At 39.6% G+C, this 72,089-nt stretch overlaps 3 protein-coding genes across 5 annotated transcripts in view; 1 reads left to right on the forward strand and 2 right to left on the reverse strand.

The window, feature by feature from the left end:
• The first annotated feature begins 2,112 nt into the window (after positions 1-2,112).
• Positions 2,113-13,788, forward strand: LOC115218568 (zinc finger protein OZF-like). Of its 2 annotated transcripts, none has more exons than XM_036508220.1 (3): positions 2,113-2,364; positions 6,700-8,667; positions 13,464-13,788. In XM_036508220.1, exons 2-3 carry the CDS (start codon positions 7,362-7,364, stop codon positions 13,571-13,573), a joined length of 1,416 nt encoding a protein of 471 aa, XP_036364113.1. In that variant the 5' UTR covers positions 2,113-2,364; positions 6,700-7,361; the 3' UTR covers positions 13,574-13,788. The 2 variants fall into 2 exon arrangements, with proteins under 2 accessions (XP_036364113.1, XP_036364115.1); XM_036508222.1 differs by lacking the exon at positions 13,464-13,788 and adding an exon at positions 8,836-9,380 and having other exon boundaries at positions 2,114-2,364.
• On the reverse strand, positions 13,692-46,549 carry LOC115218671 (zinc finger protein 850-like). Its single transcript, XM_036508551.1, has 5 exons — positions 46,295-46,549; positions 39,733-40,270; positions 31,613-32,870; positions 17,625-18,800; positions 13,692-13,753 (listed from the first exon to the last, which is right to left on the reverse strand). The coding sequence occupies exons 3-5, from the start codon at positions 32,244-32,246 to the stop codon at positions 13,692-13,694; spliced, it is 1,872 nt and encodes a 623-aa protein (XP_036364444.1). The 5' UTR covers positions 32,247-32,870; positions 39,733-40,270; positions 46,295-46,549.
• Positions 46,550-60,940: 14,391 nt separating this feature from the next.
• The window catches only part of LOC115218449, a 601,809-nt gene continuing 590,660 nt past the window's right edge, over positions 60,941-72,089 (reverse strand). For both annotated transcript variants that reach the window (XM_029788270.2, XM_029788271.2), the window contains 3 exons: positions 70,981-71,143; positions 68,772-69,991; positions 60,941-61,399 (listed from right to left, as the gene is read on the reverse strand). In XM_029788270.2, the coding sequence (XP_029644130.1) occupies positions 61,214-61,399; positions 68,772-69,991; positions 70,981-71,143 (1,569 nt within the window). In that variant the 3' untranslated portion in view covers positions 60,941-61,213. The remainder of the gene's footprint in view (positions 61,400-68,771; positions 69,992-70,980; positions 71,144-72,089) is intronic.

Below are 72,089 nucleotides of genomic sequence, written 5' to 3' on the forward strand. Positions count from 1 at the left end.
AATATATCTTTCTCTCTTTGTTCACAACATCTTGAAGTTTTAATGCAATTTCTTTACAGACTTGTGCTAGTGCTACAAACTAGGTTTTGAGCCCTTCTGAAACTAATTGGCATCAGAACACAATGTTCTTGATGAAGTACACTGCCTCCTTTGAGTATCTGTTTGCCACTTTGTTTTTGCATTCTGTGTTTCTCTGTTTTTTGGTCTGTTTTCACCATGTCATATGCAGGTCATTTCAGTTTCCATTTAGCTTCAGTGTTCTTACATTTCATATGGCAATTGTGATGCTCCCTCATCAAAAATCTTTCCTGTTAGGTCACATGTAGTACACAAACAAAACCACCCTGGTGGAAGATAACACTATCATTGGCAACCAAGGCCACAAGTGATTCGATATAGAGTTGTTGCTTGGCTTGTTTGTCATACAACATCTTGGCTATGTAAAGTGATACGTCTCCAGATTGAAAAACAGCTAATTTCTTTCAGCTATGTACCTTGTCCTGACAATAAACAAAGCACAGGTGTGGCAGGGTAGTTTTGTTTGTATACTACTTGTGACCTAACAGAAATTATTTTTCACAGAAGGAACATCACAATTGCCACATGAATTGTAAGAACACTGAAACTAAATGGAAACTAAAATAACCTGCATGGTGAAGCAGTGTCTCCACCTCTCAGCTTCTCCGCAGGTAGTCAATGCAAGCAAGAAATGATAGGAATTCCCTTTGTTTCGATAGTGAGTAATACTGCCCACTATAAAGTTTAAATTGCTTAATTCTGGAAAGGAATTCAAGAGACATTGGTGTGGGTCGTGAGAAGCAGTGATAAAGAAAACTGGACAGGTCAACAGGGTCGATGATCGATGACCAGGAATGGAAAGGTCCGTGGACTCGTCCCATAATCGATAAGCATGCATGTCCACGAGAAGACTGTAGTGATGCAAAGAATCGGCACCTAACATAGGATATAGCTGAGCTGCAACGATAAAATCAAGGTAAACGCCCTATGCAAGTCCAAATCCTGAGAGCGGGGGATTTCGTCATACGTAAGAATAGCAAAGTGATAGACAGTTCACGTGGAAGCACGGAAACGTCTGTGATGTCAACAGAACGACGATGAATACGAAGGAGAACGATGACATAGTGCAAACGAATGATTCCATGACCGACGTCGAGAAGACTGAGTCTGTGAGACATGAAAGAGTTGCACTTCCCTAGTAAGATCCAATAATGCCTTTAAAATAGCCGCCGAATTGGACTCCTGATCCGACGACAACGAAGCAACAGGCAGAAAGGAAGAAGAAGGGTTTGCTGATGCTCCCAACGGAATAGGTGTGGCAGGATTGCAAGTATAATCCATGATATTCGCAGCAGAAACCGAAATGGTTTCCGTCATATACACCAAAATGGTCTGAACGTTAGGTTGCAGTCTGGAGAAAAAGCGTTGTTTGATCATTATACAATCTGCTGGTGAATTTTCGGCTAGTTCCTTCATTTGTCTCAATAGCTGTGAAGGCATATGATCAGCAAGGTGTTCATCGTTCACTTATGTGCGAAACTTCTGCTCTGCTAATATGGAAGTCTGTCAAAAAGTCACTGTCTTAACATCTGATGCTGGGTGGGTAACAAGATGCTTATCTTCTGACCTTAAAGAAGCCTATTGGCAGTCATTCAGCAGAAGTCCCGCGACGCCATAACCTTCAGCGAAGAAACATTGACGTTTCACACCAGACTCCGTACCACCGGCTTCTGCTTGTTCGTTTCTCATATCGTCACCACTGCAAACGTCTTATCTATCAGTGCAATTGTCTGTTTTCATGCCTTCCCTCTGATTCCTACACATCTACGCTCACTTTGATCAACACTTGTCAGCAATCCAAAACAAATTACTATGCTTTAAAAACAAAACATGCCTTCTGACATTTATGCATACATTTATTTCCACGGTATATTGGGACACTATTACATTCGAACACACGACAATCAACCCTATTACATTTAGAACCACTAATATTAATAGCTTACCACTAAATTTGGTGAACACGAAACTCACTAAAACTTTTTCCATCTACGTTCAGGTATTAAAAATAGAGTTACTTCCCCTTTAACCGTTTTTATGAGTTCTTCATTATTACTTTTCCTACATAAACTTGCTATTAATTAAAACATTTAGATTTAATTCGTCAGAACAAGTTTGCAACTGACACTAAGGAAATCATACTGACTGTAAATCATTGCGAATTTACTTAATTTAGAGTGGTCATTCCTAGCGATCGTCGAGATGTTTGTTTTACAGTAAACGTTGACGTTATGCCCTGTCTCTTTCAATTATATTATGCCATCTTCCTCGTCGGTTATATATTATGTAAGTATTATTCATATAAACATCGGTATTGTATACGTTTTTTCATATTCGTTTTCTACACAGTTGTTAACACCCAGTAGGCTGCGGGGGAGGGGGGTTGTGTGTTTTCGTTAATTGGTGAGGATCTTTATATTGTGTTGTATCTGGGGAGTGTCATTCTCTTTTAGTGCCTTATAATTTAACACTCAACCATAAAATTTCCACTCATTTACTTATTTTACTAAATATTTCTTTATATTGACCGTCACTTTTACATACATCTAGTTGATTTGTTGTGAGCAGTAGAAATAAAAGGAAGAAACGAAAGATATCTCACGAACTAACGATGTTGTATTTATAATTGCACTGTTTTTTAAATCTGTATTTCAGTTTTCATTCTTCCCAGGGCGCACATGGCGGAGCCGTAACCTATCCCACTTCCCCTTTATCTTATCTTTTTACGGAAACCCACATCGGTACTATTTAAGAAGAGTGGTCCCGGTGCGCGCCTTCGCATATTCGCGCATCCACGCTAGCAAGTCGTGATTAGTCGATCCTACAACGACTATCTAGCAAAGTAAATAACACAAAGTAAATAATTTTTTTAAACAAAGTAAATAAAACATAAAGTAAGGATCCACTAGGCACGACTAGCTGGCGCGAGTGCGCGCACCGGGACCACTCTTCTTAAATAGTACCCATTTTCGGCTATCGTGATTTCGATTTGGCAAAAACGCGACTTCATAATTTTGATTCTGCTATTGACATCCTTATTCTAATCCTTTGGATGTAGGATAACTAAGCGGAAGGGAAAAGGAGAGACTGCGCAGGAGGATCGGCAGGGACCAGATGACGTCAAGTCTGCCTCTTTTTGCGTCGCTCTTCTAGAATTTGTTTTGAAGGGATCCGAGCTGAGGAGATATGTCGAGTCAACAGATGATACCTGAATAATCTGGCCGCGGTACCCAATTGCAACTCAAGGCATGAGCAACTATATTTCCGTACCTTTAAACTACAATTCCTTAGCACAGAGTTTGAAATCAGTCATAAAACATTTAAACAATAATTAAGCGACTACAGTAAACAGCAACATATGTGTGAGATATAAGCATGTACGAATTGTCTGGACGATCTTTCGTTTTGACTCGAAAAATCATTACAAAGAACTCGGTAATTTCCGTGACCGCGTGTGGTCTTGTCAACTGTGATTTGACTTATCAAAACGGCAAGAGAAATATATTACCATATGAAATGTGAGAACACTGAAGCTAAATGGAAACAGGATCTTTTCCTTTTGAACGGCAGACAATTTCTAGTTAACTAAACTACACACTTTCTGTTTCCAAATGTCAACAGCAACAACATTAAAAGATTAATATGTTATTTTAAATAAGTTCAACAAAATGCAGCCATGGCTGTGTGGATATGGAGTCTACTTTGTAACCAGATGGTGTTAAATTCTATCTCACCATGTGACACAGGAAAGAATTTCGGATCTTTTCCTTTTGAACGGCAGTTTGTAACATAATTTCTAGGTAACTAAAAAGTTTTAAACTTCGTATACTGGTAGAATGTGTTTATAAAATATCATTTTCTCTTGGTTTTATTGAGAAAATTCTATAGTTTGTAAGATATTTCGTCTGAAAATCCGAGCATTTCGGCAATTTTAACCAATCGATTACCTCCAATGAACTAAAATCATTTGCTGCGTCTAAAACTGAGACAACATCCTGTCACTAACCCTAACCCTAAATTTTTTTTCTTAATTGTTAATTTAATTGTTACGCGTGTAAAAAAAAACGAAAGCAATGGAAAATAATTTAAACAATGAACAAACAAAATAATTCTAGAATTTTATACACACGCTATCCGTATACGTACGGAATTAAATTAATTTAACAATTAAGAAAAAAAAAATTAGGGTTAGGGTTAGGGGCAGGTTTATAATAATAATGAAATTATTGTATACAGTGCTCAGGTGCACCACAACTTGTCAGAAAGTGTATATAAAGTACATGCAGTAATGTAGAAATGTCTGGAAAGCGAACAATGTATGAGTCAGATACATGCTTGTGTGTGTATGGAGGGGAGAAAATCAAGTGTAGTGTTGGCGAATCTCAGGAAGCATGGAAGTTTTGAAGGATGCAGTGCTCCGACAACTAACAACTGATGCCGGCAGTTTGTTCCATGCTTCAGCAACTCTCAGCGTGAAAAAATGTTTCCTGAAGTCATGGGAGCTGTGCTGTTTTCTTACTTTGTAAATATGTCCACGGGTGTTAGATGGGTGGAGTTTGAAAAGGTGCTCAGAGTTATTGTTTGTACGATGGTCGATAATTTTATAGGTGTCTGCCAAGTCAGCTGCCAGACGTCGGAGTTTCAATGTGTCCATGCCCAGGGAAGTAAGGCGTTCAGGATATGGCAAATGCCTGATGGAGGGTATTCTTTTGGTTGCACGTCGCTGAACAGCTTCCAGACGATTGATATCCTGGGCAAGATAGGATTAGTGATAGGATGTTGTCTCAGTTTTAGACGCAGCAAATGATTTTAGCTCAGAAGAGAGCATAGGATTGGTTAAAATTCAAAAAATTAAACTACGTTAAACAAACAAATTACAATTGTCTCAAGGCCTTCCGCGTGACCATATCACGCCATCCGACGAATTTTTTTTTGGCTGCATCCTTCATGCTAGCTCCACACAATGTACATATTTTCTGGGTATTTAAAAGTCCATTTCTCTTAAGCCAATTAAGGCTATCTGCTGTTGTAGCGGTGGCGATGGCAATATCGCGGTGATTAATTCCTTTTACACTGGGATATGCAGAAGCCATACTGAATTACGCGCAGTTTCGATGGTGGTGGTGGTGGTGGTGGTGGTAGTGGTGGTCATTAGTGGTGCAGATTGGTGTGATTTCTTTTTAAAAACAATAATGAATAATGCAAGAATATATTTATTTATAAAGTTTAAACAGAACATGGAATGAAATGAACTTCAATTGTTTTATAAACCTATCAGCGTGGTGGTATGTAAATAAACAGTGTAAATTAACGAAGGTATAAACCTGACGTAAATACACGAAGTTGACGTCAGATTTTTCTACTTTCACTTCTGACAGCTAATACCACGACAGTGCATATGTGATGGTGAAGCAGTTTCTTCAGCTCTCTGAAAACGAACCAAAGAACATAGGGAAAAAAAGGACATGCATTTTAACGAAGTGGCAAACAGCTACTCAAATGGTGTAGGGTTCTTAATAAAGAACATTATGCTATGATGCTGATTAATTTCAGAAGCGCCCAAAACCTGGTTTGTAGCACAAGTCTGTAAAATAATTCTCTAAAAACTTGAAGATATCATCAATAAAGCGAGGGAGAGATATATTGTACAAACAAGGTGAGGGGGGATGCACAAATGACTGGGGGTGAGGGGAAGGAATTTTGGTGGCCTTTCACCACAAATGAGGGAAGGAGCTACCCCTACTTGAATTTGCCAGTTATAACAATACAGTGTAGTACCTTGATAACTACAAAGCATTTCGTACATGTACTTTGCATGCCCCAATAAATCTTACTGTGAGGGTGGTTTTTGTAATTCATACCATTACAAAAGTGTATCAAACCTGCTTCCTCTCACTCCATTTCTCCTCGGTGTTTTCCTGGAGTGGGTCATAAATGATGGCAGAACAGTTAACATGAGAAAGACAAACATCACAAACCTAAGATATGCTGACAACATTGATAGGATTGGCAGGAAGGAAGGACAGATTGGTCAACTTAGGTAGCCACTTTGATGCAAGCAAATTAGCATGTATTGTATTTATTGTTGTGTATGCAGGTACTTTGAAAATACCTCATGGAATGATGACCGTGTGCTGCTTAGTAACGGGCTGCTCTTTGACAAGGTACAGGATCTGTTGAGTCACCGTGCCAGCGACGAAGTGAAGTTAAGGGACTGTAGCATGGTGGATTATGAAGAGTTAACAGAAAAGCTCAGCTGAGCCAATGTTGCTTCTTACATTGAGGCCTGAGTGAAGGAATCCCAGATCGACAGTCAGAATCACCAAGTTCTATCAAGATAGTAACTGTAATGCATCCAGAGGGGTGACGTCCATGTAATTAGCCAATGAAAGATTCACTATGACTCAATCTCCCAACTGAAATTCTTAATAATGGAATTGGATGGTGACAGAGAGTCATGGGAGTCTGCAAAGGCTGCATGACCAAAGAGAGTGTATATATTGTATGTATCACCTATGCATTGTATATATATATATATATATATATTGTATGTGCATGTGCTGTTGAATCTTTTCACTTTGGCAGTCTTTGATTTCTTATATTCTTTCTCTTTTATTTCAGAATAACTGATGATATTGGCAGAAAAGGAATTTTTATATCTGACATCTTCCTTATTCATCTTCTTTGATAGACTAAAGGAAGCTGTTATACAGAAGAGGTATAACCATGTTTATATAAATTGGTGATGAATTATAGTGAAACGTTTCCTCTCTATGAGATTGTCATCAACATTTCTCACATTCACTGCTTAATATTTGTAGCAGATTAATTTCATTTGAAATAAGCTTGGATTAAATTACAAAGACACTTTCTGCACCTTCAGATATCAGCAGAGATAAAAGTTGATAAAAATATAACAAAACAAACTGCTGGTACGTGTAAGTTATAAAATGAGAAATAAGAAAAATATTCCTACATATATACAGAGTAGTAAGAGCCAAAAATTATGGAAGATTTAATTACATAAGAAAGTTTGAGAGTTGATTTTCTTTTTCTTAATGCCCTTAACATTGAAACCAGCCATACCCTGCCTATATATTCTGACTATTTTACAATCAGTACAACAAGATTTGGCCTATCATACCTACCCTGCAATGCCACTCAAAAAAATCACATCTTTGAAGTTGCAAACCTATGAGATAATGCAGGTTTAATTCAAAACAACTTGAATAAAAATAGAATTACAAATAGCAGAGTAATTTGAATGCTAAAAGGTTTAAAAGATGCCGAAAGAGGTAGGGAAAACACCATACCAATGTGATATGTGTCAAAAATCGTTCTCTCAAGAACATCACCTTACAACTCACAAATATATTCACACAGGAGAAAAACCATATCACTGTGATATCTGTGGTAAAACATTTCGTCAGAATGTACACTTAATTGTCCACAAACGTATTCATACAGGAGAAAAACCATATCACTGTGACACCTGTGGTAAATCATTCGCTACGAAAACAAACTTAATTCGACACAAGCTTATTCATACAAGAGAGAAACAGAATCACTTTGATGTTTGTCGTAAATCATTTCCTTGGCATGCCAGTGTAGATAAAGACAATCGCACACATACGGGGATGAAACCTTATCGCTGTGATATCTGTGGTAAATCATTCTCTCGGAGTGGTAACTTAGCTAGACACAAGCACATTCATACGGGAGAGAAGCCATATTGCTGTGATATCTTTGGCAAATCGTTCTCTCAGAGTGCTCACTTAGCTATGCACATTTGCAGTCATACAGGAGAGAAGCCATATTGCTGTGATATCTGTGGAAAATCATTCTCTCAGAAAACTAACCTGGATATGCACAATCACATTCATTCAAAAGAGAAGACATTTCGATGTGATATCTGTGGTAAATCATTCTCTCGGAATGATCACTTAGCTAGACACAAGCACATTCATACTGCAGAGATGCCATATCGATGTGATATCTGTGGTAAATTCTTTTCTCGGAACGAGCAATTAGCTACGCACAATCGCATTCATACAGGAGAGAAGCCATATTGCTGTGGCATCTGTGGTAAATCATTCTCTCAGAATCAGCACTTAGCTAAACACTATCGTATTCATACAGGAGAGAAGCCATATTGCTGTGATATCTGTGGTAAATCATTCTCTCAGAGTTATAACTTAGCTAAACACTATCACATTCACACAGGAGAGAAACCGTATTGTTGTGATATCTGTGGTAAATCATTCTCCCGCAATGATTGCTTAGCTAAACACTATCGCATTCATACAGGAGAGAAACCGTATTGCTGTGATATCTGTGGTAAATCTTTCTCTCAGAATGATAACTTAGCTAAACACTATCATATTCATACAGGAGAGAAGCCATATCACTGTGATACTTGTGGTAAATCATTCTCCTGCAATAATAACTTAGCTAAACACTATCGCATTCATACAGGTGAGAAACCATATTGCTGTGATATCTGTGGTAAATCGTTCTCTCAGAATGCTCACTTAGCTGCACACAATCGCATGCATACAGGAGAGAAACCGTATCAATGTGATATCTGTGGTAAATCATTTCCTTGGAGTGCCAGTTTAGCTAAACACTGTTGCATTCATACAGGCGAGAAGCCATCCCACTGTGATATCTGAAGTAAATCATTCTTTCTGAATGATAGCTTAGCTAAACACTATCGCATTCATACATGAGAGAAGCCATATTGCTCTGATATCTGTGGTAAATCATTCTCTCAGAATTATCACTTAACTAAACACAATCGCATTCATACAGGAGAGAAGCCATATCTCTGTGATATCTGAAGTAAATCATTCTCTCAGAATGATAGCTTAGCTAAACACTGTCACATTCATACAGGAGAGAAGCCATATCGCTCTGATATCTGTGGTAAATCATTCTCTCAGAAGTATCACTTAACTAAACACAATCGCATTCATACAGGAGAGAAACCATATCAATGTGATATCTGTGGTAAATCGTTCTCTCAGAATGATTGCTTAGGTAAGCACAGTCAATTTCATTCAAAAGAGAAAATATTTCAGGCCTTCTACCTAGAGCAGAAAATTATTTTATGTCAGTTTAACATGCATTTTATTATATAAAAAAAAGTCCTTTAAGCAAAATTTGGGTGAACTGACGAACTGTAAGCCATATATACACTGTGCGAATGTAAGTCTTTGTTTAACTAATTCGTGAGCTTCAGATATTTTACTCTCTTTAAGAAAGGATTACATTTTCAATAATATCATATCAAAAACAAGGTTAAAAGGAAAAAAATCCAGAATCCATAGGCCATGGTGCCCCATATATGACTGAAAGACTTCCTCAGGTGGTGCTATTAAGTTACACATGGCCTAGGCCTTACTGGCAGGATCCTATTAGAGTCATCAACATTATTGGGAATTTGAGAGTTTGAGTAAAGGAGTTTCACCAACCTCTCAAATTTTAATAGCATTCCCAAGAAAAGTTATATTTGACCATTGTAAGTAATTATATCTTCACATTTATACCATAATATTTATTAATTAAGTTTTTAGAGAAACTCATGTCTTGTCAACAATTTCTTGTTCTTAAGAAATTATCAATTACTGTTACCAATGTCTTTGTAATACTAAAGCAAATACTACAGTACAACTTCATATGTGGCAAAAGGGCAGTTGAGTTGGCAGAACTAAAGGATCACTGAATTATATTTTTTCTGTATATTTTCTAAAATAACCTATTCTTAAATATTTTCTAATTCATGGAATTTATGTATCATAGTTGTTTCTATAAAATAGCCATTATTGATATTTTGTTCTTTTTAAATTTTATAACTACTATTGATGAGAAATAAAAAAAACATACACTACCATTTGTTTTTTTCTTTCTTCTTACATTCATCTTTGCAATATAAAATTTATGTTCAGATAAACACACATGATTTTGGGCAGCGTTCCAGCTTGTGCTTGTACCACTTAAAATTTGCAGAAAAGGCAAACAAGTGTATTCAGCCGTGCAATTTCAAAACTTCGGTAATCTAAATCCGGAGAAGTTGAGCACAGCATCTTCTTCCTTTTCTCTTCCTACTAATAGTGTATTCTTCATCAAAAATCTGGTGTCGAAGAAATTCTTCATGGTAGACGCCCGTTCTTGTTGTAGCATTTGGCCTATTCGTCTCACTGCAGACAAGCCCAAGCGTTCTTCAATTTTTTTGCACGCCACTGACTCGTCAGATTTGCACCCCATCGACTCAGTCAGATTTCACTACGCCTCGACATTAATCTTCGTCAAGATTTTCAATGGGTTTTCGTCATCTCTGACATCCCGCATCCTATTCCCGGTGCTGATTTCTTGGATCGGTTTAATCTATTGGTAGATGTCAGCCATCGAAAGCTTTTTGACAGTACTACGTCACTCTCCATGCCGACTGGAAGTTCCACCAATGCGGTTCTTAGACTGACATTTTTTGTTGCCACCTCTGTAGACTTCTTTCATTCTCTTTTGGCTTCATTTCTGGAGCTAGTGGACATTACCTTTCTGCCAGCAAAGCCTACCCACTCGACCATTTTATCACCACCACTGGGTCGCCTGTTTTATTGCGCCTTGCACCTGACCGTCTAAGAATGGCTAGGGCCAAGTTTGAGCACCTGCTCCAACTTGGCCTAATATGCCCCTCCACCAGCCCATGGGTATCTCCCCTTCATTTCGCGCGAAAAGGGGTGTCTGATTTTCGCCCTGTAGGAAATTATATACGCCTCAATGCGGTAACAATATCCGATTGCAACCCAATAAGAAACCTCCAGGACTTTTCGGCCAATCTTCATGGTTGTTCCATTTTTTCAAAAGTCAATCTTATACGCGCTTATCACTGAATACCAGTCAACCCAGCCAATGTTCCCAAAACTGCGATTACTACCCCTTTTCAGTGTTATGAGTTTTGGTTTGCGGAATGCTACCAGCACTTCATTGTTGAGGTTGTCCGTGTTCTTAGATTTTGTGTTTGCCTATGTTGGTGATATGCTCATTTTGAGCAACACCCGTGAAAATCATCTCCGGCACCTCTCTCAGCTTTTTCAGCGCCTTCGTGCTTATTGTACGCCTCAATCCCCACAAGTGTGTTTTTGGACAATCTTCTCTAGATTTTCTAGGTCATCGTGGAATCAGACCTCTGTCGTCAAAAGTCGATGCCATTCAATGCATCGCACCTCCTACTTCCTTGCGCCAGCTCAGGCATTATCTAGGGATGGTCAATTTCTACAGACGTTTTATTCCCGGTTGTGCAGATAAGCTACTTCCTCTCATCAAGCTATTAAAGGACACCCCTAGAAAGGATGGTCAAGTCACCCTCTCTGTTAAGGCACTGACAGCTTTTGAGTCCATCAAGAAGGATCTAGCTTCTGTTCTTTTGCTTGCACATCCGGTTCCTGGGGCTTCTCTCTCTTTAACTGTAGATGCATTGGACACTGCGATTGGCGCTGTGTTACAACACACAGTGGACGATTGTACTTGACCTCTGGCTTTCTTTTCTCGCCAACTGCAACCAGCTGAATGACGATACAGCACTTTTGATCGTGAGCTCCTAGCGGTCTATCTATCGGTTCGTTATTTCCAGCATCAACTCAAAGCTCGAGATTTTGTGATCTATACAGATCACAAGCCTCTTACGTTTGCCCTGTCTTCTAAAATGGACAAACTCTTGCCTCGTGCTTTCCGTCACTTGGATTTTATTTCACAAATTACCAGTGACATTCGTCACATACCTGGAAAAGAGGACGTTCCTGCTGACGCTCTTTCTCGCCTTCCAGTCTGTTCTCTTTTTTCTCCTGCTGCGATTGACTTAACTCCCATTTCGCAGGACCAGCCACCTTTGGCGACGTTAGACTTAACTTCGCCTAAGTTCTCCTGTTGCCAGTTTGACTATTTTCCGCTTCCGTCAGCTGAAGGTGCCATTCTTTGTGATACTTCCACTGGTTCTCCAGGCCATTCATGCCAGAGAATCATCAACACTCAGTGTTTGAGGCACTGCACTCCTTATCACATCCCGCTACCCTTAAGCTTATCACTGCTCCGTTTTTCTGGCCGAATATGCGTCACACTATTACCTCATGGGCATGCACTTGCTCAAAGTGCCAATGGTCCAAGATTCAATGGCACATTCGTACCCTGTTTGGACACTTTCCCTCTACGGAGGCCCGTTTTTGCCATGTCCACATTGATCTGGTTGGACAATGGCTTGTGAGACGTGGGTTTCCTTATCTTTTAACCTGTGTCGATCGCTTCTCCTGTTGGCCAGAAGCCATTCCGATTTCCCGTTTCGGAGTTCCATCCAGATTGACTACAAAGCAACTGGCAGAAAGGAAGAAAAAGGGTTTGCAGATGCTCCCAATGGAAAATGAGTAGCAGAATTGCAAGTATAATCCATGATATTCTCAGCAGGAGCTAGTTGATTTGCCAAAATTGTTTCCGTCATAGGCACCAAAATGGTCTGAACATTAGGTTGCAGTCTAGAGGAAAAGCGTTGTTTGATCATTACACAATCTGCTGGTGCATTTTCAGCTAGTTCCTTCATTTGTCTCAATAGCTGTGAAGGCATATGATCAGCAAAGTGTTCATCGTTCACTTATGTGCAAAACTTTTACTCTGCTAATATGGAAGTCCGTCACAAAGTCACTGTCTTAACATTGTAATAAGTGGCATCTGATGCTGGGTGGGTAATAAGATGCTTATCTTCTGACCTTCAAGAAGCCTGTTCATTCAGGAGGAAAACCATTTCAATGTGATATCTGCGGTAAATCATTCTCTCAAAGTAGTAATTTAACTATTCGTAAAAGCATTCATACAAGAGAGAAACAGAATCACTTTGATGTTTGTCGTAAATCATTTCCTTGGCATGCCAGATAGAGACAATCGCACACATAAGGGGGTGAAACCTTATCGCTGTGATATCTGTGGTAAATCATTCTCTCAGAGTGGTAACTTAGCTAGACACAATCGCATTCATACAGGAGAGAAGCCATATCGCTGTGAGATGTGGAAAATCATTCTCTCACAAAACTAGCTTGGCTAAGCACCATCACATTCATTCAAAAGAGAAGACATTTCGATGTGATATCTGTGGTAAATCATTCTCTCATAGTGATAGTCTGGCTAAGCACAATCACATTCACACTGGAAAGAAACCATATTCCTGTGATATCTGTGGTAAATCATTTTCCCACAACGATAACTTAGCTAAACACTGTCGTATTCATACAGGAGAGAAGCCATATTGTGATATCTGTGGTAAATCATACTCCCACAATGCTCACTTAGCTGCACACAATTGCATTCATACAGGAGAAAAGCCATATCCTTTGATATATGAGGTAAATCATTCTCTCAGAATGATTGCTTAGGTAAGCAGTCAATTTCATTCAGAAGAGAAAACATTTTAGGCCTTCTACATACAGCAGAAAATTATTTGATATCAGTTTAACATGTATTTTATTATATAAAAAAAACGAGTTCTTTAAAGAAATTTTGGGGGTTTAGGTTAACTGATGAACTATAAGCCATAAATACACAAATATATTGTTTCATTTTCCCTGTGATTTTTATTGTTGTGCAAATGTAAGTCTTTGTTTAACTAATTCTTGAGCTTCAGATATTTTACACTCTTTAAGAAAGAATTACATTTTCAATAATATCATATCAAAAACAAGGTTAAAAGGAAAAAAATCCAGAATCCATAGGCCATGGTGCTCCATATATGACTGAAAGATTTCCTCAGGTGGTGCTATTAAGTTACACATGGCCCAGGCCTTACTGGCTGGATCCTATTAGAGTTATCAACATTATTGGGAATTTGAGAGTTTGAGTAAAGTAGTTTCACCAGCCTCTAAAATTTTAATAGCATTCCCAAGAAAAGTTATTTTTGACCATTGTAAGTAATTATATCTTCACATTTATACCGTAATATTTATTAATAAAGTTTTTAGAAAAACAATTTCTTGTTCTTAAGAAATTATCAATTACTGTTACCAATGTCTTTGTAATACTAAAGCAAATACTACAGTACAACTTCATATGTGGCAAAAGGGCAGTTGAGTTGGCAGAACTAAAGGATCACTGAATTATATTTTTTCTGTATATTTTCTAAAATAACCTATTCTTAAATATTTTCTAATTCATGGAATTTATGTATCATAGTTGTTTCTATAAAATAGCCATTATTGATATTTTGTTCTTTTTAAATTTTATAACTACTATTGATGAGAAATAAGAAAAAACATACACTACCATTTGTTTTTTTCTTTCTTCTTACATTCATCTTTGCAATATAGAATTTATATTCACACAAACACACATGATTTTGGTTATTCTTGTTCAGTGTAAATGCTACAGTCAGAAACATTAGTTGCAATAATCCAATTTTCAAATACTAGAAATGATCAGTTAATGAGGAAGTGAAAAACTTAAGCAATACATTGATAAAAACAAATGAACAGATTTGGCAGTTTTAGCAGATTCAGTGAAACAGTGTTGTTCACTATACATCTTTGTGGTTGTTGAATGTAATACTTTTTTCAAAGATCTGAATATTCGTGAATTTTGATTTGATTTGTTTAGTTCAGTATCAAGTCTATCACTGCATCTGTGTGTGTGTGTAAAACAAAAAAAAAAAAACACAAAGTGGATTTTAAAATGTTTTGGTAGCATTTTATTAATGCAATTTTAAATTACATCATAGCAACATTTTCAGGTAGGCAGGAAGCAAGCTTCTCACACAGCCATGGGCAAGGAATATGTTTTTATATAAAAAAAAATGTCAACAAGGTTATGGAAGAACGAAGCAAATGTTTAGTAATATCAAGTTGGAGAAATGTGCTACTATTATCATACACTGATCATATCTGTTGTGAATTCTATAGTTTATGGTGAGGGTCAGTACAAATGATATGTGTTGTACATGTGGCAGGAGTATCTAGCAATCAGATCAGTATATCCAATGTTGTGATTTGCTGGAATATTACCCACATCATTGAAAAAAATCTGACCAATCGAGTCTTTGTGAGGAACCAGCTACAACAGTAATTTCATCTTTTGGCACTCTTCTCACCAGTCTAACCATTGCTATGTATCCAGTGCACCATAGCTACTTAGACAGATGATGGACAGCATCTGACCAAGCCAAGCAGACAACACAAAAGCAATGCACACATGGCAAATGAGAGACTTTAGAAGACAGTGGCATGACCAGCAGCTAACCATGATAAGCAAATAGTGACAAACACCAGCAAGCATTTCGACTGTTGTATGCGACAAGAACTCAAATCCAAGAAAAATATTAAAACACTCTCGATTTGTCATTCATAGTAATGATATTTTTCTTTATAAAAAGAATATTTCGTTTATCAAAAACCTCAACAGATATCAGTGGTTTCTTTGTAACATACAAAATGATAGAAAAATAATTTAAGCGTAAACCAGGTATATTTAGCATAAAGTGGCTATAGTAGAACACCTTGGATGGTGGAATCACTTGGCCTGTCCATCAATAAAGAGTACAGCTATCCAAGTGAACTGATAGAAAATTGCATGACTCAGTGAATACCAACAACTTGGACACACAATGGAGCCCTGGGAACCCACCGGCCCAGAGCACCATCCAGTTCCAAGTGAAATGTGTGGAGGCACATGACCTAGTGGTTAGGGAGTGGACTCATAATTACAAGATTGTGGTTTTGATCCCTGAACCAAGCGATGTGTGTTCTTGAGCAAAACGCTTCATTTCACATTCCTCCAGTCCACTCAGCAAAAATGAGTAGTCTTGATGGACCAGTACCCCATCCATGAGGAAATATTTGTGTTACAGAATGACAGAAAAAGAAATCCATAACCTACAAAGAGCACAACAAAAACAGCAGGCTATATATTGAAAAGGAAATCTGAAGAGGTTTCTGACTTTGCCTTTTCTTCAGGATGTTGTGTGGGTTTTTTTTGCCCCATATACACAAAAAAAAGACTATCCCAAAATACAACAATATCTGTTTCAACACACAGTTTCACATTAGGGATTTTGCAACACAAGTTCATACATGTAATTTTTCTTCACAATGCTTTTTTTTTTTTTGGTCTAACATGCATGACTGTGAGATTAACATAGGAATAGTATTTCACAAAAAAAGAATTGTACCTTTTAATCTTTTACTTGTCTCAGACAATGGACTGCAGCCATGCTGAGGCCTTGCATTGAAAGGTTTTAGTCAAACAAATTGACCCCAAGACTAATTTTTAGAATGTGGTAATTTTCTGTTAAACTCTTTCCCTAAGCTGTTAAGTTATGGAGACGTGAACAAACTAATGCCAGTTTTCAAGCTGTGGTTGAGGACACACAAACAAATATGGGCTTCTTTCCAGACAACTGGAGATTCCTATGGAACCTACTGAGGGTTACTGACCAAAACTGTGGCTGATGCAAAGACCCTTCTTGACTGAGGTGACATGGTGGTGGAACAATGTAGTTGACAGGGCCATTAAGAGAAAAGCAACGGGTCTGGAACAACTGGAAATGTGATGGTAGCAGAGGACTGTATCAGACAGCCTGAATGGAAGTTAGGAGGCAGGTATACTAGTGAGAGGTGAAGCAGAAAAGAACTTTGCCAACGCTCTGTGACATGAGGACCAGAGATTTGAAGTGTTTTGGATTGCAAGACAGTGTGAGAGAAAATTGTGATGTCATAGGAGAGAAATGTGTCCGCATCAATGATAGCTCACTTGCATTTAATGATTCTACAAAGAAAGAGGCTTGGAAACACCATTATGCTACGCTGCTAAATGTGGAGAATGAATGAGAGAAGAGTCTGCCAAATGTCGACCTAACACTCAGACCAGCTATCTCTAACAACAGTTTGGTAGATAGAGCAATTAAGGATATGAAAACAGGGATCACTGCTGCAGTGCTTCAAATATCTCACCTAGTCAGCCATATAGTTAATGAGGTTGTCCACAAGGGAGTCATACCCAATGATTGGTGTAGCAGCATCATAGTCAACTACTACAAAGGCAAAGGTGACACTTCAGACAGCAATAATTACAAAAGTATCAAGTTGCTGGAAATCGTAGCTCAATTAATTAACCCTTTCGTTACCAACCCGGCTGAAACCGGCTCTGGCTCTGTTGTACAAATGTCTCGTTTTCATACGTTTTGAATTAAAATCTTCCATCAAACCTTAGTCACAATTTATGTTCCTAACTCTTGCTGAATGATTACTAAGTTATTTTACTAAATTCTTTGTTATACTTAAAGTAATTGAAAGAAACACAGAGCATCTCAAAATAAATACAGTAACGAAAGGGTTAAAGACAGATGAAATTCAGTCTGGATTTGTGCCAGTCAGATGATATATTCCTGCTTGGGTAACTACAAGTGAAATCTACCTAGCATTTCAAAATAATGATTCACTACAAATATCACAGTGATGTTTTCTCTCCTGTATGAATGCGCCTGTGTTTAGTTAAGTGCTCATTCTGAGAGAATGATTTACCACAGATATCACAGCAATATGGTTTCTCTCCTGTATGAATACGATTGTGCACAGCTAAGTGAATATTCTGAGAGAATGATTTACCACAGATATCACAGCGATATGGCCTCTCTCCTGTATGAATGCGACTGTGTTTAGCTAAACCATCATTCTGAGTGAATGATTTACCACAGATTTCACAGTGAAATGGTTTCTCTCCTGTATGAACGCGATGGTGTTTAGCTAAGCTATCATTCCGAGAAAATGATTTACCACAGATATCACAGTGATATAGCTTCTTTTCTGAATGAACACGATGGTGTTTAGCTAAGCTATCATTCTGAGAGAATGATTTACCACAGATATCACAGCAATATGGCTTCTCTCTTGTATGAATACGAATGTGCACAGCTAAGTGATCATTCCGAGAGAATGATTTACCACAGAGATCACAGTGATATGGCTTCTCTCCTGTATGAATGCGACAGTGTTTAGCCAAACCATCATTCTGAGTGAATGATTTACCACAGACTTCACAGTGATATAGTTTCTCTCTTGTATGAATGTGATTGTGCTTTGATAGGCTATCATTATGAGAGAATGATTTACCACAGATATCACAGCGATATGGCTTCTCTCCTGTATGAATACGATTGTGCACAGCTAAATGATCACTCCGAGAGAATGATTTACCACATATATCACAGTGATATGGCTTCTCTCCTGTATGAATGCGACAATGCTTAGCTAAGCTATCATTCTGAGAGAATGATTTACCACAGATATCACAGCGATATGGCTTCTCTCCTGTATGAATACGATTGTGAATAATTAAGTTATCATTCTGAGAGAATGACTTACCACAGGTATCACAGTGATATGGCTTCTCTCCCGTATGAATGCGATTGTGCATAGCTAAGTGACCATTCTGAGAGAATGATTTACCACAGATATCGCAGGAATACGGTTTCTCTCCTGTATGAATGTGACTGTGTTTAGCTAAGCTATCATTCTGAGAGAATGATTTACCACAGATATCACAGTGATATGGCTTCTCTCCTGTATGAATGCGATTGTGTCTAGCTAAGTGATCATTCTGAGAGAATGATTTACCACAGATATCACAGCGATAAAGTTTCTCACCTGTATGTATGCGATTGTGTTTAGTTAAACTGGCATGCGAAGAGAATGATTTACCACAGATATCACACTGACATGGTTTTTCTCCTGTATGAATATACTTGTGTTTTGTTAGGGCATGAATGAGAGAGAATGCTTTACCACAGACATCACACTGATATCGTTTCTCTTTTGTATGAATAAGCTTGTGTTGAATTAAGTTTGGTTTCCTGGCAAATGATTTACCACATGTATCACAGTGATATGGTTTTTCTCCTGTATGAGTACGTCTATGGTCAATCAAGTGCAGATTCCGTCGAAATGTTTTACCACAGATATCACAGTCATATGGTCTTTCTCCTGTATGAATATATTTGTGAGTTGTTAGGTTATATTTTTGAGAAAACGATTTTTGACATATATCACATTGGTATGGTGATTTTCCTAATTCTTTTGGCATCTTTTTAATCTTTAAGTATTCAGATTACTCTGTGATTTGTAATGCTTTTTTATTCAAGTTGTTTTGAATCAATTATCTATTATTTCATAGGTTTGACACTTCAAGGAGTGACATTGCAGAGTAGATATGATAGGACAAATCTCTTTCGTTTGATTGTAAAATAGTCAGAATATATCGGCCAGATATGGTTGGTTTAAACAAGAAAAAGGAAAATCAACTGTCAAACTTTCTCATACAATTAAGTTTTCCATAATTTTTAGCTCTCACCACTATACATACATGTAGGAATATCTTTCTTTTTTCTCTTTTTATAGCTTGTTCATAACTATTTGTTCTGTTCCATCAACTGTGATCCTGAAGGTGCAGAAAGCGTCTTTGTAATTTAATCCAAGCTTATTTCAAATGAAATTAATCTGCTACATATATTAAGCAGTGAATGTGAGAAATGTTGATGACAATCTCATAGAGAGGAAACGTTTCACTATAATTCATCACCAGTTTATATAAACATGGTTATACCTCTTCTGTATAACAGCTTCCTTTAGTCTATCAAAGAAGATGAATAATGAAGATGTCAGATATAAAAATTCCTTTTCTGCCAATATCATCAGTTATTCTGAAATAAAAGAGAAAGAATATAAGAAATCAAAGACTGCCAAAGTGAAAAGATTCAACAGCACATGCACATATGTACATACAATATATATATACAACGCATAGCCGATACATACAATATATACTCTCTTTGGTCACACTGCTTTTGCAGACTCCCATGATTCTCTGTCACCATCCAATTCCATTATTAAAAATTTGAATTGGGAGATCGAGTCATAGTGAATCTTTCATTGGCTGATTACAAAACCATTGCACAAACAGTGTGACTTATTGGGGCGTGCAAAGCCAATGTATGAAATGCTTTCTGCTTATAAAAGTATTTTGGCAATACTGTGTTGATAAAACTAGAAAATTCCAGTAGGTGTAGCTCCTTCTCATTTGTGCATCCCGTTTCACCCTGTTAGTAGAATATATCTTTCTCTCTTTGGTCACGACCTCTTGAAGTTTTAATACAATTTCTTTACAGACTTGTGTTAGTGCTACGAACTAGGTTTTGAGCCCTTCTGAAACTAATTGGTATCAGAACACAATGTTTGAGTAGCTGTTTGCTACATTGTTTTTGCATTCTGTGTTTCTATGTTCTTTGGTCTGTTTTCACCATCTCATATGCTGGTCTTTTTAGTTTCCCTTTAGCTTCAGTGTTCTTACATTTCATATGGCAACTGTGATGTTTCCTCTGTCAAAAATCTTTCCTGTCAAGCCACAAGTAGTACACAAACAAAATCAGTTTGGTGGAAGATGAATAACACTATCATTGGCAACCCTGGCTACAAGAGATTTAATATAAAGTTGTTGCCTTGTCTGTTTGTCATATACCATCATGGCTTGGTAAACCTGGTAGATCTCCTGGTCTAACAACAGCTAATTTCTTTCAACTATGTGCCTTGTCCTGATAGTAAAAATAGCAGAGGTGTGGCTGTTTGATAAAAAGTTTGCTCCGCAACCACATTGTTCTGGATTTAGTCCCATACAAATGTTACTTTTGGCAAGTTGTTTTTTAATATGGCTTCGGGCTGACCAGAACCTTGTGAGTGGATATGGAAGACGGAACACAGATAGATAGCATAAAAAAGGGTAGAGATTCCCTTGAGACATGAATGATCAAGGGATTGCACCTACAAAGTTCCCCCACTAGGCACAAATCTGGAAACAGCTGTTCCTGGAAGACCAGCAGTTACACATGCATACCAAACTACCCTCACCTCGTCACTGATGTTTATCTAAGGGAGAGACAAAGGTCGATACAGCTTGGCACCAGTGACGTTGCAACTCATTTCTACAGCTGGATGAACAGGAACATCGTGAAATAAAGTGTCTTGCTCAAGAACATGTGTGTGTGTATTTGCGACTATGTTTGTCCCACATTACTGGTTGACAACTGGTGTTGATGTGTTTACGTTCCTGCCACCTAGCAGTTCAGCAAAAGAGATTGATAGCAGGCTTTAAAAGAGAAAATAACTAGCGAGGTCGATTTGACTGTAATTCCTTAAGGTAGTGTCCGAGTATTACTGCACTCTGAATAACTCTATCAAGGAAAAGATGATGCTGTGAAAATTTGTCTGAGAACTTCTCTTGCCTTGGCTACTGATTTCATTGTAGAAATCATTGCTCTATTGGTGCAATGTTAGCCCAACATGATTTCGCCTTTCAGCTGAAGGTGTTTGTAACAATAGTGAGAGATTTAGAATATGGACAAGAACCAGATATACCTGTGAAATTATGCCAGTCAAAGGCCAATGTGTAAGCCATCAGCTGTACATACTTACTTGCTATGCCTCTATATAGTCCTATATACACACACACACCTATCTACATACACGTATTACCTCTGCATAAAGACTGTTAGATAAACACATACTTTCGAACATGCTTATATACATACATGCATACAAACGTGTTGCTGTTTACCTTATTCGCTCAATTATTGTTTAAAGGTCTTATGACTGATTTCAAACTCTGCGGTAAGGAATTGTAGTTTAAAGGTTCGAAAATAAATTTGCCCTTACCTCCAATTGCAATCAGGGACCGCGATCAAATGACTCAGTTGTCACCAGGTCTTCCCTTGGCTGATTCCCACACTACGAATCCCCTTCGCACGATTTCGAGAGGAACGAGATAAAAAGAGGCAGGAAGACGTCATCAGCCCACTTCCAGTTCTCCTGCGCAGTCTCTCGTTTTCTCTTCCGCTAAATCTCTCTTCCACCAAAATAAAAAAAATGAAACTTGGTCCTGTTTCGATAATAGAAAGAAATTTGCGCTTTTTTCCTGTCTTTCTGTCGATAGGAAATAATTGTTTCCAGTTTAGGTACAAACACAGCAATTTTAGTGGCTGAGGCTAGACAGTTTATTTTATCATTCTCCGATGGATGAAAGGCGAAGCTGACCGCAGAGAGATGAAAAACAACGAGATTTAAATTTCGGACATAAAGAGCAGGACGAAATACTGTAGAGCTTTTCCCTCGATTGTTATTCCACAGCCCTTAATACTGGGAACAACGAAAGCTGAAATAAAGTATTCAAAAAAGAAAAAAGCAAACAGTGAAATTATAAAATCAAAATCGTTATTTTGTGAGATATCTTTCTTTTCAGTTTCCTTTTATTTCTACTGCTCACAAAAAAAATAATAATAATAAAACAACTAGATGTATGTAAATGTAGCACGTATACTACACAGATGCTTATATTAATATACAACCGATGAGGAAGACGGCACAATATAATTGAAAGAGACAGTACTTAATTTAGACTGTTTTTGGCGTAACTTCGGTATAAGTACCGGATACATTTCAAGAAAGTGTTTTTTTATATAAGGAAAGGGGGTAGGGTTTCTGTTAGGGTTGAGAGAAAAGGGTTTCTGTTATATTCAGAAATGAAAACAAAGTCACGTGTGTACTTATACCGAAGGATCACCCTGTTTTTTTTTTTTTTACATCAAACGTTGACATCAAGTAAATTCGCAATTATTTACAGTCAATATGATGTCCTAAGTGTCAGCTGCAAAATAGTTCCGACGAAGTAAATGCAAATTCAATAACAGGAAATTTTTTTGCGAGGAATTTTAACAGAAAGCTGTTCAGGGGGAAGTAACTCTATTTTTAATATTTTAATGTATCTCGAGGGATTTTTTAGTTGGTGGTCATCAATTTAATGGTAAGCTACCAATGTTACTGGTTCCAAATGTAGTAGTTTCAATGTTGTAATGGGCTGGTTGCGCGTGTTGGTATGTAACAATGTCCCAATATAACGTGAATATAAGTGTATGCATATATGTCAGAAAGCATACTTTTTAAGGCAAAGTAATTTAGTTGGGATTGCTGAAAGTGAGCGTAGATATGTAGAATCAGAGGGAAGACATAGAAACAGACAATTGCACAGATAGATAAGAGGTTTGCAGTACTGAGGTTGTAAGAAAAACGAACAAGCAGAAGCCGATGGTACGAAGGCTGGTGTGAAATATCAAGATGTGTTCGCTGAAGATTATGGCGTCGCGGGCCTTCTGCTGAATGACGGTCAACAGGCGTGCCCTTGTTTTTTCTTTTGTAGAGATGGCGAATCGTGCATCTATACGCTTGGCCGCGCACTGCCCACATCATGCATAGATAGAAGACGACTATGCCAGTGGAAAGTATATCCACTACAGATTTATTGGACCGTGGTCTGACTTGGGCACTGCGTTAAAGGGTTCAGGCGAATAAATCGACCTCGGTATTTATTTTATTTTAATAAGTAGGAGGCATATTATTCTATCGGTCGCTTTTTGCCGAACCGTCAAGACACAGGGACATAAAAGAACAAACACAGGTTATTAAGTGGTGGAGTGGAGACACTCGCACGCACGCCCACCCACCCACCCACCCACACATAAATACATACATAGAAAAACTACAAAGATAAGCAATATTTATACACATTATTCTAATTAGCTAACCGAAACAAAATGTAGAAATATACATCGTCCTTGTAACTATCCTGTAACAACATAACAATTCTACTCGGTGTCAATTTTGACTGGTGACTGTCAAAAGAGCTTCTACTTGATCGCAGGGGAAGTCTGAGATGCTGCGATTTCCCCATGGCCTTTTCCCTGGCAGCAGTTTCGAGCGATATGCCCTGTCTGCCTGCACCCGTATCAAATGATATCAGGCTTTGTCTCCACACAGTCCCCTGCCATCTGTGCTTCTTGGCTCTTAAAACACCAGCTGCTAAGCAGTCTCTACCACTGTAAATGTCCTTGGATAATTTACTGGGCCAGTGCACTTGTTGACCACTACAAGTTGTGGTCAAATGTCGGTGAGGGTGTGAGGGGATATGTGCCATTGTGTTTGTGATGAATGTGATGGTGCAGCATTTAGTTCATGCTGTGCAGTGTATGCAGGGGCGTATGTGGATCCAGTGTAAGAGCACCCATAAAAGCCCGTTTTACCCTGTCAATTGATACAGTTTCATTTCTCCCATTAATGCCTAGGGTGAAAGGATAATTTGAGTTGGAAAGGATGCGGTAAGGTCCTGTGTATGGTGGTGTGAGAGGACTTCTCACAGAGTCATTGCAAAGAAATACATGGGTCCATGAAGGAATGTCCTTTGAGGCCAAAGCTGTAACAGTCTATTGCCAAGAGGTCATTGTTGGAAGACTGGAGAAATGCGACTGTAGTTTGTTAACATATAGAGTAGGATCTTGGGAGGATAAGTCCACTGGGGCTGGCATCTGACCCGGCAAGTATAATGGTACTCCATTAAGCAGCTCCATTGCAGAGATTCCAAGACCCTCCTTGACAGCTGAAGGACAACTCAGAAGAACAGTGGGTAGATATTCGCTCCATCGATGTAGATCAGGATAAGCACAAAGTGTAGCCTTCAATTTACGATAGAAATGGTCCAACATACCATTTGAAGCTGGATGGTAACTTGTAGTCTGAATGTGCAACACTCCTAGAATTTTTGAAAGCTCATGGAAGAGTTGGGATTCAAACTGCCTACCACGGTTAGTGGTTAGCATGGTAGGAACACCGTAGCATGATATCCAACCCAATACCAGAGTTCGTGAAACCGATTCTGCTGTAATATCACATAGAGGAATGGCTTCAGGCCAATGTTAAAGCAGTTGATGCACATGAGATATATAAAGCATTGACTGACTGGCCACGGTCCAACTAGTTCAATATGGACGTGGTGCTAATGCACCTATGATTCCTTGCAGGAAAGGCAAGAACATGACCAAGCAGTGATATCTTGTCTCATATTCGGCCAGAAGAATCTAGCCGAAATGGTGAGTATCTGGAACAAGAGGATGTAGTATATCCGTTCAGATGTCACAAAATAGTTGTATCTCAGAATTAGGCACAGGCAAATGCATAGATTTATATGTTGCAAATTCAGGTTAAGCAAGATCGAGGGCAAGCTCATCCACAGAAAGATGGAGGTTGATATCTGAAATTGATGACAGAGAATATTCACAAAGTTTAGAGAGAGCAACTGCCACTGCATTCTGTGCATCAGATATATGAAGAATATCATTGGTAAATTGCAAAACAAAATTGAGGTGATGAGTTTCCTGATGCAAGTATTTGCCTGTAGTTCACAGCCTAATATGTTATAGCATGTCTCAGCAGGGTTAAGCTGCCGGGAGAAAAAGGCAAGAGGTAATTGTTGGTGGTGATGTTGTTGCAAAACTGCACTGAAAGCTGTGTCTGATGTGTCCATGACTAGCGAAAGCTAGACATCATACATAGGGTGTGCAAAAAGAGATACATTAGCTACTTCTTGTATCACATTTGTTAAATGCTTCCAGTTGTAGTGCACTAAAGGAAATATGTTCATTTTTGTTCCTATTCCACAGATTGGTCAGTGGTAATGAGAGCTCTGCACAATGTGAAATAAAATTATCAAAAATACTGATAAAATGTCATAACTGCCATAAGGAAGTGCATGTAGAAAGATCATGAAGGGCTTTCATTTTATCTGGAAGTAGTGATATTTTGTCTGTGCTGATGTCGTGCTCCAGATAGACAGGTGAGGACGCATCAAAAACACACTTTACTGGATTAACATAAACTCGATAGTGCTTAAAGCGTGCAAACAGTAGGTGCAAATGGGTAACATGATCCTCAGGAAAAGTGCTCACAATAAGATTGCTTTCAATATAGGCATATACAATTCAAAATCACACATAACTTTGTCAATGTAATGGTGGAAGGTATTAGCAGTATTGCATAATCCAAATGGCATGGTTAAAAATTTGAATGCGCCAAAAGGAGAAGTTATTGCAGTTTTTGGTATATCGTCAGGATCCACTGGGATTTAGTGGTAAGTTTTTGATCAGGTCCAATTTTGGAAAGACGGTACATACGTGAAGGGAAAAAGCAAAGTCTTAAATGTGTGAAATCAGATAATGTTCCGGTACAGTAATTGAAATCGTTCAATGATAGTCTCCAGAAGGACAATAGTCACTTGAACACTTGGGAAACATATGTAATGAGGAGGTCCATGGGCTGGTATACAAGCAGAGGATGCCAAACTTTAGCTTATGTTTGAATTCCACCTTTCAACTTCACAGGTAGTCAACGCAAGAAATGACAGGAATCCCCTTTGTTCTGATAAAACGCTTTGCAGATTGAGTAGGACTGCTCACTACAAATTGGTTAATTCTGAAAGCAGCAAGAAAGGAAACTGGACTGGTCGACAGGGTTGATGATCAACGACCAGGAATGGAAAAGTCCATGGACTCATCACATAATCGATGTGCATGTATGTCCACGAGAAGACTGTATTGATGCAAAGAATCAGCATCTAAGATAGGATATGTCTAATCTGCAATGATAAAAATCCAGCTAAACTCCCAATGCAAGTACAGATCCAGACAGTGAGAGATTTGGCCATAAATAGGGATAGCAGAATGATTGACAGCTTGCAGAGAAATTGGTGAAATCAGAGGTTTATCCTTTAGCAGCTTCAAGGACCAAATACTACAAGCTGCACGTCTGTCAATCAGGCAGCATTCACATAAAGACAAATCTGTGGCCAAGAATGCGTAATTTTGAGTGTGTGCTGATGGGGCAAGGTAACGTGCTCAATTCCCCAGAGGAGAGTTTCCCTGATTAGAAAAGGAACAAGGCTGTATACACTGTCATGTTGTCATGTGAAAGTACCTAAATGTCTGTGATGCCAACAGAACGACGATGACATGGTGGAAACGAATGATTCCATTACCGATGTCGAGAAGACTGAGTCTGTGAGACATGAAAGAGTTGCACTTCCCTAGTAAGATCCAATAATGCCTTTAACATAGCCGCCGAAGTGGACTCCTGATCCGACGACAACAAAGCAACAGGCAGAAAGGAAGAAGAAGGGTTTGCTGATGCTCCCAACGGAATAGGTGTGGCAGGATTGCAAGTATAATCCATGATTTTTTCAGCAGAAAAAGCTAGTTGATTTGCTGAAATGGTTTCCGTCATAGGCACCAAAAAGGTCTGAACATTAGGTTGCAGTCTGGAGGAAAAGCGTTGTTTGATCATTACATTATCTGCTGGTGTATTTTCGGCTCGTTCCTTCATTTGTCTCAATAGCTGTGAAGGCATATGATCAGCAGGATGTTCATTGTTCATTTATGTGTGAAACCTTTCCTCTGCTAATAGAGAAGTCCATCTCAAAGTCTCTGTCCTAACACTGTAATAAGTGGCATCTGATGGTGGGTCAGTAATAAGATCCTTAAGTGTTGACGTTAAAGAAGGTGGGATAGCATTGAGTAAAACTTGAGCTGTTGTTCCTCTGAGCATATCTTATTACCCACAAAATGCAACTTCATCTGGGCAGACCATACACAAACATCACCGGTAAAATCCGGCAAGTTGTTATCCATGATGGAAGGATAGTACAACACTTGAATAAGAAGAAAATCAGATACAGCAGCTAGGAATGCCTGATCTCTCAAAGGAGAAGAAATAATATCCTCCTGCATGAAAAATGAAAAGAGAGGACAAGCTGGCTGTGTGTATTTATGCGTGGGTCAAACGACAGATGTGCTAACCAAATCACACATACATAGATATTGTTCCACCAAGATGAAATAGTTCTACACATCCATGTCTTTGTGAGAGCATTAAAGTATTCCCTCCAGATACAGAGCCATGACACCTGCTAAATCCTCAATGCTTTGCAGCCATTATTCATCTTATAGAGCCAGGTAATCACATCTCCGTTGCCACAAAAAGGTCTAATGGTATTACTACTGATCCTTATTTTTGATGCCATCTCATGGAAAGAGACTGCTTGGAGACAAAGGCTGAACTCATTTGCTATGAGTGCAGGCAGATAGGGCATATTGCTTGAAACTTCAACCCGGAACAAGACCATGGGTAAATTGCAGCCTGTCAAACTTCCCCAGCAAGCAAGTAGAGGGTCTTTTGATTGTCACCAAGTAAAATTATCTTGTATATTTCAGCATTTTATTTCAGTTAGCTGATTAGGATAAGGTGTATAAATATCCCTCATCTCAGTAGTTTTTCTATATGTATGTGCCTCTTATTTATTAAAATAAAATAAGTACTGAGGTCGATTTATTCACATAAACCCTTCAAAGCGGTGCCCTAGCATGGCCATGGTCTAATAAATCTGCAGTGGAACTACTTTTCTCTGACGCAGTCGACTTCCTTTTAATCGTGTAATGCTGTAACCATTCTGGCAAATATTGATTAACATTCATAACACGATTCCTCAGAATTTTCTAAAACAATATAGGCCAATTGAACCAACATCTGCTATTTAGATTATAAAAGAAATCCTTCATAGTACATGAAAATTAATAGTTTCTGGAATGATTACAGCATTATGTATGGTTGGCAATATTGAATGATGATGAAACAATTGTAAATAAAGTATTAAAATGATTTGCTTACTCCCTTCTTTGATATTTATCGTTATATATACATGCCTACACTCAAATGAAGAATCTAGAAAAGTCTAATACACCACGACACTCTCTTCGTCTATAAATATGTGGCCTTCAGCTAAGTTGAAAGGAATAAATATTAAGATGGCAAATTTCACAGATATAGAATCATTTTCTGGAAAACTGAGTTTGAGTCATTTGATTCCTGGCTGGAACAATTTCTATTCTCCCCAAGTCAAAAGCTTTATGAAAAAAGAAGGCAAAAACTTCACAGCTTCCCATGAAATATCCTCTAAAAACCTCTCAGGCTTCATGTCTTTATAAAAAAAAATCATTATTAGTATTAAGCTTTAAATATATTTTTTCTGTATATTTTCTAAAATAACCTATTCTTAAATATTTTCTAATTCATGGAATTTATGTATCATAGTTGTATTCTACAAAATAACCCTCATTGATATTTTGTTCTTTTTAAATTTTATAACTACTATTGATGAGAAATAAAAAAACATACACTACCATTTGTTTTTTTTCTTTCTTCTTACATTCATCTTTACAATATAGAATTTATGTTCACACAAACACACATGATTTTGGTTATTCTTGTTCAGTGTAAATGCTACAGTCAGAAACATTAGTTGCAATAATCCAATTTTCAAATACTAGAAATGATCAGTTAATGAGGAAGGGAAAAACTTAAAGCAATACATTGATAAAAGCAAATGAACAGACTATAGTAGAAGACCTTGGCCAGTCCATCAATGAGGAACACAGCTATCCAAGTGAACTGATGCAAAGACGCACACAATGGAGCCCTGGGAACCCACCGGCCCAGAGCACCATCCAGTTCCAAGTGAAATGTGTGGAGGCACATGACCTAGTGGTTAGGGAGTTGGACTCATAATTACAAGATTGTGGTTTTGATCCCTGAACCAAGCGATGTGTGTTCTTGAGCAAAACGCTTCATTTCACATTCCTCCAGTCCACTCAGCAAAAATGAGTAGTCTTGATGGACCAGTACCCCATCCATGAGGAAATATTTGTGTTACAGAATGACAGAAAAAGAAATCCATAACCTACAAAGAGCACAACAAAAACAGCAGGCTATATATTGAAAAGGAAATCTGAAGAGGTTTCTGACTTTGCCTTTTCTTCAGGATGTTGTGTGGGGTTTTTTTGCCCCATATACACAAAAAAAAAGACTATCCCAAAATACAACAATATCTGTTTCAACACACAGTTTCACATTAGGGATTTTGCAACACAAGTTCATACATGTAATTTTTCTTCACAATGCTTTTTTTTTTTTTGGTCTAACATGCATGACTGTGAGATTAACATAGGAATAGTATTTCACAAAAAAAGAATTGTACCTTTTAATCTTTTACTTGTCTCAGACAATGGACTGCAGCCATGCTGAGGCCTTGCATTGAAAGGTTTTAGTCAAACAAATTGACCCCAAGACTAATTTTTAGAATGTGGTAATTTTCTACAAAGAGCACAACAAAAACAGCAGGCTACATTGAAAAGTAGTTTACAAAAAAAAAACAATTCTACCTTTTATCTTTTACTTGTTGCAGTCAGTGGACTGCAGCCATGCTGGGGCCCTGCATTGAAGGGTTTTAGCCGAACAAATTGACCTCACGTCTTATTGTTTCAAGTTGTGGTTGAGGATAAACACACATACAATATAGGCTTCTTTCAGTCTCTACCAACTAAATCCACTCAGTAATCTTTGGTCACCTGGGGTTGTAATAGAAGACACTTGCCCAAAATGTCACACAAAACCCAGAAGAATGTGGTAGGAAACCAAAATTCTTAACACATGTGTGCATAATTAGTGAACTTTCTCAACTAATTCCACTTCATTATCTGTGCAAAGAGACTAATATATTGCAAAAGAATTTCAAGTTTCTAACTTCTTAAATCTATGCCTGTGATGTTTTCTATCCCGTATGAACGTGCATGTGTTTCACTAAATAATCACTCCGAGAGAATGATTTACCACAGATATCACAGCAATAAGGTTTCTCTCCAGTATGAATGCGATTGTGCATAGCTAAGCTATTATTCTGAGAGAATGATTTACCACAGATATCACAATGGTACGGCTTCTCTCCTGTATGAATGCGATTGTGAATAGCTAAGTAATCACTCCGAGAGAAGGATTTACCACAGATATCACAACAATATGGCTTCTCTTTTGAATGAATGCACTTGTGTTTAGTTAAGTGTTCATTCCGAGTGAATGATTTACCACAGATATCACAGTGATATGGCTTCTCTTTTGAATGAATGCGATGGTGCACTTAGCTAAGTGATCGTTTCGAGAGAAGGATTTACCACAGATATCACAGCAATATGGCTTCTCTCCTGTATGAATGCGATTGTGCATAACTAAGTAATCACTCCGAGAGAAGGATTTATCACAGATATCACATCGAAATGTCATCTCTTTTGAATGAATGTGATGATGCTTAGCCAAGCTATGACTGTGAGGGAATGATTTTCCACAGATATCACAGCGATATGGTTTCTCTCCTGTATGAATGCGACTGTGCACAACTAAGTTATTTTTCTGAGAGAATGATTTACCACAGATATCACAACAATATGGCTTCTCTCCTGTATGAATGCGACAGTGTTTAACTAAGATATCATTCTGAGAGAATGATTTTCCACAGATATCACAGCGATATGGTTTCTCCCCTGTATGAATGCGATTGTGCATAGCTAAGTGATCATTCTGAGAGAATGATTTACCACAGATATCACAGTGATATGGTTTCTCCCCTGTATGAATGCGATTGTGTTTAGTTAAATGATCATTCTGAGAAAATGATTTACCACAGATATCACAGTGATATGGCTTCTCTCCTGTATGAATGCGATAGTGTCTAGCTAAGCTGTGATTTTGAGAGAATGATTTACCACAGATATCACAGCAATATGGTTTCTCTCCTGTATGAATGCGATTGTGTTTAGTTAAATGATCATTCCGAGAGAATGATTTACCACAGATATCACACCAATATGGCTTCTCTCCCGTATGAATGCGATTGTGATTAGTTAAGTGCTGATTCTGAGAGAACGATTTACCACAGATATCACAGCAATACGGTTTCTCTCTTGTATGAATGCGATTGTGCATAGCTAAGCTATTATTCTGAGAGAACGATTTACCACAGATATCACAGCAATAAGGCTTCTCTCCTGTATGAATGCGATTGTGTGTTGCTAAGTAATCACTCCGAGAGAATGATTTACCACAGATATCACATCGAAATGTCATCTCTTTTGAATGAATTTGATGATGCTTAGCCAAGCCATGATTGTGAGGGAATGATTTACCACAGATATCACACTGATATTGTTTCTCTTTTGTATGAATAAGCTTGTGTCGATTTAAGTTTGGTTTGCCGGAGAATGATTTACCACAGGAATCACAGTGATATGGTTTTTCTCCTGTATGAATATATTTGTGAGTTGTTAAGCTATGTTTTTGAGAGAAAGATTTTTGACAGATATCACATTGATGTGGTGTTTTTCCTAAATCTTTCGGCATCTTCTTAACCTTTTACTCTGGTACTTGAAATTCTTTTCCATTCACGTTGTTTTGAATTAAACCTGCATTATCTCTTAGGTTTGAAACTTCAGTAAACTGATTGTTTTCAAAGTGACTTGCAGGATAGGTATGAGAGAACAAATCTCATTCATTTGATTGTAAAATAGTCAAAATTTAGCTGCTAAAGTGATGAAGAAAAAGAAAATCAACTCTCAAACTTTCTCATATGATTAAGTTTACCATAATTTTTGGCTCTCACCACTATATAGATATATGTAGGAATATTTTTCATATTTCTCTTTTTATAACTTGTTCATAACAACTATTTGGTCTGTTCCATCAACTGTTATCTTTGCTGATATCTGAAGGTGCAGAAAGTGTCTTTGTAATTTAATCCAAGCTTATTTCAAATGAAATTAATCTGCTACATATATTAAGCAGTGAATGTGAGAAATGTTGATGACAATCTCATAGAGAGGAAACGTTTCACTATAATTCATCACCAATTTATATAAACATGGTTATACCTCTTCTGTATAACAGCTTCCTTTAGTCTATCAAAGAAGATGAATAAGGAAGATGTCAGATATAAAAATTCCTTTTCTGCCAATATCATCAGTTATTCTGAAATAAAAGAGAAAGAATATAAGAAATCAAAGACTGCCAAAGTGAAAAGATTCAACAGCACATGCACATACAATATATATATATACAATGCATAGGTGATACATACAATATATACACTCTCTTTGGTCATGCAGCTTTTGCAGACTCCCATGACTCTCTGTCACCATCCAATTCCATTATTAAGAATTTCAGTTGGGAGATTGAGTCATAGTGAATCTTTCATTGGCTAATTACATGGACGTCACCCCTCTGGATGCATTACAGTTACTATCTTGATAGAACTTGGTGATTCTGACTGTCGATCTTCTGGGATTCCTTCACTCAGCCTCAATGTAAGAAGCAACATTGGCTCAGCTGAGCTTTTCTGTTAACTCTTCATAATCCACCATGCTACAGTCCCTTAACTTCACTTCGTCGCTGGCACGGTGACTCAACAGATCCTGTACCTTGTCAAAGAGCAGCCCGTTACTAAGCAGCGCACGGTCATCATTCCATGAGGTATTTTCAAAGTACCTGCATACACAACAATAAATACAATACATGCTAATTTGCTTGCATCAAAGTGGCTACCTAAGTTGACCAATCTGTCCTTCCTTCCTGCCAATCCTATCAATGTTGTCAGCATATCTTAGGTTTGTGATGTTTGTCTTTCTCATGTTAACTGTTCTGCCATCATTTATGACCCACTCCAGGAAAACACCGAGGAGAAATGGAGTGAGAGGAAGCAGGTTTGATACACTTTTGTAATGGTATGAATTACAAAAACCACCCTCACAGTAAGATTTATTGGGGCATGCAAAGTACATGTACGAAATCAAGGAATTTAGCAACACTGAGTTGTTATAACAGTAGGTGTAGCTCCCTCTCACTTGTGGTGAAGGGCCAACAAAATTCCTCCCTTCTTCCCCAGTCATTTGTGCATCCCTCCTCACCATGTCAGTACAATATATCTTTCTCTCTTTGTTGATGACATATTGAACATCATCATCATCATCATCATCATCATTTAGCGTCCGTTTTCCATGCTAGCATGGGTTGGACGGTTCAACTGGGGTCTGGGGAGCCCGAAGGCTGCACCAGGCCAGTCAGATCTGGCAGTGTTTCTACAGCTGGATGCCCTTCCTAACGCCAACCACTCCGAGAGTGTAGTGGGTGATTTTATGTGCCACCGACACAGGTGCCAGACGAGGCTGGCGAACGGCCACGCTCGGATGGTGTTTTTATGTGCCACCGACACAGGTGCCAGACGAGGCTGGCAGACGGCCACGCTCGGATGGTGTTTTTATGTGCCACCGACACAGGTGCCAGATGAGGCTGGCGGACGGCCACGATCGGATGGTGTTTGTTACGTCCCCAAAGCACGGAGGCCAGTCTATGCGGTACTGGCTACGGCCACGTTCGGATGATTTTCTTGTGTGCCACCGGCACTGGTACCACAAAGATACAAATTCCATTGATGTTCATCTATTTTGATTTGTTTTGATTTGATTTGATTTTCACTTGCCTCAACAGGTCTTCACAAGTGTCACAAGAAGGAAGGTATGCACAGGTGGACTGACTACGTCCCAGGTAGGGGCCACGGGTTATGGCCTGACTAGTCTTGCCGGGTCTTCGGATGGTGTTTTTATGTGCCACCGACACAGGTGCCAGATGAGGCTGGCGAACGGCCACGATCGGATGGTGTTTGTTACGTGCCCACAGCACGGAGGCCAGTCGATGCGGTACTGGCTACGGCCACGTTCGGATGGTTTTCTTGTGTGCCACCAGCACTGGTACCACAAAGATACAAATTCCATTGATGTTCATCCATTTTGATTTGATTTGATTTGATTTTCACTTGCCTCAACAGGTCTTCACAGGTCTTCACAAGTGTCACAGGAAGGAAGGAAGGTATGCACAGGGGACTGACTACGTCCCAAGTAGGGGCCACGGGTTATGGCCTGACTAGTCTTGCCGGGTCTTCGGTTGGTGTTTTTATGTGCCACCGACACAGGTGCCAGATGAGGCTGGCGAACGGCCACGATCGGATGGTGTTTGTTATGTGCCCACGTCACAGACGCCAGTCGATGCGGTACTGGCTACGGCCACGTTCGGATGGTTTTCTTGTGTGCCAACGGTACTGGTACCACAAAGATACAAATTCCATTGATGTTCATCTATTTTGATTTGGTTTGATTTGATTTTCACTTGCCTCAACAGGTCTACACAATTGTCACACACTTGCCTCAACAGGTCTTCACAAGTGTCATAAGTAGGTGTCACACACTTGCCTCAACAGGTCTTCACAAGTGTCATAAGTAGGAAGGTATGCATAGGTGGACTGACTACGTCGCCGGGTCTTCGGATGGTGTTTTTATGTGCCACCGACACAGGTGCCAGATGAGGCTGGCGAACGGCCACGATCAGATGGTGTTTGTTGTGCCCACAGCACGGAGGCCAGTCGATGCGGTACTGGCTACGGCCACGTTCGGATGGTTTTCTTGTGTGCCACCGGTACTGGAACCACAAAGATACAAATTCCATTGATGTTCATCTATTTTGATTTGGATTGATTTGATTTTCACTTGCCTCAACAGGTCTTCACAAGTGTCACACACTTGCCTCAACAGGTCTCCACAAGTGTCACACACTTGCCTCTGCCTCAACAGGTCTTCACAAGTGTCACACACTTGCCTCAACATGTCTTCACAAGTGTCATAAGAGGGAAGGTATGCACAGGTGGACGACTACGTCGCCGGGTCTTCGGATGGTGTCTTTATGTGCCACCGACACAGGTGCCAGATGAGGCTGGCGAACGGCCACGATCGGATGGTGTGTGTTGTGCCCACAGCACGGAGGCCAGTCGATGCGGTACTGGCTACGGACACGTTCGGATGGTTTTCTTGTGTGCCACCGGTACTGGAACCACAAAGATACAAATTCCATTGATGTTCATCTATTTTGATTTGGTTTGATTTTGATTTTGATTTTCACTTGCCTCAACAGGTCTTCACAAGTGTCACACACTTGCCTCAACAGGTCTCCACAAGTGTCACACACTTGCCTCTGCCTCAACAGGTCTTCACAAGTGTCACACACTTGCCTCAACAGGTCTTCACAAGTGTCATAAGAGGGAAGGTATGCACAGGTGGACTGACTACGTCGCCGGGTCTTCGGATGGTGTCTTTATGTGCCACCGACACAGGTGCCAGATGAGGCTGGCGAACGGCCACGATCGGATGGTGTTTGTTGTGCCCACAGCACGGAGGCCAGTCGATGCGGTACTGGCTACGGCCACGTTTGGGTGGTTTTCTTGTGTGCCACCGGCACTGGTACCACAAAGAGTACAATTCCACTGATGTTCATCTATTTTGATTTGTTTTGATTTTGATTTTCACTTGCCTCAACAGGTCTTCATAAGTGTCACAAGAAGGAAGGTATGCACAGGAGGACTGACTATGTCCCAGGTAGGGGCCACGGGTTATGGCCTGACTAGTCTTGCCGGGTCTTCTCACGCACAGCATACTTCCATAGGTCTCGGTCTCTAGACATTTCCTTAGTGAGACCTAAAGTTCGAAGGTCGTGCTTCACCACCTCATCCCAGGTTTTCCTGGGTCTACCTCTTCCACAGGTTCCCTCAACTGCTAGGGTGTAGCACTTTTGCACACAACTATCTTCAGCCATTCTCATCACATGACCATACCAGCGCAAACGTCTCTCTTGCACACCACAACTGACGCTTCTTAGGTTCAACTTTTCTCTCAAGGAACTTACACTCTGACGATTATGAACACTGACATTACACATCCATCGGAGCATACTGGCTTCATTTCTTGCGAGCTTACGCATATCCTCAGCAGTCACGGCCCATGTTTCACTACCATGTAGCATGGCTGTACGTACACATGCATCATACAGTCTGCCTTTTACTCTGAGCGAGAGGCCTTTTGTCACCAGCAGGGGTAAGAGCTCTCTAAACTTTGCCCAGGCTATTCTTACTCTAGCAGTTACACTTTCAGCACACCCGCCCCCGCTACTGACTTGGTCTCCTAGGTAGCGGAAGCTATCAACTACTTCTAGTTTGTCTCCCTGGAACGTGGCAGAAGTTGGTCTCTGCACATTTCCAGTGTTTATTGCTCCTGAGCATTTGCCACAGACAAAAACTATTTTCCTAGTTAGCCTTCCTTTGACATTGCTGCACCTCTTATGTGTCCATAGCTTACACTTGGTGCATCTTATAGAGTTTCTACCTACACCTTTTTTACAGATCGAGCAGGGCCATCTACCTGAAGGCGTATGTGATTGATCAACCTTCCTACTTATCAGGACTTTGGTTTTGGCTAGGTTGATTCTAAGGCCCTTCGATTCTAATCCTTGTTTCCACACCTGGAACTTCTCCTCCAGTTCTGATAGTGACTCAGCAATTAGAGCAAGGTCATCAGCATAGAGGAGCTCCCAGGGGCAACCTGTCTTGAATTCCTCCGTTATTGCCTGGAGGACTATGATAAATAGGAGGGGACTGAGGACTGAACCTTGGTGGACCCCAACCTCTACCCGGAATTCTTCACTGTACTCGTTGCCAACCCTCACCTTACTAGCAGCGTCTCTGTACATGGCTTGCACAGCTCTCACCAACCATTCTTCTATCCCTAGTTTCCTCATTGACCACCAGATAAGGGATCGGGGGACCCTGTCAAAGGCTTTCTCCAAGTCAACAAAAGCCAGGTACAAGGGCTTATCTTTGGCTAGTATAGACTTTTATGCTACAAACCTGGTTTTTAGCCCTGCTGAAACTAATCAGCATCATTGCACAATGCCCTTGATGGATTCCTTCACAAAGAACTCTACACCATTTGAACAACTGTTCGCCACTTTGTTAAAATGCATGTCTTTTTTTTCAGTCTGTTTTCCTCCTATGTTCTTTCATTTATTTTTACAGAGCTGGAGGCACTGCTTCACCATCTCATATGCAGGTCATTTTATTTTCAATTAGTTTCAGTGTTCTTACATTTCATATGGCAATTGTGATATTCTTTCTGTTAAAAATATTTCCTGTCAGGCCACTAGTAGTACACAAGCAAAACCACCCTGCTGGAAGATGAACAACACTATCATTGGCAACCAAGGCCACAAGCGATTCGATATAGAGTTGTTACTTGGACTGTTTGTCATAGAGCATCTTGGCTAGATCTTGGGAAGATCTCCTGGTCTAAGAACTGCTAAATATCTTTCAACTATATGCCTTGTCCTGACAAGAAATTTTTGAGTGGATATGGTAGACAGAAACTGAAAAAAGCTTGTTGGATGGATGGACGAACAGACAGAGAGATTAGGTATAAAAGGGTTAACATTCCCTTCAGTCATGAATGGCCATGGGATTGCACTTAGATAGTTCCTCTCAAAGGTAGAAGTCTGGACAAGGTTGTTCATGGACGACCAACAATTACCCATGCATACCAGCCTCCCGTTCCACCGATGCTTATCTAAGGGAAAGACAAAGGTCGATACAGCTTGGCACCAGTGATGTTGCAAATCATTTCTACAGATGAGTGAACAGGAACATCGTGAAATAAAGTGTGTAACGGGAATAGGTTGCTTCTTGCACTTTTAGGGTGCAACTGGTCCATTCACAATTTCCGTTGCTTAAATTTCCAGATTCTACCAGTCAAAGAACACAAACGCGACAGTAAAAATATATACTCTTTATTGTTCTTATAACAGTAAGAAATAAGGTGGTATATTTGATTCCACTTGGTATGGATTGGCAAGGCTGAAACTTTAACGCTTGTAAGAATCTTACAAGTACAACAGCAAACTGAGCTGGTCGAATATAGCGTCCTTAGGGAGCGAAGAAAATATAGTCTGCAACAATGTCTGGTGGAAAGCCTTCTATCCGACTGCTACGTGAATTAGTTGATCACACGTATGAAAATACGTGCTTTCCCTTCGGTCGCTGTGCCTCAAGTCGCTCTGCTCACTGCTGCTATGCGTCTCCCTGTACCCTTTTTAGGGGAACGCCACATCATCATTCCCTTCTTCCGGTCTTCGCGCATTCGCGAGAGGGCCCTTCCCTTCTGCCTCTACAGAAGGCTCCAAACTCCACACACGCGAACTGAAGTGGCGTTAGCGCGCGCGCTGTTGGAATAGCGTCACTACAAGTGTCTTGCTCAAGAACATGTGTGTGTGTATTTGCGACTATGTTTGTCCCACATTACTGGTTGACAACTGGTGTTGATGCGTTTACGTTCCTGCCATCTAGCAGTTCAGCAAAAGAGATTGATAGCAGGCTTTAAAAGAGAAAATAACTAGCAAGGTCGATTTGACTGTAATTCCTTAAGGTAGTGTCTGAGTATTACTGCACTCTGAATAACTCTATCAAGGAAAAGATGATGCTGTGAAAATTTGTCTGAGAACTTCTCTTGCCTTGGCTACTGATTACATTGTAGAAATCATTGCTCTATTGGTGCAATGTTAGCCCAACATGATTTCGCCTGTCAGCTGAAGGTGTTTGGCGTGTTTGAAACCATACTGAAAGATTTAGAATATGGACAAGAACCAGAGATACTTGTGAATTATGCCAGTCAAAGGCCAATGTGTAAGCCATCAGCTGTACATACTTACTCCTGAGCTCCCTATATCTTGCTATGCTTCTATACAGTCCTATATACATACACATGTATCTACATACTCATATTACTTTTACATAAAGACTGATAAATAAATGCAGACTTTTCGTACGTATTTATATACATATTTGCACACACATATATGTTGCTGTTTACTTTATTCGCTTAATTATTGTTTAAACGTTTTATCACTGATTTCAAACTCTGTGCTAAGGAATTGTAGTTTAAAGGCACGAAAATAGAGCTGCTCTTACCTCGAATTTAAATTGGGTACCATGGTCAGATCAATTAGTTGTTATCATGTGTTGAGTCGCCTGATCTCCACAACTCGAATCCCTTCTCACTACTTCTAGAAGAACGACGTAAAAAGACGGCGACTTGACGTCATCTGCGCCGTCTCTCCTTTCGCGTTCCGTTGAATTACACTTCCACTGCAAGATTTGAATATCGATTTCTGATTAACAGGATCAAAAGCTGAAGCTTGTCGTGTTTAGATGACAGAAAGAAAATTGCGCTGACGTTAGAACGAAATATCTTTTCTCTTTCATTCGATAGTTAGATATAGTTAATGATTGTTTTCAATTTAGGTACAAACACAGCAATTTTAGTGGGTGAAGTCGGACGTAGTTTATTTTATCATTTTGGGGATGGATGAAAGGCGAAGATGACAGCGGAGAGATGAAAAACCACAGGATTTAAATTCCGGACGTAAGAAGCAGTCTGCAAGACTTTCCCCTCGATTCTCTAACGATTGTGTTATTCCATGGCTCTTAATACTGGGAACAATGAAAACTGAAATAAAGAATTAAAAGAAAAAAAGAAGCAGTGAAATTATAAACTCAACATCGTTCTTTCGCGAGATATCTTTTCTTCTTCAGTTTCCTTCTTTTATTTCTGCTATTCTCAACAAAACAAATTGATGTATGTAAAAGTGACACGTATACAATACAGATGTACATATTAATAATACTTACATATCCAATATACTACCGACGAGGAAGATAGCACAATATAATTGATAGAGACAGGAGTTAATTTAGAATGCTTTTTTCTAGCGGTCGTCGAGACTTCTTTTACAGTAAACGTTGACGTTAAGTTAATTAGCAATTATTTACAGTTAATATGATCTCCTAAGTGTTAGTTGCAAACTAGTTCTGAGGAAATAAATGTAAATGTTTAATTAAATCATAGCAAGTTTAGCGAGCACAAGTAATTATGAAGAACTACCAAGTAACTGTTAATGGAGAAGTAACTCTATTTTTAATACCTAATTAGCCAACTGGAATAAAAGGTACAAATGTACGTCGTCTTTGTATCTCTCCTGTAACAACATGGCAATTTTGACTGGTGAGCGCAATAAAAACCTCTATTTGTTCTGGGAAGTTTGAGAGGTAGCACTTTCCCTGTGGCCTTTTCCCTGGCTGCAGTTTCGAGCGATATGCTCAGTCTGCCCGTACCTGTAGCAAATGGGTTCAGGCTTTGTCTCCACACAGTTTCCAGCCATGTGCAATCTTGGCACTTGAAACACCAGGTAATAAACAGTCTCTGCCACTCCCTGGCAGTTTTCGAGATGAAATGTAATGGTGAATTTTAAATTAATTTCAAAAAAGATTGTCTGAATTTTGGCAATCAGACACTGTAAAGTCACTATATTCGAAATTATGGTCACAAATGTTGATAGTCCCTTCTGTGTTTCCTGACATCATACGTTGTCGAAACCGGATTTAATACTGTCAATCACACATGGAAGGAAAGAAAAATTTTTTTAACAGTTTTTGGTGGGCAATTATGAATTAGCTTACGTCAAAAATAGCTTTTAGGGGACAATGGCTGGGAAAAGGTTGAGAACCACTGACTTAGATAATGTAAATGTCCTTGGATAATTTACTGGGATAGTGTGCCTGCCGACCACTACAGGTCGTTGTCACATGTTGGAGAAGGTGGGGGAGATATGTGTGATTGTGATGAATGCGATGGTGCAGCAATTAGTTCATGTTGTGCAGTATATGTGGTTGGAGCATGTGGCTCTGCTGTAAGAGCACCTGTAAAAGCCCGTTTTACCCAGTCGATTGATACAGTTACTTTTCTCCCATGAATGGCTATGGTGAAAAGTTTGTTAGTGTTGGAAAGGATGCAGTAAGGTCTTGTGTATGGTGGTGTAAGAGGACTTCTCACAGAGTCATTGCAAAGAAATACATGGGTCAATGAAGGAATGTCCTTCAAGATCAATGATGTCTATTGCCGAGAGGTCATTGGCAGAAGATTAGAGAAATACGACCGAAGTCTGTTAATGTAAAGAGCAGGATCTTGGGAGGATAAATCCTCTGGGGCCAGCATCTGACCTAGCAAGGATAATGGTACTCCATTAAGCAGCTTCACTGGAGAGGATCGAATATCTTCCTTGAACGGCTGAATAGCAGCCCAGAAGAACAATGGGTTGATACTCACTCCATTGATGTTGGTCAGGATACGTACGCAGTGCAGCCTTCAATTTTAAGGTGGAAATGTGCCACCATATCATTTGAAGCCATGCACCTAGAATTTTCAAAAGCTCCTGGAAAAGTGAGGATCTGAACTGCCTACCATGGTCAGTGGTGAGCGTGGTAGGAATGCTGTAGCATGATATCCAACCCGATACCAGGGCTCTCGCTACTGATTCTGGTGTAATATCACATAAAGGGATGGCTTCAGGCCAATTTGTAAAGTGGTCGATGCAAGTCAGGAGATACGTAAAGCCTGCTGGGCACAGTCCAACTAGATCAATATGGATAAGGTGTTTATGCACCTTTGATTTCTGGCAGAAAAGGCAAGAACACGACCAAGCAGTGATATCCCATCTCATATTTGGCCAGAAGAATCCAACTGAAATGAGTTTAACTGTGGCTGAAGTTCTGAGATGTGAGAGACTATGCAGAGTGTGGTAAACAGTTCTATGTTGAGTCTCTGGAACAAGAGGATGAGGTGTAACCATTGAGATGTCACATAATGCATCAGAAATAGGCACAGGCAAGCACTTGAATTTACATGTCACAAATTCAGGGGAAGCAAGATTGATCAACTCTAGGGGAGGCTGATATGCAAAAAGAAAATGAAGACCGATATCTAAAGGTGATGACAAAAATATACACAAAGGCTAGAGAGAGCACCTGCCACTGCATTCTGTGCACCAGAGATATGGAGAATATCATTTGTAAACAGGGAAAAAAAATCTAGGTGATGAGTTTCCCAAGGAAAGTATTTGTGAACTCACTATGCAAGTCCAGATCCAGAGAGCAAGGGATTTGGCCATAAGTAGGGACAGCAGAATGATTGTCAGCTTGCTGAGAAATTGGGGAAAGTGGGGGTTTAGCCTTCAGAAGTTTCAAGGGCCAAATACGACAAACTGCACTCATGTCAATCAAGCAGAGAAGACAAATCGGTGACAAAGAATGCATGATTATGAGTGTGCACTGGCTAGGGTGGTCACATGCTCAATTACCTGATTAGAAAAGGAACAAGGCTTTTTACACTGGTGTGTGGAAGCACCGACGTGTCTGTGATATCAACAAATGTCAATAAATACAGAGGAGATGGAAGACATGATTCCGTGACCGACGTAGAGGAGAATTGAGTTTGTTAGCTGCTGGTATCATTTGCGTGTCTTCATAAGTTTATTTGTCTGACAATTAATAGCCGTATCATCACATTTTAAAAATATAACAATCACAGGGGTTGGGAGACAAAACAAATAGCCAGAAACAATCATTCAAAAGCAAGTGTTTGTTTGGCCATACAGGATTTCTTTGTGAACAGACTTGTGATCACAAGCAGTCTATTTATGACCATCCCATCTATTCTTTAGACACAGTATATTTAGGACTAGATTACCCAATGTGTCCTTCAGTTCTAAGATGATAGGATGTGATTTGAGTGATATTTTGCTGCTATTTCTAAGAAATTAAGAAGATATGTTTATTCTCTACTTTGGATACTGACTTAAGATGAATATTGTTCACAGGTTAAAAGATTCACCCTTTTATTAACTATGGGTAGTAATGATGAGTCTACTTAGTATTATGATAAAGACCTTGGGTAGGTCAGTCAGTTACTGCTTTAGGTTTGTTACTGACTGACATGATCGTCTACAGGCAGATTACTTGATTTTTTTTTTTTTGCAACTGTTACTGGGCCCTTTTACCTTCTTTACACAGTGACAAGGATGCTGAGGCTGCAATAATGTGAAATGATTGCTATTGAGATAGGTCAAATGGCTAAGTGGATAACTCAATGTCTTATCACTTTAAATTCACTTTAGTCCTTTCTATTCTCATTCTATGCAGGACACCATATTCTACTTACCTTCAGGTCTCCTAGCAGTTGAAAATAGGGTGCCATGACTTTAGTATATACATCTTTAATATACTGGTGTTCTATCCAGGAAAACTGTCTCTCATCAGCTTTATTCTACAGAAGCTGATTGAATTAATTATGACTTTTATTGATTTCATTATTGATCCCAAGGTGTGTAGTATGTGATTATCGCAGGGACTATGACAAAGAAAGCTGAGCAGAGGGTCTGCATCAAATTTTACCAAAAACCTGGTGATACCTGCTCAGAAACCTATCTCCCTTTAGATATAATGGACTGAACTGAACCGTAGCTAATCTGCATATCCTCTGATAACTCACAATTCCTCTCACAGTTGCGATATTTTTCTCAGTTCTGCTGGTTGCGGGGTCTCCCAGAACGTTTGTCAATATCATTTTTTGCTATCTTGGAAACATCCGAACCACTTGTACAATTGCTTGTGGCTCATATACTCCTCCCCATAGACTTTCTGAAACTTTGTGCAGGTATCACCATGACAATTTTCTCTGTCATGGTCAATGTGATGATCACACGCTACACACCTTCCTTCGAAGCACTGCTGTAAACAGTGGAAGAGAGCTAGAATGTTAAAACTTAGTGCACATGCACAGCAGAGTTCAAGATCAATCTTTGCCAAGGGGCATCACTCTGCATGCTTTAGCTATGTTACTATGCCAACAGTCCGGATACGTACCGATCAGACGTATATGTATATACACATCTATACTCTCAACATTTGATATATATAAATATATATATATCATCATCATCATTTAACGTCCGTTTTCCATGCTGGCATGGGTTGGATGGTTTGGCTGGGGACAGTCCAACCCATGCCAGGAGGGAAAACAGATGATGATGAAAAATGAGTTGGGTTATGTAAACCATGTGTTTACCACATGAAACAATTCTGAAGATATTGGCTATCAAGAGATTGAAAGGTCAGAAGCTATTTTTCTCTATCACTTGAATTATCTGAAAATCCACAAATATCCATTGAGTTTTTGTAATGACAAATATCAAAAGAATGGAGTTAAATCATTTTAATACTTCATTTACAATTATTTCGTCATTAATACGAAGAGGAAAGGCGAGATGCCGCCTCACTGATCCCCTTAATTACCCGATATATACGCCAAGGGTCGGTAGTATATAGCGATTCTTGGGGTGCATATAACTCTCTTGGAAATCTCGGGTATACTCACTTTGTGGATCCGACAAACGCGTCGGTGCACACACAGACGATAGAGAGATTGTGGGGGTCAGTGAAGAAATCGGTTGTTCGCCCAGGCATTCGTGCCTGTTACCTAAAACAATACATGGCGAAGTTCCTTTTTTTGGACAGCATTAAACCTGCTGCCAAGAGAATACACGTATTCTTATTGGCAGCAGCAAGTCTTTATCCTGGCCCGCGATAATTTTTTCCTCCAAACGCAACCCATCTCATTTCTTTATCAACACTGTCGATGGACCACTCAAAGAGGTATGTATACATTATCATTTTCGTAACATAATTTCTGTAGTATTTCAAGATGTTTCTGACACGTATTTTGATTCACATAGCGGAGATCCAACATTTCTTCACTTTTTCCAGAATTTCTTCTCTTTATTTTTTTTTTTTTGCGAAATATGTACAAAAATACGGAGTTTATGATTCATGTGTGAGTGTGTGTTCTTGATACTCGTTTAGAACAAGTAGTTTTACACCAATTACACTATTTTTTCTTAGTTTAAAGGCCGTGGACTGAAGATGGGAAATTTCCGAAGCCTCTCCCCCACCCCCCTTTCGCGAGCGCGCATTTTTTTCATCATAGTCGTTTAGAGCAAGTTGTTTTACACCTATTACGCTGTTTTCGTTTTTGTGCCCGGTTCAGACGCTTTCGGAAATTCCCGATATAAATTTTCCGAAGCCTCTCCCCCACCCCTCTTTCGCGAGTGCGAATTTTTTTTGTCATATTCGTTTAGAGCAAGTTGTTTTACACATATTACACTATTTTTTTTTGTTTTGGTGCCCGGGTCAGCCCCTCAGACGCTTTCGGAACTTCCCGATGTGAATTTTCCGAGGCATCTCCCCCACCCCCCTTTCGCGTGCGCGAATTTTTTTTTTCATATTCGTTCATAGGAAGTTGTTTTACACCTATTACACACATTTTTTTTTTGATTTTCTGATATGCGTAACGCCCTATATTAACCAAAAAAATTGTTATAGGTCTAAAACAACTTCCTCTAAACGAATGTGAAAAAAAAACACGCGCGCACGCGAAAGGGGAGTGAGGGAGAGGCCTCGGAAAATTCACATCGGGAATTTCCGAAAGCGTCTGACCCGGGCACAAAACCAACATCATTATTTCGTGAGGTATCTGTCTTTTCTTCAGTTTCCTTCTTTTATTTCAGCTATTCACAACAAAACTAGATGTATGTAAAAGTGACACGTATACAATACAGATGTTCATATTAATAATACTTACATATTAATATACAACCGACGAGGAAGATAGCACAATATAATTGAAAGAGACGGTACTTAATTTAGAGTGGTTATTTCTAGCGGTCGTCGTGACTTTTCTTTTACAGCAAACGTTGACGTTAAGTTAATTAGCAATTATTTACAGTTAATATGATTGCCTAAGTGTCAGTTATAAACTAGTTCTGTCGAAGTAAATGTAAATGTTTTAGTAATTAATTGCAAGTTTAGCGAGGAAAAGTAATAATGAAGAACTAAGAAGATATTGCTAAGGGGGAAGTAACTCTATTTTTAATACCCGAATGTATTTCGAAAGATTTATTAGACCGTTGCCATGAAAGGGCACCGCCTTGAAGAGTGTAGCGAGATAAATCGATCTCACTAGTTGCTATTTCATTTTAATAAATGACAGGCTTTTTATTCTATGGGTCGCTTTTTTGTCGAACTGCTAATAGTAAATTTCTATATTAACACCCGCACGAAAAATACTATTGGATTTTACTCATAAGGTATTGGTATCTTATATGTATACCATTCTGCCTAAATAATGGATCTACAAATACAATATCCCTGCATATCTCACATCTATTTTCATTCCTCCACCTCACTCTCTACAACGAGACCCAAAGGTGTCAAGTAATGCTGAATAAGTGCTATGGATAGACCATAGTTAAGTACCAGGTTCGGTGATTATGCAAATAAGGGGTCCAACGTATGTCATATATCAGCGTGTGTAAATAAATTTTTTTTTTGTTAGGGGTGGGAGAAAAGGGTTTCTGTTATCTTCAGAAATGTAAACAAAGCCACTTACAGTACCTATACCGAAGGATCGCCTTTGGCGATGTTACGGTATAAGTACCGGTGTACTTCCGGAAGTACCAGATACATTTCAAATAAGTTTTTTTTTATATATGGGGGGTTAGGGTATGTGGCGATGCTTCGTTATATGTACACACGTGACTTTGTTTACATTTCTGAAGATAACAGAAACCCTTTTCTCCCACCCCTAACCTCTAACCTTTTTGTAATGCATCTGGTACTTCCGGAAGTACACCGGTACTTATATCGTAACATCGCCGTGTTCACTTCCGGACTCTCTCACGCTTTGAGAGTTTTCCGTTCGAATCGTACGTGTCTCGAATGGGCTGGAGAATTTCTATTTTGGATGTATTTGGGGTACTTAATTGTGCTCAAGACTTAGTGTTTGCTTCTTCCATGGGTATGAGTAAGTATTTCAGATCTTTTCCTTTTGATGGACGGAATTTTCTAGTTAACTAAACAATTTGAAACTTCGTATACTGGTAGAATGTATCAAAAGAAAACATTATTGTAAACAAAATTGTAATTTGTAAGTTTAACGTAGTTTAATTCTTCGAATTTTAACCAATGAAATGCCAGCATTTGAGCTCAAATCATTTTCTGCGTCTTAAAACTCAGACAATATAAACAGCACACACACATACATGTTATTCATCCTTCTCTCTTCTGTCTGTCTGGCTCATCGATATTGATAAACAAAGGAGGAGGCACACACACACACGTGTTATTCATCCTTCTCTCTTCTGTCTATTGATAAACAAAAGCGGAAGGAGGAGGCATGTGCTAGAAATAACAGCTATATCTCTTAAATCGATGAATTTCGTCGCCCAATAAAAATATTAACGATATTTTTTGAATATTTTCTTTATTTTTTTTTACCGAAGGGCCAGAAACAACAAAAACAAAACAATAATATGCCTAAATCGGTCTAGAGGGTGCGCGTGGAGTGTGGGTCGTATTGTAAAAATTTGCGAAATATTTTTTCATAAAAGGATGCCCCAGCTTGTCAGAGGCTGTGATATAAATTGGGGAAAAATTCCTCGACACCAGTGCGTAATTGGTACTTAATTTATCGACCCCGAAACGATGAAACATTGACCCCCCCCTTCTGGTTTATTTACCTTTTGTGTAAATTTGTTGCGGCTAGGTGCAAAACACAGAGGGGACAAAGCATGAGATACAAAAGTATTAAGTCGATTCTATCGACACCAGTGCGAACTCACGAACGTGTATGTATGCTTGTGTGCGTATGTATATCCCCGTTTGTATGTGTGTACGCTTATATATTAATTACTATGTGGTTGTGCAAATGTATATGCATGTGTTTGAGAGAGAGAGAGTGTGTGTATGTGTGCAAGTGTACGTGTGTATGTATCTGAATATATGTGTGTGTGTATGCGGCGTGTCTCGTTTGTTTATCAATATCGATAATGCAGCAAATGATTTGAGCTCAAATGCTGGCATTTCATTGGTTAAACTTACAAATTACAATTTTGTTTACAATAATGTTTTCTTTTGACACATTCTACCAGTATACGAAGTTTCAAATTGTTTAGTTAACTAGAAAATTCCGTCCATCAAAAGGAAAAGATCCAGTATTTCATTTATTCCTTTGCCGCATTTATCACTGACAAAGAGAAGGTTCTTATCAACTAACTCTGAAATCGGGTCCGATATGATAATAACGGAATTTTTTTTAGAAATTTCTGTTGGTTTTCTTTGAGACATGTGCTTATAGTGATGATTTATGTGGTTATGGATGTTGTGGTCTAGTTTCGGCATATTTGGCATTAGAAATTTTTTCTTTTACCCTTGTTTATAAATTTAACCTTTAAAGGTATTTTTTAATATGGCCATTGACGTTTGCGCTGATATGGCCATGTGGTGAGAATGGATGAAGATAGTTGTGTGAAAAAGTGCCACACCCTAGCGGTTGAGAGAACCTGTGGAAGAGGTAGACCCAGGAAAGCCTGGGACGAGGTGGTGAAGCACGACCTTCGAACTTTAGGTCTCACCGAGGAAATGACAAGAGACCGAGACCTTTGGAAGTATGCTGTGCGTGAGAAGACCCAGCAGGACAAGTGAGACCATAACCCGTGGCCTCTACCTGGGATGTAGCCAGTCCACTTATGCATACCTTTCCTTCTTGGGACACAAAACTCTACTTGTGAAGACCTGTTGAGGCAAGTGAAAATCAAAATCGAAATCGATCAACATTAATGGAAATTGTAGTTGTGATACCAGTGCCGGTGGTATGTAAGAGAACCATCCAAACGTGGCCATTGCCAGTGCTGCTCCAACTGGCCTCCGTACAGGTGGCACGTAAAAAGGACCATCCGATCGTGGCCGTTGCTAGCCTCGTCTGGCACCTGTGCTGGTGGCACGTAAAAAGCACCCACTACACTCATGGAGTGGTTGGCGTTAGGAAGGGCATCCAGCCGTAGAAACATTGCCAGATCAGACTGGGCCTGGTGCAGCCTTCTGGCTTCTCAGACCCCAATTGAACCGTCCAACCCATGCTAGCATGGAAAGCAGACGCTAAACAATGATGATGATGATGATATATAACACCCTAATGGGAGCCTTAACTCCCAAATTTTAGTCATTTCTGTTATGATCCAAAACTAGGTCAAAAGTACTGAATGGATCTTTATGAAATTTGGAAATTATATTCTATGCATAAGGGCCATATCCCCCATGACAATTCATATATTTTTGCTGTTGATGAAATTTTAACCATAGATGTTAGACAAAAATGAAGTAATATTTATAAAATTTCCTTTTCTTACAAGTTAGAAAGACCCTGCCATGGGGACTTAACACCCACAATTTTGTCATTCTATCTAAGCAAAAACGAATACAGTTGTGCTCTTGGAAGCTGTAGGGTTACCCAAGCATAAAAGTTGAGCATTATTTCTACTTCAGTGGCACAACAGTGTAACAGTTTGCTTTGACATACACTTACATTGTGATTTCTGCAATGTGCTGCATAAATTGTCAAGTAATTGAGAGGCATCTTTGCCTCCACTGATTCAGCTGCAAAGTGTTGAGTAAAGTTATTTGATTGCAGACATTCCTTTCAGTCATTTTATTATCACTGGGTCACACATAGTACCCAGATGGTAACATTGATTTCAAGGCCTTCCCAGATGAGTGACTGGTTTTTCAAAGACATTTATAGATTGTATATTTATTCTGTCCAGTTACGTATCAGTATAGTGGTCATTTGCAAACTCCAACTTTCATTTCTCCTTAGCCCTCACGTCACCCAGTGTTAATGTTTATTTCAGTTAGGTCACGCCCTTCCAATTGCTATAGATTTGTAATGCATCTTATGGCTGTGCCTGTCATCTTGATGGTGAGGAATACTACATTGGGAGTGGTAACGACTAGGGTACTGTAGCTGACTGCTTATTGTGATCATTCGTCTTTTGGTTTCCTGTAGCTTTGCTCTCTTTTTCAAACCCAGTTAACATATATTTCCTATTTCAAAGAAATTCAAACAATAGATATAAGACCCAAGTTAAAAAGATTCTCAACAATTCAACTTCTCTGGTTGACATTAAGATACCCACCCCCCAATAAAGGCCTTAACTCTCACATTTTAGAGCTCCATGACCTCCATTTTTCAGGAGCAAAATCCTTTTAACATATTTTGAAATATGTGCATAAAAATCAGTAGTATGGGATACATGTGTCATGATTACAATGTTTTTAGGGTGTGTAAAGAAGGAAATAACCCTCATCTGCAATTTTGATGAAATTCGAAACATAGATATTCCAGTTCATTACAGAAAATATAACAGAAAAGTCCAATTCTTCAATTGAATGTAACCTGGCAACGCCGGGTATCTCAGCTAGTCTATATATATGCCAGAATGTCCCATTGAAAATGGTATATGAGTGTTTAGTGATAGGACAAAAATTCCAACCAAATAGGCAATTAACAACATACATTATTTTTATTACCATCCACCAATGTTTGCAGTTCATTCACTTCACCAGGTGACCCCTCGATTGAGTCCTCAGGCCACCAAAAGCAATATGGACACAAGCATGACTTAATGAGCTGAGTAATTAGAATATGGACAATGGTAGTTTGCAAGAAGACTGTTCTGTTAGTTTATTTTCCAGTTTTCCCATGAATGTTCTTAAGTGCTCTTTGAGTTTTGATATTTTGAAGCTGGAAAAAACTACTCTCTCTTCCAGTCTGCCCCATTTCTTGCAAGATTCTCAAAGATTTCTTCCCCAATATTCAATATTCAACAAATTATCTTTGAATGTGTTATACGCATCAATAAAGAAAACTTTTGGTTACTGCTGTTTCTCTTATCAGGGTCACCATTCTTGGCTCTAGTTGGTTGCATACTGTTTCCCATATACAATCAAGTTCATTTTCGATAAGATCTTTTATTTACACATTAATTTACGATATATACAGCTGTTACTTACTGGAAGCCGTTTACTATTTACAAGCAGAGAAACATGTGTTTTTGGATAAGAATTTAATGGCTACTTATTCATGTTTTGACAGACAGGAAAATTAAATGTTCATGGTGGACCGACGACTTCTTTTAACCTAGGATCAAGCACAAACATCTTCTCACAAAATGCTGGTGCTTCTCTATCATTGTCCTGCATTTCTGTATTTATAGACATATATTTTTGCAGGAATATAATGGAAAATTCCATTCTACCAGACCACATATGATCGAATGATTCATTAGAATACAAGACAATTTATTTGATATACTGTGACCTACTTCTTGTTACTGGGTTAATGATATTCTGATTCTAAACTTCGCTATAAATTTTAAGTAGATTAAAACAAAGACTACTGGAAACCAGTTAGGGTTGGTGGCAATAAGGACACCAAAACACAGAGAATGTGTCATAAATTCCATCTGGCTTATGCAAGCATAAAAAAGTGAATGTTATATAAAGATAATGTGTTTGATGGTGAGACTGAGGGCATGGAGTATGTGTTTTACCGAGTGTTTGAAATACGAAGTGAGAAGGAAAGTGAGCAGAAAATACAAAAGAATCTTTTTAAAAATACTTAGGAGTGCTAACAAGAAAATAGGAGTTGGTGGATTCCAGAAATTTAATTGAAATGCATTTGGCAGAGTACTAGTGAATTCTGTTACACTTTAGATGTAGGAACTTATTGGGTTAAATGATTTATAAAAGTATTCCTGTGTTTTTATTGATTGTAGTCTTGCAGATATTGATGTGGTAAGTAAAAGCTTCCCTGTTGACAGAGTTGGATAACCTCCACTAAGAATTATTATCTGTATTCTTTGTCTATACAGCTGTATGCAAACCCCTTGGAAATTTGGAATTGTGCCTCTTCTACTTGTTAGCTCATATTTAGTGTGTCATCTTGTCTGGCCACAACATCTTTACATTTCACAGAAGCACTGTTATGCAGTTCTCACTACATTATTGTCTGTTACACCCTGGCTTCAATTCAACATTGAAAATTATACTGACCCACTTCATTTCAACTGGTATCAATGAGGATATCTGTGAATGGGCCTGAAACTAGATCTTGTGTCAGACAGCAAAAATTTCACTGTCATATCAAGTCTCCACTTAGTACACCTGCAACATCTGATGCCCGTTTTCTCAACATATTCACATTGCTTTCATATGGACCCCTTCTTTCTTCTTAGGATTTTACCTTTATATCAAGAGATGCAGGCATGGCTGTTTGATTGAGAAACTTGCTTCCTAACCAAGTGGTATTGGTTCAGTCCCACTCTACAGCAACTTGGACAAGTGTCTTCTACTATGACACCGGGCTGACCAAAGCTTGTGAGTGGATTAGTAGATGGGAACTAAAGAAGCCCATTATACACACACACATATACAAGTGTGTACATGTACCCTTGTCCTGACACCATATGATGGTTGTGAACAAACATCAGCATCATACTAGCAAGGTTGTTTGTTTCCAGTCTTCTTTGAAAAACGTTTAACTATGGAGAAATATTAGGTGAGGGTCAGTGACAGGAAGGGCATCCAGCTGTAAAAAACATGCCTCAACAATTTCTGACTGACCAATGCAAGCATGGAAAAGTGGACATTAAATGATGATCATTATTAACTTATTGCAATCGCATTATTAAACACGTGGAGAATAAGAAGAAAAAAAAAAGAAAAAGAAAAGAAAAAATACTATTTATAGTTTCACTCTGCTTGTACATGACTCTATTCACAAGTACTGTTTATAGTCGGCCCCTCCTTTGATTTTTCTCAAAGTCAAGGTCACTGTTTCACAAGTTCCATCAACACTGTTGCGGTCAATTTGAACTCTATTTGACCGACCGTTCTTCATCTCACTTTATGAGCTATTACTACTGCTGCTATCAGAATTTACTGCAGTTACTACTATCGCTACAATTAGAAACATTCAAGTTGACGATGACACCGAAATGTCTTTCTCCGTGTCTGAATTATACCGGTGGCACCAACGAAAAATCCCTTTCTTTCTCTGTGCTGGGAGAAAAGAGAATTTACTATAAAAACAAACCCCCAGCCCTCCCTCCAACGTATAATTTACTTTAAAAAGAAATACTTTAAAAGGGAAAAACGTGAGAAAAAAAAGAAAAATTAATAATCTAATTTAACAATAGACAAAAACATGTGCCTTCTCGCACATAAACACAGTATTCACACATATACAAACATGCGCAGATGCAATTATTGAAGTACTAAATGGCACGTCAAATGATATTTAATCGTGTGGAACATGTTACATGCATATCAATATTCTAAAGTTTGGACATACTATCCCTTATCCTAAAGCTGCTTCAGACAATTAGGAAGGGTTCCCGACTCGTTGCACCGTCTGCTTTCAATCTTGGATTGTGATTCGGCTCAGCCCAAACTCTCTCAGTTTTTGTCTGCTGTTGCCTACTCCTACAAGGATTGCACCTGTTTTTTGTTCCTGATTTAACCCTGATTTGTCCTAGAGCCCATAGAAGATTGTTTTTAGTCAACCATCCATCATGTCAGCTACCTACGCATCGAAACTGAGATCTGCAGGTAGGGCTTCTCATCAAGATGATGGTCCTACCAATAGTCAGCTCAACGAGCAGTTGCTGTTGCTCAAACAAGAGGTTGAGCACCTAAAGTCTGTTGTTGCTCTCTTACTGAATAAACGGTCTCCTGTTGACGCAGAGTCACCTTTGATTTCTTCCCTGGAGACGTCCAAACTGAAGGGAACAAAATCGAAGCGGCCAAAGAAGGCGAAGGAACCGGCGGTCATTTCTGCACATGATTGTTCCCGTGCGGATTCTTCCTCATCTGCCTTTTCGGTCCCGGAGGTTCCCCAACCTAATTTGAGGAGCGTAGACTCAAACCCACCTGAAGACCGTTGTTCTCCCCAAAAGAAGAAACGTCGTCAAAACTCCAGTGGGGCGGATTTAGCTATGAAACCTGACCACGATAAACGGTCTCCTGTTGACGCAGAGTCACCCTTGATTTCTTCCCTGGAGACGTCCAAACCGAAGGGAACAAAATCGAAGCGGCCAAAGAAGGCGAAGGAACCGGCGGTCGTTCCTGTGCAGATTCTTCCTCATCTGCCTTTTCGGTCCCGGAGGTTCCCCAACCTAGTTTGAGGAGCGTAGACTCAAACCCACCTGAAGACCATTGTTCTCCCCAAAAGAAGAAACGTAGTCAAAACTCCAGAGGGGCAGATTTGGCTATGAAACCTGATCACGATAAAATCTGTTTGGATTCTCCTTCACTTGTCCTTCCCATTAATGCCATTGCTCAACCAATTCTGAACGATCTCGATGTGGGTTCATCTGGGGAGTGGTGCTCCCCCAAACCGAAGAAGAGGCAGTGCAGTTCCAAACCAGGCGGGAAAATTATGACCACTAAATCCATTCCGATCGACCCCACAGGCTGACATAAGTCCGATGGCTATGAAACCACCCTTTCGAAATCCTCCAATGAAGAATCGAATACCGCAGCTCATAGTAGAGAACTTTTTGCCCACTCAAGATCGGCAATAATATATAGCAAAGCTGAATCCACCTGTGATACAGGCATAAACCGCCTAAAAGATGACATTAATTTTGTTTCCATTTTGGTTGGAGAATTGTTCTCTGTGAACGAAAATGTCAGTGTTCTTAAGGTCGCTCGGCTAGGAAGATTCCAAGCGAACCCAACCGCAGATACTAGACCACGCCCAATAAGGGTAATCTTTTCTTCTGATCGGGAGGCTTCAGTCTTTCTGAACAGAGCTCAGACGCATGCCTGGGAGGACCCCAATATGGGTTTTCGCGAGGAATACTCACTAAGAGAGAGAATTCGCCGGAGGAACCTGATATCCGAGCTAAAGATGAGGAAACAAATGGGAGAGAAGGGTTTACGAATCCAAGATGGACAGATAATCAAGTCCTACCTCTGGTCCCATGCTGTAGTGCTGACAGGGAAAGTGATGTGAGGGCAAAACGAAGTGAAGTTGATACTCCCGTCAACGATGCTATCTCTGATGCCCTTTATTCTGCTTGTTCCCCAACTCCCGCCCCTCAGACTTCACAGCTCAGCATCGTCTACACCAACTCGTGCTCCTTATTCCCAAAGTTCAGTGAACTATTTACACTGGCCATACGTGACTCCCCTGATGTGATAGCTATCACCGAGACTTGGCTGACTCCAGCAGTAAAGGACTCAGAAATCCACCTGCAGGGCTACATCCTTTTCAGATGTGACAGAGGAAAAAGGCGAGGTGGAGGTGTTGCTGTGTATGTTAAGTCTGAGCACAAACCGTCCTGCGGTATTCTACCCGCAAATGCTCAACCTACAACCAAATTCGATGCCGTCTATTGCAAGCTGAGCCTATCTGAGTTTTGCCTGCCCATGTTGGCTGTCTACAGGCCGCCTCTAGCCGACCCCCAGGACGATGCTCATCTACTCGAAGCGATAAGATTCGTTTCAGCTTCGCATGACTGCTTGGTACTAGGCGACTTCAACGCTCCCATGATCGATTGGCCCGCATCAATTTGTACAACATCTTCCCGGTTCGGCCAGGCCCTTCTTGACGTGGTTGAAGATTGTTTTCTATCGCAACATGTTGAATATCCGACAAGGCATCGGTCTGGGCAGCAGCCATCTATGCTAGATCTGGTATTCTCCTGCTATCCAAGATCAGTGTCAGACGTATCTGTGTGCGCCCCTCTTGCCACAAGTGATCATGCGGTCCTGAAGTTCGCCATGCACACAACTTTTTCCACGCCCACGATTACTTCGCTGCCACGTAGAGTCTTCTCTGCAATTAATCTTGAAATTCTAACCGAGGCTTCCGCGCTTCTGGACTGGCGATCCCTGATGACGTTGTCCTCAGTTGACGAACTATGGTCATCCCTCAAAGCATATGTAATCTGTTTGACTGACCAGGCAGTTCCCGTTGGGCTTCCCAAGAGGAAGAAACACAAGCCCTGGGTGACGAAGAAGGTTAAACGAGAACGTCAACTCAGAGATATTGCTTGGGCTGAATTCAAAAATCTGGATTCGACTGCAGCTTTTGAGGTGTACAAAACTCAACGAGACTGAGCCGTGAAAATTGAAAAGCGGTCGTCGGCATCTTCACCATCTCGTCTGGCAGCTTTTTCCACGGATCCGCAACCCGGACGGAGAAAGCTCCTCTCCTTCGATTGAGATGAAATCGTCGCAGGTAGAGCTTTTCGGAATGACCCCACAGCCGACGCTCCGGAGCAGGAGTGAAGAACAGCTCTTTCGAGAGGTTACACTTCCCGCTTATGATGTTGTGGGCGAGAATGAGATCACCACGGCGGCGGCGTTTTTCAAGAGAATAAAGGTCGAGCGTCCTCAGCCTTTCTTCGTAGGACAAATTTTTGAGACCATGAACCATGCGGGTAGCCAGCCTCTGGACTCTTTCGAGGTGCTGTATGTCTTTGAGGAGATAAGGAGAAGAGGCTTGAATCCCATACTCCAATATGGGTCTCACCAGCGTGACATAGAGTGGCAGGAATATGGCTGCTGTGAGCATTCCGAATGACCGTCGAATCAAAAACAGAATTCCGCGCGCTTTGTTGGCAGCATGGACGCACTGGGCCGAAGGCGAAAAGGAGGAATCCACCAAGATACCCAGGTCCTTTACCTGATCGGTCCTCTCCAGCAGCAGACGACCCGGCTCGAAATCAAGTTGAGTTGCAGGAGTAGAGCCGACAGGCAGATGACAGCACTTTGACACGTTCAGACACAGGTCCCAATCGTTAGACCACTTCCAAATTTGGTGGAGGCATCGACGAAGATCCTCTATACTACCGCGAGGAGCGACCAGTTTGATATCGTCGGCAAATAGAAGGGTGTGTTGCGTGAGGTCGTCGGCAAGTCATTTATGAAGACTAAGAACAACAAGGGCCCAAGCACTGAACCTTGAGGCACGCCACTGCTCGCACTGGAGACGTCGGACCGCGAACCATTAACTTGAACTTGGAAGGAGCGATCTGAGAGGAAGGCACCAACCCATCGTACAATATCTGGATGGAAACTATATGCTTGAAGCTTGACAAGTAGTAGGCGGTGGTTTACCGAGTCAAAAGCTTTGGCAAAGTCCAATAAAACGATGTCAACAGCATCACTATCATCGAGGATGCGCGTCACCAATTCTTCCATTACTAGTAAGTTGGTCAAGCATGATCTCTTCGGCACGAAGCCGTGTTGGGAATCAGTGATCGAGGCTGTGTTTAGGAGGTGGAGCATCATACTTTTCTTAAGGATGGTTTCGAACATCTTGCTGATTATTGATGTAAGGGAAACCGGTTGGTAGTTAAGCGGGTCTTCGCGGCTCCCTTTCTTGAAAATTGGGCAGATTATCGCTGTTCTCCAGTCTGCAGGTATAACACCCGTCGCCAATGACATATTGAATAGTCGTGTTAAGGGCTCGCAGATGACCGGAGCCAACGCTTTGATAACCCGTGGGTGTATGCCGTCAGGGCCGTGACCCTTGTTGATCTCCATTGCCATGCTGATAAGCGTAAATGAAAGTCCATTTGGATACTAAACCAAATATTTCATCAGATCAGTTCTTTCCAGAGCTCTGTTTGTATCAACTCCAGTAGTTAAAGCATGGACTTGTCCTCATTGCTTGGTTTAATATCCATGTCTTCCTCATTTGTACTACAAATATTTCAGCAGATGAACACAGTACATCTATCCTCATTCATCACAGTTATTTTTTGTTATAAGTTATTTAACTGTGTTAAATGAATCCAGTAATAAACAAATGATACGGAACATAGGTGGGAAAACAGATTTCGTTTCAAAGCTCCAAGTTGTCCTTGTGCAGTATTGAAGAATCTCTGACTGATCACTGACCAAAGTTATAACAGGTCGTTTTGTGATAAGCATAACATGTAACAACTGCACGTACCATATTTTCCAGAATCAGTGAAGAATGAATCGGTGATGAACGAGGATAGATGTATACCTGAGCATAGAAAGCATCAAGATCACATTTGTATATATTCCAGCATTTTACAATGTCTGTCAAGTTGCTGAGTTATTTTTCCCTAAAAAAAAAATCCACTTTTAAATGAACATGGCTTCTCAGTACAATATAGTTTACTTAGAAAAGCGTTAACTGCTCAGCAATTTCAACCACTATCTCTTAAATTTTCATTAAGAACGTTTCTGCTGTTTTATATATTTTTTGGATATCTTTAATGTTCTGCTCTGCCTTGTACATCATGTTGAAATTTGTTGATTGTTTTTTAACACTATTGCTGGTTTATTGTTATAGAAGCTTCCTTTAGTTAATCTCTTAAAGTTATTTAAAACAATTACCACCTCTTGTTAAGCAATGTTATATTTTCAATATTTTGACAACATGCAAGACTGTCGAACAGTGGTTCCCAACCAGTGTCCATATAAGATTTTGCAGTAAAAAAATTATGTGCAATAGGCACAGGAGTGGCTGTGTGGTAAGAAGCTTGCTTCCCAATCACATGGTTCTAGGTTCAGTTCCACTGCATGGCACCTTGGGCAAGTGTCTTCTACTATAGCCGCGACAGGCTTCTTTCAGTATGCATATATTTGTGTGTCTGTGTTTGTTCCCCCACCATCACTTGACAACCAATGTTGGTGTGTTTATGTCCCTATAATATAGAAGTTTGGCAATAAGTACTAGGCTTTCAAAGAATAAGTCCTGGGGACGATTTGTTCGACTAAAGGTGGTGCTCCAGCATGGCTGCAGTCAAATGACTGAAACATGTAAAAGAATAAATTGGTTATACTTATACAATGCACAAACAATTTTAACAATTCGTAATAAAATTTATTTATAAAAATATAATAGAATTTTTTACAACATCGAATAGCTATAAGGGTCCACTAGAGTAAAATAGGAATCAAAGGGGGTCAACAAGTAGAAAATAGTTGAGAATCACTGCTGTAGAACAATAATTTTGCTGCTATTTCTAGCAGGTCGAATGATACAGTGGGTCATACGACGAGAAGGGTTATCTCCCATAGTCTTGATGGAGTTGCGTCCCCTAGATTAGATCAATACAGCGATAATATTTATATATCGGATTTTATGGCATTTAAAACCAACTTTCTTTTTTTTTAAAAGGTCTCAAGAAAGAAAAAAGCAACAACAAAAGCCCCCCCCCCCCCAATGCGATTACCTTAAAGTCTGCATGTTTTAATTCGCTAAAACTTTTTTCCTGAATATGCGCCGCTGAAATGGGTTGTGCATCATATATGTCATAGCGTTTTCATTTTACAATAATTTTCACTCTCTATAGGGGGGTCTCCCCTTCGGTAAATGCTCCGTTATTATTCTTGAACAAGCATGGCTCACACAAAATTCGTTATGGCATATTTTTCTATGGCTTGTCCTTCCTGTCGCCAACCCTTAATTCGTTTATAAACAAGTTATTTTTTTATATAATACAATTGTTCCAATTACAAATGCATTTTTTTCTTAAGATTGTTTACTCCACTCTCATATGTATTGAGTTTTTTTAAGACTTAGTCTTTCTGTATGTAATCTGTGAAATACTTTTTACTATACACGTAGCCAACATAATTTTTGTCTTTTCTTTTTCTGTTTCCATGCTTGCATGGGTCAAATGGAATTTGTTGAGGCAAATTTTCAAAGGCCAGATACCTTTCCTCTTGCCAAACGTCACTTGTTTTTGAGCAAAGTAATATTGCTAAGAAATATTGGCTAGACATTTTTTTCACAGAAGATTAGAAATGAACATCATTTGTAAAACAGGGATGGTTGTTTGCAACCATCAGATGACGTCAAGACAAGATTGCAAGTGTGCATACATGCATACACACACAATGTGCTTCTTTCAGTTTCCATCTACCAAAATCTACTCAAGGCTTTGGTTGGCCTGAGGCTATAGCAGAAGACACTTGCCCAAGGTGCCACGCAGTGGGATTGAACCCAGAACCATTTGGTTGGGAAGCACACTTCTTAGCACTCACACATATGCATACAGACAGGTTTCCACATAGTTTCCATCTACCAAATTCACTTACAAGGCATTGATAGGTTTGGGACTTTAGCAGATGACACTTACCCAAAATGCTGCATAGTGGAACAGAACCTGAAACCAAGAGGATGGAAAGTGAGCCTTTTAACCACACAGCCATGCTTGCACCTATGTATATACACACACACACACACATATACACCAATGAAGTAAAATCACAAGTTGAATCATGTTGACTTCTCGTTTTTTTTTCTTTCAGAAATATGAGACAGACTTTAGTCTGTCTCAGGAGAAAAAAAAAAACTCGCAAAAACATCTGAAATTTTAGTAAATAAAAAAAATACTCTCAAGCCAACAGAATTTATTCACAGAATATATTACAGTACGTCAGTCTTTTAAGAACAAGGATGTAGATTTGAATTTTTTGTTTCTTTAGTTGTTTTTTTTCCCATAATTATCTTTTTGGAATGGCCCAGAATTTTCTAGGCATGTTCTTATACTATTTCATTTGTGTTAATTTTTTCACCTTCCATTTTGCTACCATGTTTGAAGACAGGCAGACATAAACCATTCTAGGGACAAGGTGTTACATGTCCAGGTGCTCCAGGTATTTCTGGTCATATTTTCATTTGGTCTTTTAAATTGTGGAAGATCTTTTGTTGTGCACTGGTTAACGAGTACTTTAGTGCCCAGGAAACAGTTTCATCAATGAGCTGTGTCTTCTCAAGGCGGTCAAAGTCTTCACAGTTCCAAATTACTGTCAATAATAGTTGAGCAGAAGACAGTGGACGAGGGAAAAGAATCTGCAAAGAAAGCATAGAGAGGTTGGTTAGACCAGCTACCATAAATAAGTTAGTTTCGCAGTGAATGTTGTTGCTTTTTTCCCATTAAAATTAAATGTGGAAAGAAGGCAATAAAATGGTAATAAGAACTAGAGAGAGGGAGAAGGGATGGAATCTTGATGTTGCTTAACTTTAGTTATCAAATGAGAACCAGTGTTTCCAAAGTCATATGGCTGCAAACATATTTGTGGTCCTGTATGATGGTGCCATGTAAAAAAAGCACCCACTACATTCTCTAGAGTGGTTGGCATTAGGAAGGGCATTCAGCCATAGGAACCAAGTTAAAACAGTTGACTGGAACCTGGTGCAGCTTTCCAGCTTGCCAACTCTAGCCAAACCATCCAACCCATGCCAGCATGGAAAACAAGACAACCTCAAACACTGAAGTGTTGATGAGCCGGTAAAGGAGCCTCTGCATGGTTGCTCACCTTGCAAGAAATGGCAATCACTTCTCCCTCATATCACAAGTTACTGTCCTAAAAAAAATAGAGCAGAGTTGAATAATGATAAGTACACTGTTTGGAGAATAAATGTCAGAATGGGCCTGGTTGGAATACATTTGGTTAACCCTTTTGATACCAACCGGCTCTGGCTCTGAGTACAAATGTCTTGTTTTCATAAGTTTTGAATTAAAATCCTCCACCAAACCCTAGTCACAATTTATGTTCCTAACACTAGTTTAAGAATTGCTTCTCTAATATATATTTTAACCCTTTTGTTACCATATTTCTGTTGAGATGCTCTGTGTTTATTTCAATTAATTTTAAATATAACAAAGAATTTAGTAAAATAGCTTAGTTATCATTAAGCTAGTGTTAGGAATATAAATTGTGACTAAGGTTTGGTGGAAGATTTTAATTCAAAACTTATGAAAATAAGACATTTGTACTCAGAGCCAGAACCGGTTTCAGCCATGTTGGTAACAAAAGGGTTAAATTATATTTCAAACACCAGCAGAATGAGGATAAAGTAATTCTACAAAATTCTTTATTTTCAAAATTCAGTGGTTTCAGTTAGTGGACTGTGACTATGTTGGGTCACCACCTTGAAGGGTTTAGTTGAACAAACTGACCTCGGTACTTACTTTTAAAGCCTCATATTTATTCTAAAGATCTGTCTTTTTCAAACTGCTAAGTTATGGGGATATAAACAAACCAATACCAACTGTGAAGTGGTGGTGAGGGACAAACTATGATACATATATATGATAGACTTCTTTCAGTTTCCATTTGCCAAATCCATTCATAAAGCTTTGGTCAGCCTGGAGCTATAGCAAAAAGACACCTGCCTAAGATGCTACACACTGGGACTGAACCCGGAACCATGTGGTTGGGAAGCAAACTTCTTACCACCTGATAATAAAAGGGTTAACTAAAACGAGAACACGTTGCTCTCTGGCCAGATCATCACTGATCATAGAGAATGTGCTGAATCAGGATTACAGCAGCAGCAGCAATAACAACCACAGACACCATAATGACCATCACTGCTCCGCTGCCATCACCACCAGAGATTATCAGGATTACTGCTGCCACTGTCACCGCCACCACCACTGTCATAAATATTTAGCTAAACTGTAGTCAAAATATATAACAATGGTGACACAACTAGGACATAATCACATGAGCGTTTTAAAGGTCATGATGGATGGAAAGGTCATGATATAGCTTAATGTTATAGAATTGGGGATACAGTGTGGTGGTGAGTAGGTGGTTGGAGAGAGGAACAGTGTCCAATCTAGTTCTCACCAAACCAGTGTCGCCATCATACACACATGTCATCAGTTCAAATTCAAAACCTTCTCTCTTAACCCTTTAGCATTCAGATTAATCTGCCAAATGCAATGCTTGTGCATTCACATTGCTTTGAATTAATCCATGCATTATTTCATAGCTTAGGGATTTCGATGGCATGATTATTTGTTTTTAGAATGACAATGTAGGGTAGGTGTGCGAGGCCAAACCTGGCAAGTTTAAATATAAGACAGATGGTATGTTTGGGTTGGAAATGGTTGGTTTAAATGCTAAAAAGTTATTCCCATTCATCATCATCATTTAACGTCCATTTTCTGTGCTAGCACGGGTTGGACGGTTCGACCGGGGTCTGGGAAGCCAGGAGGCTACACCAGGTTCCAGTCTGATCTGGCAGGGTTTCTATGGCTGGATGCCCTTCCTAACGGCAACCACTTTGTGAGTGTAGTGGGTGCTACTTACGTGCCACCGGCACAGGTGGTGCTTTTTACGTGCCACAATTATGCATTATCTCATAGCTTTGAGATTTTGAGTTGTGACTGTTTATTTCTAGAATGACATTGTAGGATAGGTGTGAGAAGTCAGACCTAGTCAGTTAGAACATAAATCATGTAGAATATTCTGCCTGCATATGGCTGGTTTACACACTAAAGGGTTAATTTTCATTCACCTGGCATCTTACAGATCCCCCTTTTCATCTCACCGCCCACACCAGTTGCATTCTGAAAGCTGTTTCTTCATCACAAACATATATTGACATAGTTTAGAATAGTGTTTCGTCTGCCTTTAACCTTTATTGTTTGCTTCTTTCAGTGATTGGACTGTGACCATGCTGGGGCACTGCCTTGAAGGCTTTTAGTTGAATAAATCAAACCCCAGGACTAATCTCTTTTGCGGAACTACTAAGTTACAGTTGTCTTTTTAGAAATATGAGATTACCAGAAGGAGTGGATTCCCAGTTCCTTCACTCCTGCCCCTTTTAGTTGCCACTTACGCCACGCAGGGAATATGGCAACTACCCCACCTCCTTGTCACAGTGGGGTTTGATAGTTGACACATAGCTAGGACCCTTATGGAGTGGACCTGGGAATAAATAGTGACTGAGAGGTGGTTCCATGCTCCACAAACCCTGAAACCAGAGTCCCAGGGTACCACTACTGGATGTAGTTTGGAATCATACTCAGGACTGGTATTGGAGCGAGAAAGGCAAGATAATTTATAAATGATAGGAAAGCTTGGAGAGTGTTTGTGGATGGATGAGTGAATTTGATGTTGCTCAAAGGGGTACGGAACCAGCACAATCTGGCAGGGTAAACCAGCATATGCTGTTGGGCCCTGCTGCTGATATTGGGGTGGGCTGCATAGGACAGGGCTTGCCTCTTTGAGCTGGGAAATGAATGGAATGCCTGGTGTGTGTCTTGTGGCTATTCCCTCCTTAAAAAAAAAAAGAGGAATAGGCCTGGGTATATGTATATGTACTAAGTTACAGGGCCATAAACAAACGAACATCAGTTATTGCACAGTGGTGAGGTACAAACATAGACACACACACATCCACATATTGCACAGTGATGAGGGACAAAAATAGATACAGACACACACATTGCACAATGGTGACACATACACACACATGACAGGAAGCTTCTAGTACTAGTAGTTGAAATAGTAAAAAAATTTCAAAAGCCGAGACAAGTTTGTGGAGCAGAGGAGTATAAAAGATTTTGGCACAGCTTTTTTGGTGTCACTGATTCAATGTTGACTTATTTGATATCCGAAAATCATAGCTGTGGACAGTGCCCTGATGGGCTCCTGCGCCAGTGGCATGTAAAATATACCAACCGAATGTAGTCGATGCTAGTGCCCCCTTACTGGTTCCCATGCTGGTGGAATGTAAAAGGCACCATCCAAACGTGGTCAATGCCTGACTGGCTCCTGCGCCGGTGACATGTAAAAAGCACTATTCGAATGTGATTGATGCCAGGGCCACCTGACTGGCTCCTGTGCCGGTGGCATGTAAGAAGCACCCACTACACTCTCGGAGTGGTTGGCATTAGGAAAGGCATCCAGCTGTAGAAACATTGCCAGATCAGATTGGAACCTGGTGCAGCCACTGGCTTTCCAGACCTCAGTCAAACCGTCCAACCCATGATGGCATGGAAAATGGACATTAAACGATGATGATGAAAGAGAAGGCAATGTAGTAAGAAGTTTGTTTCTGAACCATATGGTTCCAGGTTCAGTCCCACTGTGTGGCACCTTCAGCAAGTGTTTTCTACTATAGCCTTAGGCTGACCAAAGTCTTGGGAGTGGATTTGGTAGACCGAGACTGAAAGAAATCCACCACACACACGTGTGTGTTTACATCCCTGTAACTTAGTGGTTTGGCAAATGAGACTGATAGAATAAGTACCAGGCTTTAAAAGAATAAGTCCTGGGGATTGATTTGACTAAAATTCTTGAAGGAGGTGCCTCAGCATGGACACAGTCTAATGACTGAAATAGATAGGAGGAAAAAAGTAAGCAAAAGAATGAGCAAGGGGAGTATGAGAAAAGAGACACAGACTCCTCCACCCAACGATGTGGGGTGGGGTTGTGGTGGTGGTGTTTTACATGTTTCATAAGAAGCAATGTTTTAACATTCCAAGTTCCAGCAGAAAATTCTTTGACAAGAACTACTTTCTTCAAGTTAACACTGCAAACCAAACCACTGAAGCTTGTTATACCACCATGCAGCTTTATGCGGTGGAGGAACATTATTCCACTCCTCTCACTACTACCATCACCACCATCATAACCACATTACTATAAGTGCCACCGCCACCCTCCTTGCCAACAACAACATAACTAACCCCCTCCCATCACTATAACCACCACCGCCGCCGCCACCAGATTGGGGGAGGCAGTGGGGGTGTACAAGTAGAACAGGAGAAAGGTGCCTCTTACTTCTGTCAGTCAATAGATAATAAGATAATAGGGGAGAAACATTTAGTGTATGTTTAGGAGAGAGAGAGATTAAAAGAGAGAGAAGGGGGTAAAGTGGAGGAGGGGGGCAGATGTGAAGTGGGAATGAAGATTAGCAGATTGGATAACTATCTTATGGAACTTGATAGGGCTCCTCTAGATAGAACTGACACCTAACAACTATTTTGAAGGGTCACTGGGTTTGGAGGTCATGGAAAGGGTAGGGGGGAGGGGTTTGACAGCATTTATATTTCTGGGTGATGGGGTAACGAGTGCTTGAAAGACTAACACACATATATGTGTGTGTATAAGAGTGCATAGATCCTCTGCTAAGTTTCTTTGATTTCCTTAATAAGCATTCCAGTTGTTCAGTCAATACCATTTTTTAGTCTGTGTATAAGTTGATTACGTTGCACTATTGCATACTTGACTTTTTACAGGGTAAAAAAAAAAAAAGAAAAATGTAACCGGGATGTGACTTGTATACTGAGCAAAGCTAAACCTATGAAAGGAAAAAAATTTTGCACCTAGATTTTAATATTAAATTAAAGGTGTGACTTGTACACAAATAAATATAGTGTTAGGTGGGGGGGTCTCATGGAGTAGCGTCCCTGTTGTTCCTGAGCTAGTTTTCCATCACATTTCTTAAAAATCATGGTAGAGGGACCACTCATGCCTAGAAACTGAGGTTGCGAGTAAGCAAGGGCATGTTCCTCATAGAAAATCCAGCTCCAAAAAAGCCTCATGATAGCAAAGGGGAATGGGCACCAGCCAGTCAGCCCAATGGTTGGGGTGGGCTGCACCTGCCTACCTCAGTTGCTATGGCATTGGGGTAGATCCAGCCACCCCAATTATTTATTGCAGTGATTAATAAAAAGTGTCATATCTTCCATGTCTCATTAATCAAATATATATATATATAGGTGCAGGAGTGGCTGTGTGGTAAGTAGCTTGCTTACCAACCACATGGTTCCGGGTTCAGTGCCACTGTGTGGCATCTTGGGCAAGTGTCTTCTGCTATAGCCCCGGGCCGACCAATGCCTTGTGAGTGGATTTGGTAGACAGAAACTGAAAGAAGCCTGTTGTATATATGTATATATATATATGTATGTGTGTGTATATGTTTGTGTGTCTGTCTTCGTCCCCCCCTAGCATTGCTTGACAACCGATACTGGTGTGTTTACGTCCCCATCACTTAGCGGTTCGGCAAAAGAGAGCGATAGAATAAGTACTGGGCTTACAAAGAATAAGTCTCGGGGTCGATTTGCTCGACTAAAGGCGGTGCTCCAGTATGGCCGCAGTCAAACGACTGAAACAAGTAAAAGAGTATATATATATATATATATATATATATAGCATATTTATTTGTTTAACTGCAAAAACTGGGGGTGTGATTTATACAGGGAGCAAAGCTAAAGTTATGACAGGGAAAAAATTTTCTACTAAGATTTAATGTTAATTTAGGGGTGTGATTTACACATGAGTAAATATGATAAATAATTACTTTTTGAATTCTAGAATGAGTACTTTGGTGTATAGTAGTAGCATCTGGATGGTACTCAGCATAAATGGTCACATACCAGCAGCAAAGAAAACACATGCAGCTTGGTGTAGTTCTCTATCAACTCATCCAACCCATGCCAGCATGGAAAACAGACATTAAATGATAATGATGATGACAGGTAGAGCGGGGCCAGTCTGGACCACATACTCCTTCCGACAAGCATAAATTATCCTATCACTCCTGTTAAAATGTTTGGGGTGTAATTTTCATCAGATAGGTGCAGGCATGGCAGTGTGGTTAAAACGTTTTTATCAAACGTTTCTTTATCAAACATATATGTTTGATAAAAAACAAAACATTAATATATTGGGTTGTCCGGAAAGTTCATGCTGATTTATAGCAGCTTACCTTTCGACTTATTTTAGAACATGTTTGAGTCCATAAAGTTGGATTTGACTACACCCACATTTAGAGCACAGTTTAAGCTATCTTTTTGTGGAAGAAGGTTTATGTTCCTATAACCTGTGTTAATTCTGTAACCCTTTTAAATGGAAGATAAGAAAGTTCATTTTCGGTACTTGATACTTTGGGAACCAGACAAAAATTGCTGCAGCTCGGCTGGGATGTGTTACCCCACCCTCCATATTCACCAGATATTGCTCCTTCGGATTTCCACTCTTTCAGGTCTCTGCAGAATAGTCTTAATGGTAAAAATTTCAATTCCTTGGATGACATAAAAAGATACCTGGATGAATTCTTTGCAATGAAACCACCTCAATTCTGGGAAGAGGGTATTTTCAAGTTAAAGATGGAGACGCATCTAAAAGTTGGCACAAACTTTCTGGACAACCTAATACATATTATCGACTAGTGGACTAGAGATGTTCTGTATATCTATTTGGAAAATGTGAGCAAGACAAGAGAATAAAGGAGGCTCTTTCTGGTCACTAGAACTGCTAGAAATAGCAACCAAATCTTTCACTAATTGTACCCTTCGGTCTTAAAAGGGGAAAGACAAACTGAATAATGTGGGCATTGGATGCATGCTGCTGGAAAAGAAGTCAGGAAGTTAAACAACACCTAAGCAATAAACAATTAGTGTTCTTTTGTTTCCTACCTGTGTAGGGTTTTCTGGACCTTGCTTCAGTTCTGACATCACTAACTCCTGTTCGTCTTGTAGAATTGCCATGGTAACGTATGGCTTTGTGTATTTTTCATCTACTGTATAGTCATACCAAACATCGGGAACATTGACATACTTCCTGTGAAGGGGACACAAATGATTGCTAGCCGGGAGCTCGTCTTTCCACAGAACTTTCCGTGGCTTTGTTACAGCCTTGTAAGGTTCATCTTCCTGACAAGGAGACAAGCAATGGCTTACATTCGGCACATGGGCTGACGGCTCGTCAACTAATATCTCGTTAATGGGGAGGGGCAGCTCTTTAATTTCTGTGGGACTACTCGCTCCACTCTGTAAGGGACTGGGAATAGAGGTCTCGTGCCCAGTAGGGATGAGATCAGGGGTCTGAAGACGCACGTTTTCCTGGGAAGGTATGTCTTCAGTTTTTTGAAAATTTTCATTGTTAGAATTACTTTTTCCATTCTTCTCACATAAGATTGTTCCACTGTCAGTTTTATCATTTTTGGGTTTCTGTTCAAGAAGTAACTGAGATATTGCTCTGTGAATGTAACCTAATTTCTCGGTCAAAGCAAATCGTTTGCCCTGTATGTCCCACAACAGACACTTGGATAAGTATCTAAATTTATGGAAAGTTAGTTTGAAGTCTGTTCTTGCCCTATTATCATAACAACACTCCTGGTTGTTAGAGGTCTGTTTGTTGTTATTCTGATTTGTGTTGATGCCATCGCTGTGACTATCAGCAATGTTGTTGTTGTTGTTGCTGCCACTGCTGTTGTTGTTGTTGGTCTTCTCGACCGGACTGTTATCTTGCGTTTGGTTCATGCTTTCAAGCTCGTGCAGCGGCTGGAACAGTGTGTAAGGATTGTTATCTTCATCCGTCCGAGACTGGGTGTGGACCATCTTTGACACTGCTGACTGTTGTGATGGAATGGTTTTAGATTCCAGGCTCTGCTGTCTGTCGAAGAGATAGCGAAGCACACCAATGTAGTAATAGGCTCGTACGCAATCTAATTCTCGGCAGCGGAGACTGGAATTGAACACCTGATTGTCATCTTTCAGATCGGAGAGGTATCGCTTGGTAGTGTTCATCTTAAGAGTTGTGTCCAGCTTTGATAAGTCATCACCACTTTTGTCAATTGTTATCAATACTCTAACAGCGGTCACTTCTTGTTGTAGTTTTAACAGGTATTTCGGACCTGGAAAGAATAAAAGAAAAAAAAAAATGGGAGTGAAAGAAAGAAACAGACAAAGAAAGCTTTTACTAAACTGGAGTCAAAATAACAACTTTTCTCAACATAAGTATTAGATGAAAATAGTTATCTGCACATCATACTCAATGCAGAGAGATTTTAATCCAATACACTATAAATCTAATATAGTTTCTGTTGCACATAAGGGATTGTTATTCAGACATGTGGTTAATTACATCACCAGTGACTTTTTAATCACTGTTTTTCTGTATCAGCAGTGATGGATTTGATCAGCTTGGGGCTGAACGCATAACCATGTAGTTGGAACACATAACCACGTGGTTGGGAAACAAACTTCTTAACTACATGCCCAATCACATCATTGAACTCTCAAAGCAACAAGATAATGTACAATAAATTCAAAACAACTGTGAATAAATAAGCAATGCATTTGACAGAATAATCTGAATGCTCAATGGTTAAATCAGATATAAAAACAGAGTGACATATACACTAGTAACTATATTTGCCAATAGATGAACAGTAAATAGTGACAGATACACATTTAGAATTTAGTTGATCATTTAGTTTATGACATCTGCATTGAACATTCTGGAGGGTTTCCATTTAAAGATCAGAACAAACTTGGGATCTTTTCCCTTTGAATGGCAGATCGAGAAATTAATTTTTTGTAACTAAACACTTTCAAAGTTTGGTCGCTGGTAGAATGTGTCATATAAAACATCTTTGACTTTTAGTGTTGTTGAGAAAAGTTTGTATTTTCAAAATTATTTCGTGTTAAAGTTGTCGTATTTTTGTAATTTTAACCAATCAGTGACCTGTATTCAGCTGAATAAAATTACTGCTGTTGTTTGTCAACAACAACTTCCGGCTAAAGAGTTAAACAGGATTATTCTGTGCTGTGCTTGAGGCTAGCTCAAGAACAGAAAGTGTTGTGAGAAAGATGGATAGAGAGAGAGAAACTGTTTGCTCACCTTGAGGAAGGCACAGCTGAGAAATGATTTGCAGCAATTGGTACTGACTAGCATCATGGAGGTTAACCATTGCTTGCAGCAAATGTTTAATCGCTGCTGTTGTCTCACCTTGCAGAAGAGACAGCATGCACAAAGTCAAATCCATGCAGTTCTGCATCAAAAGCTGCAAGAAGAAACATAAAGAATAAGCAATGAAGCGACAACACTATACAACTATGGTTACAAATAATTTTGGCACAGGGCCAGCAATTGTGGAAGAGGAGGGTAAGTCGATAATATCGGCCCCAGTACCCAACCGGTACTTGTTTTATTAACCCCCAAACGATGAAAAGCTAAGTCAGCCTTGGCGGAACTTGAACTCAGAACATAAAGATGAAATATCACCAAGCATTTTGCCTGGTGTGCTAACGATTCTGCAATCTCACCACCTTAAATATTATTAATAATAATAATCTTTTCCACAATTACATCAAACCCAGTGCATAACTGGTACCTAATTTTTCATCTTGAAAGGATGAAAGGCAAAGTTGACCTTGGTAGAATTTGAACCCAGAACATATCTCAGAATATGCTAATGATTCTGCCAGCTTGCCGCCTATAATAATCATCATCATCATCGTGAGATGAATAATAATAATAATAATCCTTTCTACTATAGGCACAAGGCCTGAAATTGAAGGGAGGGGGATAGTTTATTATATCGACTCGACCCCAGTACTTGACTGGTACTCAATTTATCAACCCTAAAAGGATGAAAGGCAAAGTCAACTGTGGAATAATAATAATAATAATAATCCTTTCTTCTATTGACATAAGGCCTGAAATTTGGGTGAGGGGGAGGCCAGTTAATTACATCAACCCCAGGGTGAACTCGTCAATTACCTTCACCCTAGTGTTCAACTGATATTCATTTCATCGCCCCCGAAAGGACGAAAGGCAAAGTTGACCTGGGTGGAATTTGAGCTCAGAATACAAAGATGGATAAAATGTTGCTAAGCATTTTGATATGTAGGGGGGGGGGAGCTAACAGTTCTGCCAGATTGCCATCTTACATAATAATAATAATAATAAATTTTTTTTTTTTAATCCTTTCTATTACAGGCACAAGG

Source organism: Octopus sinensis, linkage group LG13 (genome assembly GCF_006345805.1).
Source record: "Octopus sinensis linkage group LG13, ASM634580v1, whole genome shotgun sequence".
Classification (NCBI taxonomy): Eukaryota; Metazoa; Mollusca; class Cephalopoda; order Octopoda; family Octopodidae; genus Octopus; species Octopus sinensis.

Bases quoted from the DNA above. Each gene is read 5' to 3' on its own strand.
- LOC115218568 (XM_036508220.1), top strand. From the start codon at position 7,362: ATGCCGAAAGAGGTAGGGAAAACACCATACCAATGTGATATGTGTCAA. The intron at 8,668-13,463 runs GTAAATCATTTC...TTGATATATGAG, and splicing joins GTATCAATGTGATATCTGTG to GTAAATCATTCTCTCAGAAT.
- LOC115218671 (XM_036508551.1), bottom strand. From the start codon at position 32,246: ATGCCGAAAGATTTAGGAAAAACACCACATCAATGTGATATCTGTCAA. The intron at 18,801-31,612 runs GTAAATCATTCT...GTGATATCTGTG, and splicing joins ATATTGCTGTGATATCTGTG to GTAAATCATTCTCTTCGCAT. The intron at 13,754-17,624 runs GTAAATCATTCT...TCTTTCTTAAAG, and splicing joins ATATTGCTGTGATATCTGTG to AGTGTAAAATATCTGAAGCT.